The sequence below is a fragment of the Euprymna scolopes genome, chromosome 46, assembly GCF_053919585.1.
Source record: "Euprymna scolopes isolate OS-2025 chromosome 46, ASM5391958v1, whole genome shotgun sequence".
Taxonomy (NCBI): Eukaryota; Metazoa; Mollusca; class Cephalopoda; order Sepiida; family Sepiolidae; genus Euprymna; species Euprymna scolopes.
In genome coordinates, this window is record NC_136527.1 from 89,260,639 (window position 1) to 89,325,098 (window position 64,460).

At 33.4% G+C, this 64,460-nt stretch overlaps 1 long non-coding RNA gene across 1 annotated transcript; it reads left to right on the top strand.

Moving 5' to 3' along the window:
• Positions 1-23,338: 23,338 nt before the first annotated feature.
• Positions 23,339-55,037, top strand: LOC145270373 (uncharacterized). The gene is made up of 2 exons (XR_013865326.1): positions 23,339-23,503; positions 53,054-55,037. It is a non-coding gene; the product is annotated as an uncharacterized LOC145270373 (long non-coding RNA).
• Positions 55,038-64,460: the final 9,423 nt, after the last annotated feature.

Genomic DNA, 64,460 nt, shown 5'->3' on the forward strand with positions numbered 1-64,460 from the left:
GTCGTTCCAAAGTTGTTCTAATCTTCTTAAATTTGTATAGAAGTAGATGTGATATGATAGGAAACTACTGTTAATGTAAAATATTGGGAAATTTATCTTTAACGGTCCCAATGATATTTATCCAGTTTTGAATTATTGATATTCCGGCATCTACAGCCATGATCTTTAGTTCTTATTCGAATGTCGTTCCAAAGTTGTTCTAATCTTCTTAAATTTGTATAGAAGTAGATGTGATATGATAGGAAACTACTGTTAATGTAAAATATTGGGAAATTTCTCTTTAACGGTCCCAATGATATTTATCCAGTTTTGAATTATTGATATTCCTTCATCTACAGCCATGATGTTTAGTTCTTATTCGAATGTCGTTCCAAAGTTGTTCTAATCTTCTTAAATTTGTATAGAAGTAGATGTGATATGATAGGAAACTACTGTTAATGTAAAATATTGGGAAATTTATCTTTAACGGTCCCAATGATATTTATCCAGTTTTGAATTATTGATATTCCGGCATCTACAGCCATGATCTTTAGTTCTTATTCGAATGTCGTTCCAAAGTTGTTCTAATCTTCTTAAATTTGTATAGAAGTAGATGTGATATGATAGGAAACTACTGTTAATGTAAAATATTGGGAAATTTATCTTTAACGGTCCCAATGATATTTATCCAGTTTTGAATTATTGATATTCCTTCATCTACAGCCATGATCACGAGTTCTTATTCGAATGTCGTTCCAAAGTTGTTCTAATCTTCTTAAATTTGTATAGAAGTAGATGTGATATGATAGGAAACTACTGTTAATGTAAAATATTGGGAAATTTATCTTTAACGGTCCCAATGATATTTATCCAGTTTTGAATTATTGATATTCCTTCATCTACAGCCATGATGTCGAGTTCTTATTCGAATGTCGTTCCAAAGTTGTTCTAATCTTCTTAAATTTGTATAGAAGTAGATGTGATATGATAGGAAACTACTGTTAATGTAAAATATTGGGAAATTTATCTTTAACGGTCCCAATGATATTTATCCAGTTTTGAATTATTGATATTCCTTCATCTACAGCCATGATCACGAGTTCTTATTCGAATGTCGTTCCAAAGTTGTTCTAATCTTCTTAAATTTGTATAGAAGTAGATGTGATATGATAGGAAACTACTGTTAATGTAAAATATTGGGAAATTTATCTTTAACGGTCCCAATGATATTTATCCAGTTTTGAATTATTGATATTCCTTCATCTACAGCCATGATCTTTAGTTCTTATTCGAATGTCGTTCCAAAGTTGTTCTAATCTTCTTAAATTTGTATAGAAGTAGATGTGATATGATAGGAAACTACTGTTAATGTAAAATATTGGGAAATTTATCTTTAACGGTCCCAATGATATTTATCCAGTTTTGAATTATTGATATTCCTTCATCTACAGCCATGATGTCGAGTTCTTATTCGAATGTCGTTCCAAAGTTGTTCTAATCTTCTTAAATTTGTATAGAAGTAGATGTGATATGATAGGAAACTACTGTTAATGTAAAATATTGGGAAATTTATCTTTAGCGGTCCCAATGATATTTATCCAGTTTTGAATTATTGATATTCCTTCATCTACAGCCATGATCACGAGTTCTTATTCGAATGTCGTTCCAAAGTTGTTCTAATCTTCTTAAATTTGTATAGAAGTAGATGTGATATGATAGGAAACTACTGTTAATGTAAAATATTGGGACATTTATCTTTAACGGTCCCAATGATATTTATCCAGTTTTGAATTATTGATATTCCGGCATCTACAGCCATGATCTTTAGTTCTTATTCGAATGTCGTTCCAAAGTTGTTCTAATCTTCTTAAATTTGTATAGAAGTAGATGTGATATGATAGGAAACTACTGTTAATGTAAAATATTGGGAAATTTCTCTTTAACGGTCCCAATGATATTTATCCAGTTTTGAATTATTGATATTCCTTCATCTACAGCCATGATGTTTAGTTCTTATTCGAATGTCGTTCCAAAGTTGTTCTAATCTTCTTAAATTTGTATAGAAGTAGATGTGATATGATAGGAAACTACTGTTAATGTAAAATATTGGGAAATTTCTCTTTAACGGTCCCAATGATATTTATCCAGTTTTGAATTATTGATATTCCTTCATCTACAGCCATGATCTTTAGTTCTTATTCGAATGTCGTTCCAAAGTTGTTCTAATCTTCTTAAATTTGTATAGAAGTAGATGTGATATGATAGGAAACTACTGTTAATGTAAAATATTGGGAAATTTATCTTTAACGGTCCCAATGATATTTATCCAGTTTTGAATTATTGATATTCCTTCATCTACAGCCATGATCTTTAGTTCTTATTCGAATGTCCCTCCAAAGTTGTTCTAATCTTCTTAAATTTGTATAGAAGTAGATGTGATATGATAGGAAACTACTGTTAATGTAAAATATTGGGAAATTTATCTTTAACGGTCCCAATGATATTTATCCAGTTTTGAATTATTGATATTCCTTCATCTACAGCCATGATCTTTAGTTCTTATTCGAATGTCGTTCCAAAGTTGTTCAAATCTTCTTAAATTTGTATAGAAGTAGATGTGATATGATAGGAAACTACTGTTAATGTAAAATATTGGGAAATTTATCTTTAACGGTCCCAATGATATTTATCCAGTTTTGAATTATTGATATTCCTTCATCTACAGCCATGATCTTTAGTTCTTATTCGAATGTCCCTCCAAAGTTGTTCTAATCTTCTTAAATTTGTATAGAAGTAGATGTGATATGATAGGAAACTACTGTTAATGTAAAATATTGGGAAATTTATCTTTAACGGTCCCAATGATATTTATCCAGTTTTGAATTATTGATATTCCTTCATCTACAGCCATGATCTTTAGTTCTTATTCGAATGTCGTTCCAAAGTTGTTCAAATCTTCTTAAATTTGTATAGAAGTAGATGTGATATGATAGGAAACTACTGTTAATGTAAAATATTGGGAAATTTATCTTTAACGGTCCCAATGATATTTATCCAGTTTTGAATTATTGATATTCCTTCATCTACAGCCATGATCTTTAGTTCTTATTCGAATATCGTTCCAAAGTTGTTCTAATCTTCTTAAATTTGTATAGAAGTAGATGTGATATGATAGGAAACTACTGTTAATGTAAAATATTGGGAAATTTATCTTTAACGGTCCCAATGATATTTATCCAGTTTTGAATTATTGATATTCCTTCATCTACAGCCATGATCTTTAGTTCTTATTCGAATGTCCCTCCAAAGTTGTTCTAATCTTCTTAAATTTGTATAGAAGTAGATGTGATATGATAGGAAACTACTGTTAATGTAAAATATTGGGAAATTTATCTTTAACGGTCCCAATGATATTTATCCAGTTTTGAATTATTGATATTCCTTCATCTACAGCCATGATGTTTAGTTCTTATTCGAATGTCCCTCCAAAGTTGTTCTAATCTTCTTAAATTTGTATAGAAGTAGATGTGATATGATAGGAAACTACTGTTAATGTAAAATATTGGCAAATTTATCTTTAACGGTCCCAATGATATTTATCCAGTTTTGAATTATTGATATTCCTTCATCTACAGCCATGATGTTTAGTTCTTATTCGAATGTCGTTCCAAAGTTGTTCTAATCTTCTTAAATTTGTATAGAAGTAGATGTGATATGATAGGAAACTACTGTTAATGTAAAATATTGGGAAATTTATCTTTAACGGTCCCAATGATATTTATCCAGTTTTGAATTATTGATATTCCTTCATCTACAGCCATGATCACGAGTTCTTATTCGAATGTCGTTCCAAAGTTGTTCTAATCTTCTTAAATTTGTATAGAAGTAGATGTGATATGATAGGAAACTACTGTTAATGTAAAATATTGGGACATTTATCTTTAACGGTCCCAATGATATTTATCCAGTTTTGAATTATTGATATTCCGGCATCTACAGCCATGATCTTTAGTTCTTATTCGAATGTCGTTCCAAAGTTGTTCTAATCTTCTTAAATTTGTATAGAAGTAGATGTGATATGATAGGAAACTACTGTTAATGTAAAATATTGGGAAATTTCTCTTTAACGGTCCCAATGATATTTATCCAGTTTTGAATTATTGATATTCCTTCATCTACAGCCATGATGTTTAGTTCTTATTCGAATGTCGTTCCAAAGTTGTTCTAATCTTCTTAAATTTGTATAGAAGTAGATGTGATATGATAGGAAACTACTGTTAATGTAAAATATTGGGAAATTTCTCTTTAACGGTCCCAATGATATTTATCCAGTTTTGAATTATTGATATTCCTTCATCTACAGCCATGATCTTTAGTTCTTATTCGAATGTCGTTCCAAAGTTGTTCTAATCTTCTTAAATTTGTATAGAAGTAGATGTGATATGATAGGAAACTACTGTTAATGTAAAATATTGGGAAATTTATCTTTAACGGTCCCAATGATATTTATCCAGTTTTGAATTATTGATATTCCTTCATCTACAGCCATGATCTTTAGTTCTTATTCGAATGTCCCTCCAAAGTTGTTCTAATCTTCTTAAATTTGTATAGAAGTAGATGTGATATGATAGGAAACTACTGTTAATGTAAAATATTGGGAAATTTATCTTTAACGGTCCCAATGATATTTATCCAGTTTTGAATTATTGATATTCCTTCATCTACAGCCATGATCTTTAGTTCTTATTCGAATGTCCCTCCAAAGTTGTTCTAATCTTCTTAAATTTGTATAGAAGTAGATGTGATATGATAGGAAACTACTGTTAATGTAAAATATTGGGAAATTTATCTTTAACGGTCCCAATGATATTTATCCAGTTTTGAATTATTGATATTCCTTCATCTACAGCCATGATCTTTAGTTCTTATTCGAATGTCGTTCCAAAGTTGTTCAAATCTTCTTAAATTTGTATAGAAGTAGATGTGATATGATAGGAAACTACTGTTAATGTAAAATATTGGGAAATTTATCTTTAACGGTCCCAATGATATTTATCCAGTTTTGAATTATTGATATTCCTTCATCTACAGCCATGATCTTTAGTTCTTATTCGAATATCGTTCCAAAGTTGTTCTAATCTTCTTAAATTTGTATAGAAGTAGATGTGATATGATAGGAAACTACTGTTAATGTAAAATATTGGGAAATTTATCTTTAACGGTCCCAATGATATTTATCCAGTTTTGAATTATTGATATTCCTTCATCTACAGCCATGATCTTTAGTTCTTATTCGAATATCGTTCCAAAGTTGTTCTAATCTTCTTAAATTTGTATAGAAGTAGATGTGATATGATAGGAAACTACTGTTAATGTAAAATATTGGGAAATTTATCTTTAACGGTCCCAATGATATTTATCCAGTTTTGAATTATTGATATTCCTTCATCTACAGCCATGATCTTTAGTTCTTATTCGAATATCGTTCCAAAGTTGTTCTAATCTTCTTAAATTTGTATAGAAGTAGATGTGATATGATAGGAAACTACTGTTAATGTAAAATATTGGGAAATTTATCTTTAACGGTCCCAATGATATTTATCCAGTTTTGAATTATTGATATTCCTTCATCTACAGCCATGATGTTTAGTTCTTATTCGAATATCGTTCCAAAGTTGTTCTAATCTTCTTAAATTTGTATAGAAGTAGATGTGATATGATAGGAAACTACTGTTAATGTAAAATATTGGGAAATTTATCTTTAACGGTCCCAATGATATTTATCCAGTTTTGAATTATTGATATTCCTTCATCTACAGCCATGATCTTTAGTTCTTATTCGAATATCGTTCCAAAGTTGTTCTAATCTTCTTAAATTTGTATAGAAGTAGATGTGATATGATAGGAAACTACTGTTAATGTAAAATATTGGGAAATTTATCTTTAACGGTCCCAATGATATTTATCCAGTTTTGAATTATTGATATTCCTTCATCTACAGCCATGATGTTTAGTTCTTATTCGAATGTCCCTCCAAAGTTGTTCTAATCTTCTTAAATTTGTATAGAAGTAGATGTGATATGATAGGAAACTACTGTTAATGTAAAATATTGGCAAATTTATCTTTAACGGTCCCAATGATATTTATCCAGTTTTGAATTATTGATATTCCTTCATCTACAGCCATGATGTTTAGTTCTTATTCGAATGTCGTTCCAAAGTTGTTCTAATCTTCTTAAATTTGTATAGAAGTAGATGTGATATGATAGGAAACTACTGTTAATGTAAAATATTGGGAAATTTATCTTTAACGGTCCCAATGATATTTATCCAGTTTTGAATTATTGATATTCCTTCATCTACAGCCATGATGTTTAGTTCTTATTCGAATGTCGTTCCAAAGTTGTTCTAATCTTCTTAAATTTGTATAGAAGTAGATGTGATATGATAGGAAACTACTGTTAATGTAAAATATTGGGAAATTTATCTTTAACGGTCCCAATGATATTTATCCAGTTTTGAATTATTGATATTCCTTCATCTACAGCCATGATGTTTAGTTCTTATTCGAATGTCCCTCCAAAGTTGTTCTAATCTTCTTAAATTTGTATAGAAGTAGATGTGATATGATAGGAAACTACTGTTAATGTAAAATATTGGCAAATTTATCTTTAACGGTCCCAATGATATTTATCCAGTTTTGAATTATTGATATTCCTTCATCTACAGCCATGATGTTTAGTTCTTATTCGAATGTCCCTCCAAAGTTGTTCTAATCTTCTTAAATTTGTATAGAAGTAGATGTGATATGATAGGAAACTACTGTTAATGTAAAATATTGGGAAATTTATCTTTAACGGTCCCAATGATATTTATCCAGTTTTGAATTATTGATATTCCTTCATCTACAGCCATGATCTTTAGTTCTTATTCGAATGTCCCTCCAAAGTTGTTCTAATCTTCTTAAATTTGTATAGAAGTAGATGTGATATGATAGGAAACTACTGTTAATGTAAAATATTGGGAAATTTCTCTTTAACGGTCCCAATGATATTTATCCAGTTTTGAATTATTGATATTCCTTCATCTACAGCCATGATCTTTAGTTCTTATTCGAATGTCGTTCCAAAGTTGTTCTAATCTTCTTAAATTTGTATAGAAGTAGATGTGATATGATAGGAAACTACTGTTAATGTAAAATATTGGGAAATTTCTCTTTAACGGTCCCAATGATATTTATCCAGTTTTGAATTATTGATATTCCTTCATCTACAGCCATGATCTTTAGTTCTTATTCGAATGTCGTTCCAAAGTTGTTCTAATCTTCTTAAATTTGTATAGAAGTAGATGTGATATGATAGGAAACTACTGTTAATGTAAAATATTGGCAAATTTATCTTTAACGGTCCCAATGATATTTATCCAGTTTTGAATTATTGATATTCCTTCATCTACAGCCATGATCTTTAGTTCTTATTCGAATGTCGTTCCAAAGTTGTTCTAATCTTCTTAAATTTGTATAGAAGTAGATGTGATATGATAGGAAACTACTGTTAATGTAAAATATTGGGAAATTTAGCTTTAACGGTCCCAATGATATTTATCCAGTTTTGAATTATTGATATTCCTTCATCTACAGCCATGATCTTTAGTTCTTATTCGAATGTCGTTCCAAAGTTGTTCTAATCTTCTTAAATTTGTATAGAAGTAGATGTGATATGATAGGAAACTACTGTTAATGTAAAATATTGGGAAATTTATCTTTAACGGTCCCAATGATATTTATCCAGTTTTGAATTATTGATATTCCTTCATCTACAGCCATGATCTTTAGTTCTTATTCGAATGTCGTTCCAAAGTTGTTCTAATCTTCTTAAATTTGTATAGAAGTAGATGTGATATGATAGAAAACTCCTGTTAATGTAAAATATTGGGAAATTTAGCTTTAACGGTCCCAATGATATTTATCCAGTTTTGAATTATTGATATTCCTTCATCTACAGCCATGATCTTTAGTTCTTATTCGAATGTCGTTCCAAAGTTGTTCTAATCTTCTTAAATTTGTATAGAAGTAGATGTGATATGATAGGAAACTACTGTTAATGTAAAATATTGGGAAATTTATCTTTAACGGTCCCAATGATATTTATCCAGTTTTGAATTATTGATATTCCTTCATCTACAGCCATGATCTTTAGTTCTTATTCGAATGTCGTTCCAAAGTTGTTCTAATCTTCTTAAATTTGTATAGAAGTAGATGTGATATGATAGGAAACTACTGTTAATGTAAAATATTGGGAAATTTCTCTTTAACGGTCCCAATGATATTTATCCAGTTTTGAATTATTGATATTCCTTCATCTACAGCCATGATCTTTAGTTCTTATTCGAATGTCGTTCCAAAGTTGTTCTAATCTTCTTAAATTTGTATAGAAGTAGATGTGATATGATAGGAAACTACTGTTAATGTAAAATATTGGGAAATTTATCTTTAACGGTCCCAATGATATTTATCCAGTTTTGAATTATTGATATTCCTTCATCTACAGCCATGATCTTTAGTTCTTATTCGAATGTCGTTCCAAAGTTGTTCTAATCTTCTTAAATTTGTATAGAAGTAGATGTGATATGATAGAAAACTCCTGTTAATGTAAAATATTGGGAAATTTAGCTTTAACGGTCCCAATGATATTTATCCAGTTTTGAATTATTGATATTCCTTCATCTACAGCCATGATCTTTAGTTCTTATTCGAATGTCGTTCCAAAGTTGTTCTAATCTTCTTAAATTTGTATAGAAGTAGATGTGATATGATAGGAAACTACTGTTAATGTAAAATATTGGGAAATTTCTCTTTAACGGTCCCAATGATATTTATCCAGTTTTGAATTATTGATATTCCTTCATCTACAGCCATGATCTTTAGTTCTTATTCGAATGTCGTTCCAAAGTTGTTCTAATCTTCTTAAATTTGTATAGAAGTAGATGTGATATGATAGGAAACTACTGTTAATGTAAAATATTGGGAAATTTCTCTTTAACGGTCCCAATGATATTTATCCAGTTTTGAATTATTGATATTCCTTCATCTACAGCCATGATCTTTAGTTCTTATTCGAATGTCGTTCCAAAGTTGTTCTAATCTTCTTAAATTTGTATAGAAGTAGATGTGATATGATAGGAAACTACTGTTAATGTAAAATATTGGGAAATTTCTCTTTAACGGTCCCAATGATATTTATCCAGTTTTGAATTATTGATATTCCGGCATCTACAGCCATGATCTTTAGTTCTTATTCGAATGTCGTTCCAAAGTTGTTCTAATCTTCTTAAATTTGTATAGAAGTAGATGTGATATGATAGGAAACTACTGTTAATGTAAAATATTGGGAAATTTCTCTTTAACGGTCCCAATGATATTTATCCAGTTTTGAATTATTGATATTCCTTCATCTACAGCCATGATCTTTAGTTCTTATTCGAATGTCGTTCCAAAGTTGTTCTAATCTTCTTAAATTTGTATAGAAGTAGATGTGATATGATAGGAAACTACTGTTAATGTAAAATATTGGGAAATTTCTCTTTAACGGTCCCAATGATATTTATCCAGTTTTGAATTATTGATATTCCGGCATCTACAGCCATGATCTTTAGTTCTTATTCGAATGTCGTTCCAAAGTTGTTCTAATCTTCTTAAATTTGTATAGAAGTAGATGTGATATGATAGGAAACTACTGTTAATGTAAAATATTGGGAAATTTCTCTTTAACGGTCCCAATGATATTTATCCAGTTTTGAATTATTGATATTCCTTCATCTACAGCCATGATCTTTAGTTCTTATTCGAATGTCGTTCCAAAGTTGTTCTAATCTTCTTAAATTTGTATAGAAGTAGATGTGATATGATAGGAAACTACTGTTAATGTAAAATATTGGGAAATTTATCTTTAACGGTCCCAATGATATTTATCCAGTTTTGAATTATTGATATTCCTTCATCTACAGCCATGATGTCGAGTTCTTATTCGAATGTCGTTCCAAAGTTGTTCTAATCTTCTTAAATTTGTATAGAAGTAGATGTGATATGATAGGAAAGTACTGTTAATGTAAAATATTGGGAAATTTATCTTTAACGGTCCCAATGATATTTATCCAGTTTTGAATTATTGATATTCCTTCATCTACAGCCATGATCTTTAGTTCTTATTCGAATGTCGTTCCAAAGTTGTTCTAATCTTCTTAAATTTGTATAGAAGTAGATGTGATATGATAGGAAAGTACTGTTAATGTAAAATATTGGGAAATTTCTCTTTAACGGTCCCAATGATATTTATCCAGTTTTGAATTATTGATATTCCTTCATCTACAGCCATGATCTTTAGTTCTTATTCGAATGTCGTTCCAAAGTTGTTCTAATCTTCTTAAATTTGTATAGAAGTAGATGTGATATGATAGGAAACTACTGTTAATGTAAAATATTGGGAAATTTATCTTTAACGGTCCCAATGATATTTATCCAGTTTTGAATTATTGATATTCCGGCATCTACAGCCATGATCTTTAGTTCTTATTCGAATGTCGTTCCAAAGTTGTTCTAATCTTTTTAAATTTGTATAGAAGTAGATGTGATATGATAGGAAACTACTGTTAATGTAAAATATTGGGAAATTTATCTTTAACGGTCCCAATGATATTTATCCAGTTTTGAATTATTGATATTCCTTCATCTACAGCCATGATGTCGAGTTCTTATTCGAATGTCGTTCCAAAGTTGTTCTAATCTTCTTAAATTTGTATAGAAGTAGATGTGATATGATAGGAAACTACTGTTAATGTAAAATATTGGGAAATTTATCTTTAACGGTCCCAATGATATTTATCCAGTTTTGAATTATTGATATTCCTTCATCTACAGCCATGATCTTTAGTTCTTATTCGAATGTCGTTCCAAAGTTGTTCTAATCTTCTTAAATTTGTATAGAAGTAGATGTGATATGATAGGAAAGTACTGTTAATGTAAAATATTGGGAAATTTATCTTTAACGGTCCCAATGATATTTATCCAGTTTTGAATTATTGATATTCCTTCATCTACAGCCATGATGTCGAGTTCTTATTCGAATGTCGTTCCAAAGTTGTTCTAATCTTCTTAAATTTGTATAGAAGTAGATGTGATATGATAGGAAAGTACTGTTAATGTAAAATATTGGGAAATTTATCTTTAACGGTCCCAATGATATTTATCCAGTTTTGAATTATTGATATTCCTTCATCTACAGCCATGATCTTTAGTTCTTATTCGAATGTCGTTCCAAAGTTGTTCTAATCTTCTTAAATTTGTATAGAAGTAGATGTGATATGATAGGAAACTACTGTTAATGTAAAATATTGGGAAATTTATCTTTAACGGTCCCAATGATATTTATCCAGTTTTGAATTATTGATATTCCTTCATCTACAGCCATGATCTTTAGTTCTTATTCGAATGTCGTTCCAAAGTTGTTCTAATCTTCTTAAATTTGTATAGAAGTAGATGTGATATGATAGGAAAGTACTGTTAATGTAAAATATTGGGAAATTTATCTTTAACGGTCCCAATGATATTTATCCAGTTTTGAATTATTGATATTCCTTCATCTACAGCCATGATGTCGAGTTCTTATTCGAATGTCGTTCCAAAGTTGTTCTAATCTTCTTAAATTTGTATAGAAGTAGATGTGATATGATAGGAAAGTACTGTTAATGTAAAATATTGGGAAATTTATCTTTAACGGTCCCAATGATATTTATCCAGTTTTGAATTATTGATATTCCTTCATCTACAGCCATGATGTTTAGTTCTTATTCGAATGTCGTTCCAAAGTTGTTCTAATCTTCTTAAATTTGTATAGAAGTAGATGTGATATGATAGGAAAGTACTGTTAATGTAAAATATTGGGAAATTTATCTTTAACGGTCCCAATGATATTTATCCAGTTTTGAATTATTGATATTCCTTCATCTACAGCCATGATCTTTAGTTCTTATTCGAATGTCGTTCCAAAGTTGTTCTAATCTTCTTAAATTTGTATAGAAGTAGATGTGATATGATAGGAAACTACTGTTAATGTAAAATATTGGGAAATTTATCTTTAACGGTCCCAATGATATTTATCCAGTTTTGAATTATTGATATTCCTTCATCTACAGCCATGATGTCGAGTTCTTATTCGAATGTCGTTCCAAAGTTGTTCTAATCTTCTTAAATTTGTATAGAAGTAGATGTGATATGATAGGAAAGTACTGTTAATGTAAAATATTGGGAAATTTATCTTTAACGGTCCCAATGATATTTATCCAGTTTTGAATTATTGATATTCCTTCATCTACAGCCATGATCTTTAGTTCTTATTCGAATGTCGTTCCAAAGTTGTTCTAATCTTCTTAAATTTGTATAGAAGTAGATGTGATATGATAGGAAACTACTGTTAATGTAAAATATTGGGAAATTTATCTTTAACGGTCCCAATGATATTTATCCAGTTTTGAATTATTGATATTCCTTCATCTACAGCCATGATCTTTAGTTCTTATTCGAATGTCGTTCCAAAGTTGTTCTAATCTTCTTAAATTTGTATAGAAGTAGATGTGATATGATAGGAAACTACTGTTAATGTAAAATATTGGGAAATTTCTCTTTAACGGTCCCAATGATATTTATCCAGTTTTGAATTATTGATATTCCGGCATCTACAGCCATGATCTTTAGTTCTTATTCGAATGTCGTTCCAAAGTTGTTCTAATCTTTTTAAATTTGTATAGAAGTAGATGTGATATGATAGGAAACTACTGTTAATGTAAAATATTGGGAAATTTCTCTTTAACGGTCCCAATGATATTTATCCAGTTTTGAATTATTGATATTCCTTCATCTACAGCCATGATCTTTAGTTCTTATTCGAATGTCGTTCCAAAGTTGTTCTAATCTTTTTAAATTTGTATAGAAGTAGATGTGATATGATAGGAAACTACTGTTAATGTAAAATATTGGGAAATTTATCTTTAACGGTCCCAATGATATTTATCCAGTTTTGAATTATTGATATTCCTTCATCTACAGCCATGATCTTTAGTTCTTATTCGAATGTCGTTCCAAAGTTGTTCTAATCTTTTTAAATTTGTATAGAAGTAGATGTGATATGATAGGAAACTACTGTTAATGTAAAATATTGGGAAATTTCTCTTTAACGGTCCCAATGATATTTATCCAGTTTTGAATTATTGATATTCCTTCATCTACAGCCATGATCTCGAGTTCTTATTCGAATGTCGTTCCAAAGTTGTTCTAATCTTCTTAAATTTGTATAGAAGTAGATGTGATATGATAGGAAACTACTGTTAATGTAAAATATTGGGAAATTTCTCTTTAACGGTCCCAATGATATTTATCCAGTTTTGAATTATTGATATTCCTTCATCTACAGCCATGATCTCGAGTTCTTATTCGAATGTCGTTCCAAAGTTGTTCTAATCTTCTTAAATTTGTATAGAAGTAGATGTGATATGATAGGAAACTACTGTTAATGTAAAATATTGGGAAATTTATCTTTAACGGTCCCAATGATATTTATCCAGTTTTGAATTATTGATATTCCTTCATCTACAGCCATGATCTCGAGTTCTTATTCGAATGTCGTTCCAAAGTTGTTCTAATCTTCTTAAATTTGTATAGAAGTAGATGTGATATGATAGGAAACTACTGTTAATGTAAAATATTGGGAAATTTCTCTTTAACGGTCCCAATGATATTTATCCAGTTTTGAATTATTGATATTCCTTCATCTACAGCCATGATGTCGAGTTCTTATTCGAATGTCGTTCCAAAGTTGTTCTAATCTTCTTAAATTTGTATAGAAGTAGATGTGATATGATAGGAAACTACTGTTAATGTAAAATATTGGGAAATTTATCTTTAACGGTCCCAATGATATTTATCCAGTTTTGAATTATTGATATTCCTTCATCTACAGCCATGATCTCGAGTTCTTATTCGAATGTCGTTCCAAAGTTGTTCTAATCTTCTTAAATTTGTATAGAAGTAGATGTGATATGATAGGAAACTACTGTTAATGTAAAATATTGGGAAATTTCTCTTTAACGGTCCCAATGATATTTATCCAGTTTTGAATTATTGATATTCCTTCATCTACAGCCATGATGTCGAGTTCTTATTCGAATGTCGTTCCAAAGTTGTTCTAATCTTCTTAAATTTGTATAGAAGTAGATGTGATATGATAGGAAACTACTGTTAATGTAAAATATTGGGAAATTTATCTTTAACGGTCCCAATGATATTTATCCAGTTTTGAATTATTGATATTCCTTCATCTACAGCCATGATGTCGAGTTCTTATTCGAATGTCGTTCCAAAGTTGTTCTAATCTTCTTAAATTTGTATAGAAGTAGATGTGATATGATAGGAAACTACTGTTAATGTAAAATATTGGGAAATTTATCTTTAACGGTCCCAATGATATTTATCCAGTTTTGAATTATTGATATTCCTTCATCTACAGCCATGATCTCGAGTTCTTATTCGAATGTCGTTCCAAAGTTGTTCTAATCTTCTTAAATTTGTATAGAAGTAGATGTGATATGATAGGAAACTACTGTTAATGTAAAATATTGGGAAATTTCTCTTTAACGGTCCCAATGATATTTATCCAGTTTTGAATTATTGATATTCCTTCATCTACAGCCATGATGTCGAGTTCTTATTCGAATGTCGTTCCAAAGTTGTTCTAATCTTCTTAAATTTGTATAGAAGTAGATGTGATATGATAGGAAACTACTGTTAATGTAAAATATTGGGAAATTTCTCTTTAACGGTCCCAATGATATTTATCCAGTTTTGAATTATTGATATTCCTTCATCTACAGCCATGATGTCGAGTTCTTATTCGAATGTCGTTCCAAAGTTGTTCTAATCTTCTTAAATTTGTATAGAAGTAGATGTGATATGATAGGAAACTACTGTTAATGTAAAATATTGAGAAAATTTCTCTTTAACGGTCCCAATGATATTTATCCAGTTTTGAATTATTGATATTCCTTCATCTACAGCCATGATGTCGAGTTCTTATTCGAATGTCGTTCCAAAGTTGTTCTAATCTTCTTAAATTTGTATAGAAGTAGATGTGATATGATAGGAAACTACTGTTAATGTAAAATATTGGGAAATTTATCTTTAACGGTCCCAATGATATTTATCCAGTTTTGAATTATTGATATTCCTTCATCTACAGCCATGATCTCGAGTTCTTATTCGAATGTCGTTCCAAAGTTGTTCTAATCTTCTTAAATTTGTATAGAAGTAGATGTGATATGATAGGAAACTACTGTTAATGTAAAATATTGGGAAATTTCTCTTTAACGGTCCCAATGATATTTATCCAGTTTTGAATTATTGATATTCCTTCATCTACAGCCATGATGTCGAGTTCTTATTCGAATGTCGTTCCAAAGTTGTTCTAATCTTCTTAAATTTGTATAGAAGTAGATGTGATATGATAGGAAACTACTGTTAATGTAAAATATTGGGAAATTTCTCTTTAACGGTCCCAATGATATTTATCCAGTTTTGAATTATTGATATTCCTTCATCTACAGCCATGATGTCGAGTTCTTATTCGAATGTCGTTCCAAAGTTGTTCTAATCTTCTTAAATTTGTATAGAAGTAGATGTGATATGATAGGAAACTACTGTTAATGTAAAATATTGGGAAATTTATCTTTAACGGTCCCAATGATATTTATCCAGTTTTGAATTATTGATATTCCTTCATCTACAGCCATGATCTCGAGTTCTTATTCGAATGTCGTTCCAAAGTTGTTCTAATCTTCTTAAATTTGTATAGAAGTAGATGTGATATGATAGGAAACTACTGTTAATGTAAAATATTGGGAAATTTCTCTTTAACGGTCCCAATGATATTTATCCAGTTTTGAATTATTGATATTCCTTCATCTACAGCCATGATCTCGAGTTCTTATTCGAATGTCGTTCCAAAGTTGTTCTAATCTTCTTAAATTTGTATAGAAGTAGATGTGATATGATAGGAAACTACTGTTAATGTAAAATATTGGGAAATTTATCTTTAACGGTCCCAATGATATTTATCCAGTTTTGAATTATTGATATTCCTTCATCTACAGCCATGATCTCGAGTTCTTATTCGAATGTCGTTCCAAAGTTGTTCTAATCTTCTTAAATTTGTATAGAAGTAGATGTGATATGATAGGAAACTACTGTTAATGTAAAATATTGGGAAATTTCTCTTTAACGGTCCCAATGATATTTATCCAGTTTTGAATTATTGATATTCCTTCATCTACAGCCATGATCTCGAGTTCTTATTCGAATGTCGTTCCAAAGTTGTTCTAATCTTCTTAAATTTGTATAGAAGTAGATGTGATATGATAGGAAACTACTGTTAATGTAAAATATTGGGAAATTTATCTTTAACGGTCCCAATGATATTTATCCAGTTTTGAATTATTGATATTCCTTCATCTACAGCCATGATCTCGAGTTCTTATTCGAATGTCGTTCCAAAGTTGTTCTAATCTTCTTAAATTTGTATAGAAGTAGATGTGATATGATAGGAAACTACTGTTAATGTAAAATATTGGGAAATTTCTCTTTAACGGTCCCAATGATATTTATCCAGTTTTGAATTATTGATATTCCTTCATCTACAGCCATGATGTCGAGTTCTTATTCGAATGTCGTTCCAAAGTTGTTCTAATCTTCTTAAATTTGTATAGAAGTAGATGTGATATGATAGGAAACTACTGTTAATGTAAAATATTGGGAAATTTATCTTTAACGGTCCCAATGATATTTATCCAGTTTTGAATTATTGATATTCCTTCATCTACAGCCATGATCTCGAGTTCTTATTCGAATGTCGTTCCAAAGTTGTTCTAAGCTTCTTAAATTTGTATAGAAGTAGATGTGATATGATAGGAAACTACTGTTAATGTAAAATATTGGGAAATTTATCTTTAACGGTCCCAATGATATTTATCCAGTTTTGAATTATTGATATTCCTTCATCTACAGCCATGATCTTTAGTTCTTATTCGAATGTCGTTCCAAAGTTGTTCTAATCTTCTTAAATTTGTATAGAAGTAGATGTGATGTGATAGGAAACTACTGTTTATTCGAGATCTGTGGAAATTTATCTTTAACGGTCCCAATGATATTCATCCAGTTTTTACTCATTGATATTCCGGCATCTACAGCCATGATCTCGAGTTCTTATTCGAATGTCGTTCAAAAGTTGTTCTCATCTTCTTGAATTTGTATAGAAGTAGATGTGATGTGATAGGAGCCTTCTGTTAATCGGAGATCTTGGGAAATTTATCTTTAACGGTCCCAATGATATTAATCCAGTTTTTACTCATTGATATTCCGATATCTACAGCCATGATCCCGAGTTCTTATTCAAATGTCATTCCAAAGTTGTTCTCGTCTTCTATAATTTGTATAGAAGTCGATGTGATGTGATAGGAGCCTTCTGTTAATCGGAGATCTTATTAAATTTATCTTTAACGGTCCCAATGATATTTATCCAGTTTTGACTTATTGATATTCCGGCATCTACAGCCATGATCTCGAGTTCTTATTCGAATGTCGTTCCAAAGTTTTTCTTGTCTTCTTAACTTTGTATAGAAGTAGGTGTGATGTGATAGGACTCTTCTGTTAATCGGTGATCTTGGGAAATGTATCTTTTACGGTCCCAATGATATTCTAACAGTTTTGACTGATTGATGTTCCTGTATCTACATCCATGATCTCGAGTTCTTACGCGAATGTCGTTCCAAAGTTGTTCTCGTCTTCTTAACTTTGTATAGAAGTAGGTGTGATGTGATAGGACTCTTCTGTTAATCGGTGATCTTGGGGAATTTATCTTTAACCGTCCGAATGTATTCTACCAGTTTTGACTTTTTGATATTCCGGCATCTACAGCCATGATCACGACTTCTTGTTTGAATGTCGTTCCAAACTTGTTCTCGTCTTCTTAAATTTTTATAGAAGTAGATGTGATGTGATAGAACTCTTCTGTTAATCGGTGATCTTGGGAAATGTATCTTTAACGGTCCCAATTATATTTTACCAGTTTTTACTTATTGATATTCCTGCATCTACAGCCATGATCTCGAGTTCTTATTCGAATGTTGTTTCAAAGTTTTTCTCGTCTTCTTTAATTTGTATAGAAGTAGATGTGATAGGACCCTTCTGTTAATAGGAGATCTTTGGAAATTTATCTTTAACGGTCCCAATGATATTCATCCTGTTTTGACTCATTGATATTCCTGCATTTACAGCCATTATCTCGAGTTCTTATTCGCATGTCGTTCCAAAGTTGTTCTGGTCTTCTTAAATTTGTATAGAAGTAGATGTAATGTGATAGGGCCCTTCTGTTATTCGGAGATCATGGGAAATGTATTTTTAACGGTTCCAATCATATTCTCCCAGTTTTTACTTATTGATATTCCTGCATCTACAGTAATGATCTCGAGTTCTTATTCGAATGTCGTTCCAATCATAATCGGTTTTCAATTGTAACATTGTACTAAATTCAACACGGACTTTGTGACTGCGATGAAAAAATGGCAACTCTGATGTGACTGGAAGCTAGGGATTAGAATCGAGGGGGTTTAAAAGAAGGAAGATTGTTTTATTCCCCCCCTTCCGGCCTGCCCTCTTCCTTCCTCCCACTCTCATCTATGTATGTATGTATGTATGTATGTATCTATCTATCTATTCATCGTGGTCACAAAGTTCGTGCTGAATTTAATACAACGTTTTAACTGAAAACTGAACCCCCACGTGAAAAGTTATAAATATTTTTTTTTTCAATTTTTTTTTTTTATAATCTTAACCCCAAGTCTGAAATCGATATTGACAGTAAAAAAGTAAAAAAAAAAAAAAAAGAAAAAGTGCAAAATGCCGAAACGTTGTCACTATAACAACCAAGATAAGGAAGTCAGTCCGACAATCTCAATCAATAAATTAGTCAGAGACCTCATGAAATTTATTTTTAACGGTCCCAGTAATAGATACTCTACTATTTTCGACTTATGTATATCCCTGCATCTGCCACCATTATCTCTAATATTGACGGATTCTGACTACGAATTGGTGAAATACGAATTTGATATCACAGAAAAGTAGGTGCTTCCTTTCTTCACTGCTTCTACAGAATTGGGACAAGATTTTGTAGTCTATAAATGGAATTTTCAGATAAAAAAAAACAATGGTTTAAACTGATTTTGTTTTTTGTCAATTCTAATAAGTTACAATGGTAGCTTCCAAATTATGCAGTCGAAATTACCTGAATATTACTGAACTATTTTAAAAAACCCAAAAAACTTTAATCGTGTAAGCAGGTGAAAAATTGCCGCCATCTTGTTTAAATCGAAACGGAAAATCAACTCCCTTTTCAAACTCTCCTGTGTCTTACAATCGTTTTCATCAAATATCCATTTTTATTTTCTTTAACAAAAAATTTTCTACCTTATCGATTTTCGTAATTTTTTGATATAATCATCTTACAAATACGAGGAATACGTCGATACCGTTGTTTTCATGTGAAATTCAGTTTTATGATTTTTTTTTTTTTTTAATCTGAAACTTAAGTCTGAAATCGATGATATTAACAGTAAAAAAAAGTCAAAAATAGCAGTTGTCTCAAATCGAGACCGTCAATGCTATAGCGATATGTCCGGTGGACAAGGAATTAAAGAGGATAGATGTTGCTTCGCTGGTGGTCCGGATCTGACTGCTGCCATTCCCTCCGTACTTTTAGGGAGCAGATGAATCAATGCGCCCTGTTAGTTGATAGGTCAGCCTGTGGCCGGAGAACTCAGAGGGGGGTCATTGATTCACCAGAGAAAATAGTTCTCTGTGACTTCTACATTACCCCCTGCTTAGGCAGAAAGCCGATAGAGAAGAAAAGAAATTTTTTTTTTTTTTTTTTACATAGGTGTCACCACTTATCAAGGCCGATAGGCCACTCAAGGATAAGGGTTAAAGAGGGTAGAGTAGTCAAAAGGACAATATAGTAATCGATAGTAATGGAAGTTCGGTAAATTTGTTAAAATAAGTGGAACGGCTCATCAGAAACTTGTTCACATTGGACTTGAAGAGACAACCATATTATAGACAGCTGGAAAGCAGGAAAACGGAAGACAATTCCACAGGCGTGCAGTTCCAAGAAAGAAGCTTTGATCATGGAATCTATGTTTAGGTTTAGGTACAGATAAAGAGCGGGGAAAATTGGTACAGTTATAATCTTCTGGTTTTCCTGAAGAAGTTTCCTCGTAAAAAGTTGTGTGTTTTTTTTTTTTTTTTTTTTTTTTTTTTAAATCCAAGCAGAAATTAGACAAAGGCATATTAAATGTACAAAGTCTTACATAATTTCTTCTACGACCACTACGCATAGTGGTTATATAATTGTCTTTCGGTGGAGTACTCACTTCTGGCGTACGTGTATTTTGATGATGTGTGTGAGTAGGGGAATGTGTGTTTTTGTGCCAAGAAAGGCTTTTTTACCCTGTCGATAGAGACAGTTTCTCTTTTACCACTGATATCTAGGGTGACAAGCTTTTCAGTACATGAAAGCACGCGATAAGGGCCAGTATAAGGTGAAGTTAGGAGGGCTTTAACTGCGTCCTTTTTGAGAAAAATGTGAGTCCAAGATGAATTGTCCTTTGGGACCGAGAATCTTATGGTCTGTTCCTTAGTGTGCATCGGTGGGAACTTACTAAAATAAGCTCGTAGTCTGTCGACATACAGAGCTGAATTGGTAGTTGTTAACTCTATCGGGGTCAGCATTTGACCTAGCAACGTAAATACCCCCGACAAACCCGACAAGAGCTAAATCCCACCCCTTCACAGTAGAGATCCCTAGATATAAGAGAGCTTTCTACTCCAGTAGTTTCTTCCCCAGAACCGCTAGACTTTGGAATTCCCTTCCAGATTCCTGCTTCCCCAACTGTACTGACATGCAGAAGTTCAAATGTAACGTGAACCGACATCTTGCTGCCCAACTCCCTACACATTACCCCTGATACTTATGTCCCTGATAGTAGCTGCCTACAACAAAGTGGCAATGTGCCTTGTTTGGGGTGAAAATGTAATAAAAAAAATTTTTTTAAAAAGAGGTACTCCATAGACGTTCGACTGAGGAGTATCTCAGGTCCTCCGTGATCGATGCACGACAGCCAAGAAGGACAACTGGTACATATTCGCTCCATCACTGTTGGTTAGGGTAAGCATGTAATGTTGCTTTCAATTGGCGATGAAAGCGTTCTATCATCCCATTAGACGCTGGATGATAGCTTGTTGTCCGAATCCATGTGATCCTTAAGATCCTGGACAGTTCCCGGAATAGGTGAGATTCAAATTGTACACCACAGTCCATGGTGCATCACTGTGGGAACTCCATAAAGCAATATCCAGCCTGATATAAGGGCTCGTGCTACGGATTCAGCCGAAATATCTGTAAGGAGAATGGTTTCAGGCCACTGTGTGAAACGGTCTATGCATATAGGAGATAAGTAAATCTATGAAAAGGTGAAGGCTCTACAAGACCTTCAACCACCCACTTCATTTCGCCAACTAAGGCACTTCCTTGGTTTGTTAAACTATTACAGACGCTTTATCCCACACTGTGCGGATCTTCTAGCTCCTCTTTCCAACCTGTTATGTAACAGGAAGAAGAAAAATGAGCAGATCTCACTGAATTAGATTCAGCTTAAAGCTTTTAATGAAGTGAAAACAAAATTGGCGACATCTCTACTTTCACATCCTGTACCCGATGCTCAGTTTCCACTAACCTTTGACACATCAGGCACAGCTGTAGGTGCAGTGTTGCAACAGCAGTACCAACAACAGTTACAACCTCTCGCATACTTTTCGCGACAACTGAAACCGGCGGAACAACATTACAGCACGTTTGGCCATGAACTCCTGGCAAGGTACCTCGCAGTGAAACATTTCCAACATTCACTCGAGGGTCATCAGTTTGTGATCTACACTGACCACTGTCCGCTTACATACGCACTGCATTCTAAGCTGGACAAATATTCTTCCCGCGAAATGTACCACTTGGATTTTGTTTTGCAATTTACCAGCAATATGCGACATATCTCAGGTGAGCAGAATGCTGCAGCAGACGCTTTGTCCCACCTTCCCGTTAATTCTCTGTCCTCATCATCGGAAATCGACTTACAGCAGATGCCCTTAAACCAGCCAAGTTTGGACACTTTGGATCCGTCGTCACCTAAATTTACAAGTTGCAAATTTGCATACCTGCCCGTGCCTACCTCGGAGGTTACATCAACCGAAACATTGTGAAAAATCACACTCAAGATGAGAACAATAGTCCGATGAATCCAAATAATACGAATAACCAATCCTCATCTCCAAAATTCAGAAACATCAATATAATTTTTTTCAATATTTTCATTTTTTTAATGTTTTGGTTAAACTGTAGAAGTACCGTAAAAAATGTAATAAATAAAAGGTACTCGTGCACTTATTGAACTGCACTGAAATAATAACGTTATTATTTAAAAAGCCATTCTTAACATGGAGAGGGGAGGGTGTTTTGTACCTATTCTGTACAATTGGCAGAAACAAATGGAACTTTTTCTTTCCTCGAATCAATGCCTCTCCCCTGCGCTATTTGGCCACATACTAACCAATCAGGGGTACGGCACATTGATCCTTCCTATACCCAAAGCAAAGCATCTGGTTTGGGGAATAAGAATTCGTCCTTACTGAGAGAAACACCAAACAGAACGGACCTCCTTTTTTTCGCTCTCTTTACCTTGGTGTTATTTCTAACAGTATCGACGATTCCACTGGGAATAACTACCGCGATAACACCAGGTAGCCGGAGTCCAGCTTTTGACAAGGAACATATCACATTCTCCTTAATAAACTTTTTTTGTGTTACATTTTATGAAGTTGTTGTGTTCGTCATTTCAGAAGCTTGTATAGAATTATTTGTTTTATTAGCATTTAAACCCTAAAAGCCATTCTGTACTTTAACCTTACAATTGGATTAAAGTATTTTAACCTTACAATTGGATTAAAGTATTTTAACCTTACAATTGGATTAAAGTATTTTAACCTTACAATTGGATTAAGTACCTATTCTGTACTTTAACCTTACAATTGGATTAAAAAAAAATATCATAAAACTTTAATTAAACTTTGAAATACGATTCAAAAAGTAGCGCGGATCAGTAAGTGCATTAGCATCAAATAAAACATTTCAAAGTAAAAAAAAAAAAAAAAAAAAAAAAAAAATCGTTTTATGGTGAAATAACACCTCGGGTTTTTTTTGGTTTTTTTGCTTTAACTGTTGGACAAAAATTAGGAGGGACTTTTTACGGTCTTCACCGTCCGTCGGAAGCACCGGTGGAAGTCTTTATCAACGCAAGTATAATGAAGTTTAATTTAACCGTAGTGTATTATTTTTCTATTTCAATGTTTTCACATTTAAATGTAAAAATAAAAAGAAAAAGGGTGCTAATTTAGAATTACGGTACTTATGCACTTATGTTACCGTGCTGAAATAATAATGTTAATATTCATAATAGGTACCCCCACACGACGTAACTGTAATTTAATAGGTGCTACTTACTGATCCGCGTAATTTTTTTAATCGTATTTCCAAGTTTAAAACTTTAAGTTTTATGATATGTTTTTGGGGGTTTGTATTACTGTACACATAGATTCGAAAAAGTTGTCAAAAAACAAATATATAACAAATAAATGTTATCAAAGGCAAGATAAGTTACTTTTCTACCAAACTGGATATATTTTTTGTGTTTTTATTCAATGTAACATGTTTATTCAGCTCGAAAAACATACAGTGTTTACCGATGTATTCGAAAATTGAAGATGGCGTCTCACACCCTAAGTTTGGAAAAAGGTGTTATAAATAAAAAACTATACAAAATACTATTAAAAACCCGCCGAATATATGTCAACCTATGTCACGGTAACATATATTGAGCGAGTTTTTAACAGTATTTTATCCGGTTTTTTATTTATAACACCTTCTCTCAAACTTACCGTGTTAAAGAGAGAATCAGACGCCATCTTGAATGTTCCAATACATCGGTAAACACTGTATGGTTTTCGAGCTGAATAAACATGTTACATTGAATAAAAGTACGAAAAATATATCCAGTTTGGTAGAAAAGTAACTTATCTTGCCTTTGATAACATTTATTTGTTATATATTTGTTTTTTGACAACTTTTTCGAATCTATGTGTACAGTAATACAAACCCGAAAAAAACTTGTTTGCATACCTTATTTTGATGTCTGAATATCAGAAATTCGATTGTGTTTAATTATCCCGCTTTTGAGTTTTGAATTGTGAAATTCAGTGAATATGTTAAGTAAAATAATTAATTTAAGTTAAGCAAAACAAAACAAAAAATTTTTTTTAAATATTTATACGAAAAAAGCCATTTAAAAATTTTTGATAAATAAATTAACAATTTCTTTTTAGCGAGCCGAATAATGCATGACCATTATTAAACAGGGCATGTTTTGAAGAATCGATACAAATAAAAAAAAAATTCGATAAATATTGTGCCCTTTGTGTTAAAAATAGCATCATTTTTTCGATCCCGTTTGAAAACGTTTTCCACCTTTCGACTAAAGTGGACCAAACGCGCTGAAATATTTTTTTTTTTATTCTGCTTTAAATCCACTCCCCCCATTTTGGGGAGCCTGAGCCCCCACACACATACACATTAAAAACCAAACTCATACAAATGGTCACTCATCTGGTACTGGCCAGCCTCAGCATTAATAAAACATTGAAATTTTCGTCACTGAAAAATAAGTTTTTTTTTGGCATAGTTTGCTTTTTATCAAGTACAAATGTAAACCTTGTCTAAATTGACGCGAAGTAACTGGTTGCCTATATGAATAAGTGGAATTATTTGAAATCCAGGTACTTATATTATAATATTTTTGCATATTCTCATCACCCTAAATCTTAGACAACAAATAAATTAATTATTTCAAAAACCTTCTTTTTTTTTAACTATTTATATACGTTTTTTGTGCAAGACAAAAAATGTCAATTGTTAACTTTTTGGGAAAATTTAACATTTAAAATTTAATTAAAAATAGTAGAAAAATTTTTACATTATTCTGTTTTCTATATGATAAAATTCAGGGTTTTATCTTTCTGGTAAAAAAAAAGTTACTCAGAAATAATGGATTTGAATAAATGTAATTTCATTTTAAAAAACAACTTGATTTTTCGGCCATTTTTTGGCGGTGTCTATTCAATTGTAAGGTTAAAGTACAGAATAGTTACAAAACACCCTCCCCTCCCCATTTTAAGAATGGCTTTTTAAATAATAACATTATTTCAACACGGATCACTCTCTGCATGAGTACCGAAAAAATTAATGTAACTAAGAAAGTGAAAAAAAGATTGTCCGTTTCGATATCGGAAAACTGAAAAATATCCGGAGAGATGGGGGTGGGGGTTGTCATTTCGGCATTGAAGCCAAAAAAGGTTTTGTTTTGTTTTTTTTTGGGGGGGGGGTCATGTTTTGGGCTCTTTTGGCTCAGTTTGGCGTTTTTCTTAAATGAGAAACAAAATGGCCGCCAGCAAAAACAATAGTGAAATGTTTGATACTGAATGTCTTCAAATATTGATAGCTGCCTGTTTGCGCAAAAAATAAATGCGATATTTGTTCTCAATGTACCCGAAAACCGTTAAAAGTCGACAAATTAAAGGTGAATTATAGAACTTGTGTCGTTTAACAGGTAGCCGCAACAACACACCTGCCCCCACCCCTCCATGGAAAAAAAGTTAATTAAACTGAAGAAGCACCTGTTAAACAACACAAGTTCTATAATTGAATACCCCCCCAAAGAACGAAAAACATAATATATGCTTTTGTAAACTGCTCGTGAAAACTTCATTATTTTAGATCAATTAAATGGGTTTAATACCATGCAAACCGGAAATTTGCGACAGATTTGTGGCCAGCAACATCGAATATCCCTAAAAAAAAGAAATTAGTGGTCGGTGTTCTGTTGTAAGGTCAAATATTTACCTTTTAATTTATTTTAATAAATATTTCTTTAAATACTGTTTTTAATTTGTGGTTTTGTCTTTGTTCTTTCCTTTCGCTCAAGATTTCTTGGAATTTACCCCTTCCCCCTCCAATAAACCTTCTTTTTTTTTTTTTTTTTTTTTTTGCGCCAATGCCGGTGGTGGAGGGAGGGGGATTCCAGTTGCATGTGGCATATTTAGCTTATTTTGGCGTTTTTTCGTTATTAGAAAACAAGATGGCCGCCATTAAAAATTATAGATTGCGTTGGATACTGAATGTCTTTAAATATGGATAACTGCGTGTTTGCGCAAAAAATAAATGCGATATTCGTTCTCAGCATACACAAAAACTTTTAAAAGTCGACAAATTAAAGGTAAATGCCGAGGGGTCGGTAAACTAAAAATTTACCATTAGTTTTTTTTACAGCATACAAAAATATTGCAAATGTGGGTGCTTCTACAGTTTGATCAAGACATTAAAAAAAATGAAAGATGCTAGTGCACTTACTGATCCGCGCTATTTTTTAAATCGTATTTCCAAGTTTAATTAAAGCTTTATGATATTTTTTTTTTTTATTCAATTGTAAAGTTAAAGTATAGAATAGTTACAAAACACCCTCCCCTCCCCATGTTAAGAATGGCTTTTTAAATAATAACGTTATTATTTCAGCACGGATCAATAAGTGCACTAGTACCAAATGAAAATATGGAAAAAGGGTTATATTGTATGTATTTGTTATGGAACGAAGCTCTCCAAACAAAAATTTCACTTAATTTCATAAAGTAGTTTTTTTATTTTACAGCGAAAAAACAATTTGTTATGATACCGAGCAAAAGGTTTAATTTTAGGAAGAAAAACTAGTATTAAAGATGGGGAGGGAGTGTCGGCGCTTTACATGGAGTTATCTCCCCGTGGCATGTTCAACCAATTTTACAATGACTGGCTTCAACGTGCTGTCATAAGAACATGTTTTTCCACTGTAAAAAAAAAAAAAAAAATACTTTATCAAAGTAAGCATCAAATCTGTTGCCAAGGCCGCTGGAAAAATGGTGGGATCTTTCTATCAATCCGGTAGATATCTCACTGCTGATGCTATTCTCTATCTATATAAGAGCCAGGTACGTCCAAGGATGGAATACTGTTGCCACATCTGGGCAGGAGCTGCTAGAAAGGACTTGTCCTGCCTTGATAGAGTTCAAAATAGACTTCGTAGCCTTGTAGGAGATGTCCTTTTCTCTTCCCTGACACCTCTGTCTCACAGAAGAGATGTTGTGAGTTTGTCTCTGATGTATCGTTATTTTCATGGAAAGTGTTCGACTGAGCTTCAATCTATGGTCCCCCCTCACCAAACTTTCACAAGAAACACTCGTCTAGCTGTAAACACTATCAATAATTCTCCCCACTCTTTATCTGTGCCTAAACCTAAACGTAGATTCCATGAACAAAGCTTCTTTCTTAGAACTGCACACCTGTGGAATTGTCTTCCGTTTTCCTGCTTTCCGGCTGACTACAATATGGTTGTCTTCAAGTCTAACGTAAATAAGTTCTTGATGAGCCGTTCCATATAACTTATAAGTTATCAAATTTACCAAATTTTCATTACTAATGATTACTATATTGTCCAATTTCTACTGTACACTCTTTAACCCTTATCCTTGAGTGGCCTCTTGGCCTTGATAATGTGGTGATACCTTTGTAAAAAAAAAAAAAAAAAAAGTGAAATTTTTTTTTGCGGATCCTCAGTCCAAAACAGATACGTACAATATAGCCTTTTCTTTTTTTTTTTTCGATATTTTCATTTTTTAATGTCTTGATTAAACTGTGCAAGTAGCAAAATGGGAGACAAAAATCGTGTTTACATTATCAACGCTTTAAAACACCGTTCCTATGTAGTGATGTTTTTGAAGCCATAAACATACCCATGTTTTAAAAATCTAGCAAAAATAATCAAATAATAGTCATATCTTCCTGACATTTTCGATATTTATTCATTAATAAACTTACAGGTACTAGTGCACTTATTGATCCGTGCTGAAATAATAACGTTATTATTTAAAAAGCCATTCTTAACATGGAGAGAGGAGGGTGTTTTGTAACTATTCTATACTTTAACCTTACAATTGAATAAAAAAGTAAAAAAAAAAAAACACCATAAAACTTTAATTAAATACGATTTAAAAATAAATAGCACGGATCAGTAAGTGCACTTGGTACCAACTTACATAATAAAAGTAGGTTTCCTTAAATATATTGGAGGATATTTTTTTTTTTTTTTTGGTCGACCTAGACGAGAGGATCCAAAATGGCCGACCAGGACTGAGATATTACACGTGCCGTTGTTTCCTTAATAAATTATTTCAGTTAGAGCCGATGAATTGTCAGATATTTTTTTTTTTTTTTTACTTCGTTTTGTTTTGGTAAGGTTTCATTATTATTTAACATTTATTTGTGTGTAAGTTGCTATTTATTAGTATAAGCTCGAGCCGTTGTTTCCTTAATAAATTATTTCAGCTAGAGCCGATGAATTGTCAGATATTTTTTTTTTTTTTTTACTTCGTTTTGTTTTGGTAAGGTTTCATTATTATTTAACATTTATTAATACATGAGATATTTCTTCCTAACTGAAATAATTTATTAAGGAAACAACGGCACGTGTCATATCTCAGTCCTGGTCGGCCATTTTGGATCCTCTCGTCTAGGTCGACCTTTTTTTTTTTTTTTTTTTTTAGATTTTTAGGTGTCTCCTCCCCCCCCCCCGTTTCATGTTATAAAAACTAAAAGTTTTAAAGTCAATCCAATCTAACCCTCTTTTTTCGTTTGTGCTCATATCATTCTACGTAGTTTTATTTTATTTTTATTTCTCACACATCTTAACCATTCTTGATTCACTTATTTTAAAACAATTCCCTGACTAATTCTTTTCTTTCTTTTTATCATCGAGGTAGTTGTGGGGAGGGGACACCACTATTAGCTTATTTAGATGACAGAAGAACTTTTTAAACCTCAATTTTCTATCCGTGCATTGAATTTATGCATATCTACTCTCGTTGAAATAGATTATTTTAAATATGAAGTCGACTGCTTGAAATATAAAAAACCGAATTGTTAACCATGTATCGCTTAAAATGCTTCGTAGTCGATAAAAGAACAACTGGTAAATATTTCAGCCATGAAATTTTCTTGATTTCAGATTACGTATTGCTCCTATTTCTTTTCAGCCTAATTTGCCATTACTCAGTTTTTAATTTAATTCATGCCTGGCTAAGTAAATGTTGTAAAATCTAAATGTGACGAAAAAAATATAAGCAGAATATTGGTGTCTTTCCTCCTCCTTAAAAAAGATGAGGAAAGTTCCTACTGGACGACCTCAAATGTAAAGTGACTGATGTTTTTTTTTTGTTTGTTTTAGTAAAAAAAAAAAAAAAAAAATGCTCAAAAAGATCTAAAAGTTTTAGATCTTTTTTTTAAGAATTCCTTTTTGGGGTTAGGGTTTAAGTTTTATGATATGTTTTTTTGGGTTTGTATTAAAACATTACCTAATTACATATCATTCCGAAATTAGTAAAAATTCCAAAAAATGACAAAAAAAAAGAAGGGTTTGTATTACTGTACACATAGATTCGAAAAAGTTGTCAAAAAACAAATATATAACAAATAAATGTTATCAAAGGCAAGATAAGTTACTTTTCTACCAAACTGGATACATTTTTTGTGTTTTTATTCAATGTAACATGTTTATTCAGCTCGAAAAACATACAGTGTTTACCGATGTATTGGAAAATTCAAGATGGCGTCTCTCACACCCTCTTTAACACCGTAAGTTTGGAAAAAGGTGTTATAAATAAAAAACTATACAAAATACTATTAAAAACCCGCCGAATATATGTCAACCTATGTCACGGTAACATATATTGAGCGAGTTTTTAACAGTATTTTATCCGGTTTTTTATTTATAACACCTTCTCCCAAACTTACCGTGTTAAAGAGAGAATCAGACGCCATCTTGAATGTTCCAATACATCGGTAAACACTGTATGGTTTTCGAGCTGATAAAACATGTTACATTGAATAAAAACACAAAAAATATATCCAGTTAGGTAGAAAAGTAACTTATCTTGCCTTTGATAACATTTATTTGTTATATATTTGTTTTTTGACAACTTTTTCGAATCTATGTGTACAGTAATACAAACCCTTCTTTTTTTTGTCATTTTTTGGGATTTTTACTAATTTCGGAATGATATGTAATTAGGTAATGTTTTTACTTATAATGTATTTTTGAATTTTATTCAAGTATAATGCACACGCATCGTTGATTTTTGTTGTTGTTTTTATTATGCAAATATTTATTTGAATTGTATTTTGCAATAATTTCTTCGGTGATATTGTGATCTTAAATTTGTAATTTAATTTTTTATAAAAATTGTGATTTCATAATTTGTTTCTTACACAAGCAAAACCTCCCACTGACCTTAACTCCATATAGAAACACATTAATATTTGTGAAAAAGTAATATTTATTTGCAAAAGTCAGATACATTAATATGCGCAAAATGATAAATAAAACAAATTCATATCTACACATATTTCCATAATTAATATTTTATCCTGTTACTGCTGCGAAAAAGTAGTTAATAAAATCTGACAATCATTTTGGGAGCTAATTAAAAAGTTGAATTTTTTTTTATCCAAACTCTGTAAATTAGAATTTACAATTTATTATTCGACACAAGACTGCACCATGATAAACAAAGTCTCTGACAGCATAGACACAGCACTCTCCCTCGACACTAGCGCACAACTTGCTTAGATTCTTTCACTCCCTATCACAAATTGTTACTTTTCCAACCCGTTTCCCTGACCAGGAAGAACAACACGCATCACTTTTAGATCTGTTTTTGACTACAGTTCCCGATGATTGTATAACAAATGCTGACAGCCCACTTGGGAACGCTGACCATGCAGTGATAATGGTAGAAATCGCCCTAAACTCTAGAGCCAAAACTGAAGAGCCAGTGCTCAAAACAACCAGATATTTTAAAAAGGTTGACTGGGAAGCCATCAGATCTTATCAGAGATGCCCCATGGGGAAATATTTTTTCTCTTCCTGCTGAACAGTGCGCAAATGAGACCACTGACTGGTTCAAAACTGCAATCGAAGCGCATGTTCCCATGCGGAAATTTTATAGCAAGCCCCACTCTCCCCAATGGTTTACTTTGACTTGCGCAACTGCTATTGCTCAAAGGCAGCATGCATACCGCAGATTTAACCGACATAAGTCCAGTTCAAACAGACAGAAATATATAGAAGCTAGAAGTAACATTAAGAAAGAAATAGCGGCAGCTAAGAGAGAATTTACTGAAACCACTAAAAAACGCATTGAAGCACAAAAACTAGGAACTCGTGACTTCTGAAAAATCTACAACAGTGTAGTAAATAATGAGCAATCAACAATTCCCCCACTAACCAACAATCACGAGGTTGTTTGCTCAGCAACCGAAAGGGCTAACATGCTTGCCAGTCGGTTTGCCTCAAACTCCACACTGGACCCTTCCAACCAACCCCTACCTGAATTTCCTTTGCGGACAGACGCCACGCTAGACGATCTGAAAACCACCCCTGCTCAGGTGCATGCTATCATAAAAAACCTTGACACTTCGAAAGCATGTGGACCCGATCTCATCCCAGCTGTGCTACTAAAAAAGTGCTCAGCCGAAGTAGCTCCAGTTCTCTCCAAACTCTACAACAAATGCCTTAATGAATCTTGCTTTCCGGGCTGTTGGAAAACTGCTTCTGTGGTACCACTATTCAAGAATTCTGGCAAAAGAACTGACCCATTAAATTATCACCCCATTAGCCTCCTCCCACGTTTTGCCAAAATATTTGAGACCTTAATTAACCATGCTCTATTCCATCACCTTACAGATGCTAAGCTTCTGACTGACAAACAATATGGATTTAGACAAGCCCGTTCCACAGCTGACATCCTTACTGTAATCTCTGAACGTATATACCATTCACTGGACAAAGCGAGGGAGGGCAGAGTGGTAACTCTAGATATATCTAAGGCTTTTGACAGAGTATGGCATGAGGATCTCCTCAGGAAGATTAGATCATACAGTATCACTGGTAGAATACTTAACATAATTAAATCCTTCTTAGATAAGAGAAAAATCCAGGTTGTCCTCGACGGTCGTACAACTAAACAATATGCAGGAGTACCCCAGGGGTCTATCCTTGGACCTCTACTCTTCCTGATATTCATAAATGACCTCCCCGACAAAATTTCCTCTGAGATGGGTATATATGCTGATGACACCACACTCTAACAGGCACGACAGGAAAACAAATGAACACATATCTAAAGAAATGGCAGAAACACTAGAGGATGACCTCCAATCTGTAGTGGAATGGGGACGAAAATGGATGGTAATGTTCAATGCCGCCAAGACTAAACTGGTTTCCTTCTCGCTCCTTGACAAGATTCAAAAGAGTCGCCAATCTGATAGGCCCTGAACTGGCATCCAAGCTTCAGCCTCTGTCCCATCGACAAAACGTTGCATCTCTCTGCCTGTTCTACAAGTATTTTAATGATGAATGCTCTGACAAGCTGCAAGCACTTGTGCCCCCACGACGTGAACACCCTCAACAGACCCGATAGGCTGCAAAATCCCACCTCCACACTGTAGAGATCCCTAGATGTAAAAGATCTTTCTACTCCAGTAGTTTCTTCCCCAGAACCGCTAGACTTTGGAATTCCATTCCAGGACCCTGCTTCCCCAACTGTACTGACGTGCAGAAGTTCAAGTGTAACGTGGACCGACATATTGCTGCCCAAATCCCTACATAGTACCCCAGTAGTTGTGGCCCCTGATAGTAGCCCCCTACACCAAAGTGGCAATGTGCCTTGTTTGGGGTGAAAATGTAATTAAAAAAAAAATTTTTTTTAATTTAATAAATAAATGCAGGGCGATAAAAATTTCGACATTTTTTTTAAAGCTGAAAAAATCAAATAATTAAAAAGTTGCTAATGCACTTACTGATCCGCGCTATTTTTTAATAGTATTTTTAAGTTTAATTAAAGTTTTATGACCTGTTTTTATTAAATTGTAAAGATAAAGATAAAGGTAAGATTCTGAGATTAGTTACAAAACACCCTCTCCTCAACATGTTAAGAATGACTTTCTAAATAATAGCGTTATTATTTCAGCACAGATCAATAAGTGCACTAGCACCATTAAAAAAAAATATATATTATATATATGAAATAATTAACGGGATTTTATATATATATATATATATATATATATATATATAATCCCGTTAATTATTTCACTTACCTTAAAGTTGTAATTAAAATTGGACATAAAATCAATATTATTATGTAAAAAAAAAAAAAATAAACAATTTTTCTTGATATTTTTTTTAGCGGTAATATAATTATTTGAATTATAACAAAAAAAAAATTATTTTTTAAACATTTTAAATGATATTAAATTCCAATATTCTGCGATATGAAGTTTCGACAAAATTTTTTCTATAACAGGTTTCCAATATCAAAAACATATATTCATATAATAGAACAGATGTCTATTGATATCATAAAAATCGAAAACCGGCCAAAAAAAATCCGTTTAGATTTGATTCTTTAAATTGATTGTGAAATATTATTTTTAAAAATAGTAATGAAATTAATTGAAAGTTACGAGTTCAGTATTTTTCAATTTTTAAACTTTAAAAATCTATCAAAATTTTTCTATTGATTCTATTTTTACGATATTTTCAGGGTCAATGTGAAATTTTATGCTCTTTCCAATAAACCAAATATAATATTTTAGACAAACGTTTTTTTTAAAATTCACGCTCCCCCCCCATTTTGAAATGTCTATTAAAAAGTAAATAATTTATGTGCCAAAGTTTTATATATCACAAATTGAAGAGAAAAGATCAATAAATAATATATTCTAATTTAAAACTAAAAAGAAGAACAGTTTTTTGGAAATTTACCTGTAAAGTCCGAAGTTTAAAACCTTTTTTTTTTTTTTTTTTTAAAAAACACGTTGTTTGTTTTTTTTTTGTTTTTTTTTTTTAATGAAACTTGGTCCTTTCTCCTTTAATTGAAAAAAAAATTAGGGCTTGAATTACATTTTTCGAGGAGTTATAAGCTTGGAAAGACAGGGGATCGAATAATTCACGCCTCCCATTTTGAAATGTCTATTAAAAAGTAAATAATTTATTTACCAAAGTCTTATATATCACAAATTGAAGAGAAAAGGTCAATAAGTAATATATTCAAATTTAAAACAAAAAAAAGAACTATTGTTTAGAAATTTACCTGTAAAGTCCGAAGTTTAAAACCTTTTTAAAAAAAAAAAACACGTTGTTTTTTTTTTTAATGAAACCTTGGTCCTTGCTCCTTTAATTGAAAAAAAAATAGGGCTTGAATTACATTTTTCGAGGCGTTATAAGCTTGGAAAGATGGGGTGGAATTATTCACTATTTTCACGAAATTTCTGACACACCTACTCATGCACTTATTGATCCGTTCTGAAATAATAACGTTATTATTTAAAAAGCCATTCTTAGCATAGGGAGGGGAGGGTGTTTTGTACCTATTCTGTACTTTACCTTACAATTGAATAAAAAAAAACATAAAACTTTAATAAAACTTGGAAATACGATTTAAAGAATAGCGCGGATCAGTAAGTGCATTAGCACCAAGCAACATTATCTTTATATACATAAGTGTCAACATAAAATGTTAAAATTAATTTTATTTTATCAACTCTCGTCTTGGCTTTTTGACCGAGTTCAAAAGTGTAGTATCTGTTCCGGCAGATACTGCAAGCAAAGACCATATGTGGGGGCAACCCCACATATAAGACCATTGCTCTTGTAGTAATCAGTTATTGGTCAATGTAGGAGAAACCCTTCATACCAATTGTCACTACCCAGCTCCCCTACTCCCCGGGAAGCTGATCCCCATTTCCCCAATCTCTCCACATTAAAAAACGGCCTTGTGCCTAATTTGCTCAGTGGGGAAACAAATAAACACAAACTCTCGTTTGTGTTTATTTGTTAAAAAAGTCTATTTGCTTTACAAGTTAAATATGAAAATCTGATAGCAGAAAAAAAAATCATTACTTCCATTGACCATTATAGCGCCAATACCCATCCATAGAAATTAACACAGAAAATAGTAAACACACGAAATGATGACATTGCTGCTATTGTGTAAAACGCTGAAGTTCTACACAAAGCTGTGGAGGTGCCTATTATTTAGAAAGCCATTCTTAACACTGGGAGAGGAAGGTGTTTTGTGATTAATCTATACTTTGACCTAACAATTTAAGATATCGTAAAATTTTAATTTTAAAATACTATTAAAAAAAGCGGGTGTTAATGCACTTACTGATCCGCGCTTAAAGTTTTATGTTTTTTTTTTTATTCAAGTGTAAGGTTGAAGTATAGAATAGTTACAAAACACCCTCCCCTCCCCATGTTAAGAATGGCTTTTTAAATAATAACGTTATTATTTCAGCACGGATCAATGAGTATACCAGACAATAATACACTGTTTATAGTCATAAATGTATAAAAATGTATATTTTGTTCGTTTGCTTTATTTAATCAAGTGCTTACTTCCAATTCAATTCAATTCCAATTCGTTCAATATAATTTTCTTAACAAAAAAACACGATTTGTTTTTTTTATTCATTTGCACCAATTTTGTTTGACAAAAAGAAAGAAAAAATGGCTGATAAAGGGAAAATACAACTTGTTTGTTTATTTTGTTCGTTTTTCACTTGAAAAATTTGTTACAAGAATACAGCGTTTCTTTTTTATTTCCGTTATCGATTTATTTTTTAGTTAATTTATTTTTTAATTAATGAGAAACAAAGAAAGGAAGTCTCATTTTAACATTTCATAAACAACTTTATTTGTTATTCTTTAGTAGGAGAGTCAAATATAGTAGTATGAGAGTTCAGTGTTTGTACGCGCACATGTTTTTATCATAGTCATGAAGAGTTCATTGTGTGGGGACAAAGATTAGATATCCGACAATTAGATATCGGTCAGGCCTGTTGAAGGAGAAAGAAAAAAAACAGATATTCAGCCCCTCACAAGGAAATACAAAAGTAAAGAAAACCAGTATTATTGCAGATTACGATCCTTAATTAAATACTCCCCCAATAAAAATCGGATTCTACTATTTTAGGCGATTACCATGAAAACCTTTACAGATATATATATAACACGATACATGAAAAAAGATGAATATTAATATTAATGTGTATCCGAGAGAGACACATAGTTTGTCTTAGTGGCATTCAACTCTTTACTAGACCATGTGTATATATGTGTGTATATATATATATATATATATATATATATGTGTGTGTGTGTTGTGTGTGTGACTGCATGTGTGTATATGCATGTGCGTGTATGTGTATATGCATGCGTGAGTGTGTGTGTACCATTGTCTTTGTCTTCATGTTCATGGCATTCAACTCTTTACTAGACCATTTTAAAATTCCCACCCTGTACCACAAAACACTGACAGCCCATGCATTCACCGCCTTGATCAGATTTCCTTTGTACAACTTTGACTTTGCAATTAGCTTCATCCTTCTAAGATACTTTTAGTTAATATTGAAGACAACGAAGAAAGTCTCATTTTAACTATTTAACAAAGAACTTTATTTGTTATCTTCGTTAGTAGAAGAAAGAAATGGCTAAGTAGAAGAGTTCAGTGTTCATGCGCACACCTGTTTTTATAGTAGTCGTGAAAAGAGTTCTTGATGTGGAGACAAAGATTAGACATTAGTCAGGCCTGTTGAAGGAAAAAGAAAGGGAAAGGTATTTAGTGCATACTTTATTTGTTATCTTAGTTAGTAGCTTTGGCTGAGTAATTTAGTAGAGACTGCAGAAGTCAACTTTTTAAAAACTTTGACCCTAAATTTGAACCTTTTAACATGTATTGTTTTAGACTCAAATTAAATTAAAAATTTATGTTCAAATAACCTACATCTAAAATTACAAGTGTTTAGACCCAAAATTGGCAGAGGAGTTCGGTAGAGTTTTCAAAAGTCAAATCATTGGTTTTGACCCATTGACAGCCAAATTTCTGACCGAAAACGGATTAAAAGATTTTCCCAAATCTCAATATTCCTTTATGTCAAATCTCGAGTCTGTAGACTGAAAATTGACAGAGTAGTTTGGTAGGGAAATGTACACAAGCAAACACACATGCGCACAGACGCACAGACAATTTCACTTTTTTATATATATACTAGCTGTACCCGGCCACCCGTTGCTTTGGCTCAGTTTGTTAAAATGGAACACATTCCTCATAAAAAATTGCATCTTTTATTTATTTTATTATTTTTGCAATTTTTTTTATCAATAAAAGTTGTTTTTTCCCCCTCAAGAAAAGGTGAATTTTTTACCATAAATTGTTAGCTGAAAGTTTTTTTTTTTTTTTTTTTTTCAGGAAAACTTGCACTTTTTTTTAAAAGAAAGTTGGCAGAATTTTTATTATAAAAACAAAAGATGACTGTTTTATATGAACATTGCAAATAGTTAGGTGAAAGTAGAGAAAAGTTAAATTTTTTTTTCAAGAGAATGTACAAATTGTTTTTGTCAATAGATGTTAAGAAAATAAATGGAAAAAATACTCCCATCATTAATTAATTCTACAAAAAAATAAATATAATGTTGGTTTAGTTTTTCAACATTCGAACAACGCTCGGCTGAATCCGCTGATTGCCGGTCGAACCCTAAACTAATTGGAATCCTGTGCGGGGGAGGGAGGGGGGTAAATTCTGCACGAGTACCATTCTTTTTAATTTTGTCTTTTGTTCAATTTTTTGTGTGGTCTTTTAGCACTAGCAAACTAACAATTTTAACCAAAATGCAAAAATTCAACAATTAAATAATTTTAATAAGTGCCCAGCTTCTAATACAAATCCTAGTAAACCAATCCCCCTTATTGGAAACACTGAAAGGAAGAACGAAACCAAATTATAGCCAGTATGTTTGGGAGAGGTTCTATAGGTGTATCAGAAAGTGGCCATTAAAAATGATGATCAGAACCTTAATAATTCAACTTACTATTTTTTTAAGCTTATAACTACTTGAAAATATAATTCAAACCCTATTTTTTTTTCAATTAAAGGAGCAAAGACCAAATTTTTAAAAAAATAACAGTTTTAATAGCAAATTATGCAATATTTGTTTCTTTAAAGCGGTTTTCTTTTAAAAAAAATATAAAGAAAATCAATATATTTTGACTTTCTTATAAATATATGTATATATAGAAATGCCAAAAAATCACTTACCTAAAAAATATTATTAAATGAGTAGTTCCATTCTTCATTGTTAAGAATTTATCCATATTTATTTTGTGTGGGCTTTTAGCGATTGCAAACTAATAAATTTAACTAAAATTAAAAAAATTCAACAATTAAATAATTTTGCTCAGCTTCTAATACAGATCCTAGTAAATCAATCCCTCTTATTAGAACACTCAAGGGAAGGACGGAACCAAATTATTGCCAGTATGTTAGGGAGAGGTTCTATTTTTTTTTTAACAATATTTTAAGCAGATTTGACTCTCAGTTACCAGATTTTTATGAGTTGATCGTTAACTTATGATAAAACTTGCGAAGTACGCGCTGGATTGTTGTAAAATTGAATGGAAATTCAAATTTCGCTCCGTTTTAATCTTTTTTTATTGTGCTTCTCCCAAACAAATATAATCAAGATCAAGAGAATAACATTCAACAATTGTACTTTATATAAATAAAACATGAAATATTACAAAAATATATATATATATTAACGAATGAGAAATAATTCCAGTTTTAAATGAAAAAAGTCAATTTGGTATATAAAAGTTCCGTTTAGTGATGTCAAGTGGTGTGAAATAATTGTCCCCAAATAAAAAAAAAATGGCCCATCCGTACAAAGAAAACTACCTATTTATTATAGAAAAATTAAGTATTATGTTATAATTAAAAAGAGATATATAAAAACATGCATGGGTACAGTAAACATATTATACCAAAATGTGGAAGGTCATCCGTCCAGTGGTTATTTAGACTATTAATTACGAACGAACCAAGAGTTACATTTTTATATATATAGACTGGCGTGGGTACCCGGCGTTTGCCCGGGTATTTACAGGTGTGTGTGTTCGGGCGAGGGGGGGGGGTAAATAAAAACAAAAGAATAAGCGAAGTAATGTTATAAAAAAAAACCGTTAAAACTTCTTTAAAAAATCGAAAAAAAATCCGAACATGATGCAAACGAACGATGTTAAAATTTCTTTTTTTGTTTTTCCGATTTTTTTAAGAAATTTTAACATCGTTCATTTGCATTCCGTTTTTTGGAGGATTTTTCCATCACATTCGGAAAAACAAAAAAAGAACACGTGAATGTCATGGAAAAAAACAAAACAAAAACCGAACGTTTTGAAGGTTTAAAGGTTTCGCACAAACATAAAAAGTCCTTGAATTTTGAGTTTTGCCATAAAAGGGCCTTATTTCTATTAACTTGTAAAAATCCTTGAAAATATGGAAAATTTCTTGAAAATGTCTAGAAAAGTCTTAAAAAATTGTATTTTTTTGTGTCCTGTAAAAATTTGTGTTGAAATATTAAAAATAAAATCGAAATAAAGACGATGAAATTATATTTTAAGTATTGATAAAAAATACCGTTAAAATATTTTTTTAAATATTGGAAATAAAATCGAAATACATTGTTCTGAAATTGCATAGTAGTATTATTGTAAGATACAAGAGTTGTGTTCTTTCTCACAAAACTACCTCAGATCATATTTTTGTTTTACATAGGCATCACCACTTATCAAGGCCAAGACGCCATTTGAGGATAACGCTCTGATCCCCATCTGGCATCAATTGTGATGGATGGCTCTCGTCTGGGTGAGGCCCCGTGTTTTGACAAGCTTCTGGGTTTGACCTTTACTCCTGATCTGAAATGGAACACGTACATCAAGTCTGTTGCCAAGGTCGCTGGAAAGATGGTGGGATCCTTCTACTGCTCCCGAAGATATCTCACTACTGATGCAATTCTCTATCTATATAAAAGCCAAGTACGTCCAAGGATAGAATACTGTTGCCATATCTGGGCAGGAGCTGCTAAAAACAGCCTATCCTGCCTTGACGGAGTACAAAATAGACTTCGTGGCTTAGTGGGGGATGCCCTTTTCTCTACCCTGCAACCCCTCTCCCACAGAAGAGACGTTGCGAGCCTGTCCTTGTTTTATCGTTATTTCCATGGCAGATGCTCGTCTGAACTCCAATCTCTGGTCCCCCCTCGCCAATCTTTCACGAAAAACACCCGTCTAGCTGAATCCACTGTGAAAAATTTCCCCCAGTCTATATCTGTGCCTAAATCAAAACGCGGATTCCATGAACAAAGCTTCTTTTTTAGAACTGCACGCCTGTGGAGCTCTGTTCCGTCTGCCTGCTTCCCACCGGACTACAACTTGGATGTCTTCAAGTCCAATGTTAACAAATTCCTAATGAACCGCCCCCTTAATTAAACACTTCATCAAATCTCCACACTATGTAATGTACTTGCAATAACCCTTATCCCTAAGTGGCTTCCGGGCCTTGATAAGTGGTGATCACTGTGTAAAAAAAAAAATAAATAAATAAAAATAAGGAAACTGTGCAAGCCTTTTCTAGTCTCACACAAAACGCGTGGCTAGACATGCAACAAATCATATCATAAAACTTTAATTAAACTTGGAAATACGATTTTAAAAGATAGCACGAATCAGTAAGTGTACTAACACTGATATTTTTTTTTTATTTTTTTTACATGGAGGTCACCACTTATCAAGGCAGGAGGCCACTCAGGGATAAGGGTTATTGCGTGTACAGTAATCAATGAGATAGTATTGTAGTATTGGAGATTCGATAGAGTGTCTTACTTTAGGGGGCGGTTTGTCAGGAATTTGTTTATGTTGGACTTGAAAACATCCAAGTTGTAGTCAGGTGGGAAACAGGTAAACGGAACAGAGTTCCACAGGCGTGCACGTCTGAGAAAGAAGCTTTGCTCATGGAATCTACGTTTGGATTTAGATAGAGATAGAGAGTGGGGGAAATTATTGACAGTGGTTTACACCAGACGTGTGTTTCTCGTGAAAGATTGGCGAGGGGGGACCAGAGATTGAAGCTCAGACGAGCACTTGCCATGGAAATAACAATAAAACAAAAACAGGCTCACAACGTCTCTTCTGTGGGAGAGAAGCTGCAAGGAAGAGAAAAGGGCACCCCCCACTAAGCTACAAAATCTATTTTGTACTCTGTCAAGGCAGGATAGGCTGCTTTTAGCAGCTCCTGCCCAAATGTGGCAACAGTACTCCATCCTTGGACGTACTTGGCTTTTATACAGACAGAGAATTGCATCAGTAGTAAGATATGTTCTGGAGCGGTAGAAGGATGCCACCATTTTCCCAGCGTCCTTGGCAACAGATGGGGATCAGAGCGTTGATGATGTAAAGATAGAAACTTGGTTTTGGATGCATCAAAAGTGACCAGCCACCTCTTGCTTAAGATCAGAGGAGAGAGAATTAGAGAGAACTTTGTCATTTATGGCCTTTGATGTGTTGCCATAAATGTTCGTGTCATCAGCATAGATGTCAACGAATGATTTAAGTATGTGTTTTGGTGTTGTTTTGCTTCTAGCAGCTCCTGCTCAGATGTGGTAATTGTCCTCCACCGTAGGATTTACTTGGCTCTTATACATGTAGAGAATTGTATCCGCAGTGAGATATCTACTGGAGCAGTAGAATGATCCAACCATTTTAAATTTGAAATAGGAAATAATTTGAAATAAGAAACATTATTTTTGTTAAAATTTTATTAGTCTAGTTGAAAACACTATCAACAACTCCTCCCCCCACTCCCCACCTGTGCCCTAACCCAAACATGACATTACACATGACGATCCCAGTTGGGGATCTAATTGCAGAGCGACTCTCGCATGCTCGGTGAATTACCTACACTGTTCGTTTGTAACATTTTCGTTTTTCATGTAATATGTATTTAAACTATTCTCCGTTGTTTTGTTCTTCTTTCTGGCTAATTGCGAGCCATAACATTACCATAAGACAACAAGAGCCATTAGTGAACGGAAATACATGTAATGAGGGGTGGGGGAAGAAGAGTAATACTGAATAATAGGGAGTGGCAGTCCGACAGCTACAAAGTCACTAATAGAGTGATTAGTATTGGACACATGTGCACACACACACACACACACAACCACAGACACTTGCCTTTATCCAATGTATTCTCTAATGGTTTTCAATGGTTGCCATGTTCGTGTTTCATTCGATCAAAGGCAATTGTAAGAATAAATGTATTTATCCTGACAGATTTCCTGGGAAAGAAACACAAATCTTTCTGTGTAGCTTACTTGCCACTCACAATCATATATTTAAGCTACTTACTGCCGCTGCATCTACATTGGCATTGTCACCATTTTAACCTAACTGTCTCTTCAAAGCGAAAAGCCTTCATCTTGAATTTTCATCTCTGATTAATCGATTAGTGTTGAGGTATAAGCCATATACAATGTGATTATAACTGCTCTATCACACTTAGTATTGACCACTTTTAGATTCTTTACATGCTATTTGACACCAACTGCTAAGGTGAGTAATATCTATCGCCTCTCACCCCTCTATATGACCCCCCCCCCCCGTATGTTTGTGAAGAAAAGATGCAAGAAAATATTTTTGTATTACACTAATTGGGGGGGGGGGGGCGCAATGTGTTAAGTTTGAGTGCAATTTAAAAGAATGGATTTTTACTGAACGGGAGGAGGGGTAAAAAAAAATCAAAATTCTAATATCTGAAAAGGTTAATTATAATTAATAGATGAGTTAGCTAGCTATCATCTCTCTTCCTCCTTCTCTTTTCCCTTTTCTTTCTACTTCCCCTCCTCCTCCGCTCTCATTATATTTACTCTTCTTATTCAACTTACCTCTTTGTCTGTAGCTTCCTCTTCTTCCCTCCTTCCTTTATACAATGCAGAGATACGCTGCATCAATATACTTAGTATATGTAAGGGGATCAACCACATATACAACCATACACACATACACACACAGAATTTGGCCTTGATGAGAATGTAGGTTTCAAAACAGCAGACTCAGCATGTATCAGAACACATGTTTAGAAGTCACGTGTCAGGTCATGGAAGTAAGTGTCCCATCCCCATTTGTGTGTTAAATGTTATATGTTGGACTGTATTGTATGTCTCACACACACGCACGCCTACGGAACATATTTGTCATTGAGACAATTCTGACTTTACACTGGTTTTCCGAAAAGTTCTGACGTCAACAGTATAAAATGCGCCACACAAAAGTTAACTTCCTCTTTGTTGCTTCAGCCATCATGCTGCAAACACACGCAATCCGTCTGGGGAGAAAAAATGCCTTTGCCGCCAGATTTTAATATTTCAAACGTAGTCGGATATAAATACCTGATAATCCCTCGTCAACTCGGACACACATGTATAGAGTGAAATTATCCTCCTACTGAAAAAAGTTTAATTCCTTTTTTATTTTTGGTTTAATTCGTAAAAAACATGGTTTCATCAGTTAAGAAGGATTTCTCAATTCCACTTTCGGAGCAGTAATTGCCCAAACTCTACTTGACTTTATTTAATCCTCCTGAATAAACTGCTGCAGAAGCAGGAAGGTTAGCCTTCTAAGGAAAACTAAGAAGCAAGTATAGAGTGCAATTGAGACAGTTGACATGCTGAATTGTGAGAACTGGAGAATGAGATTGTGAAACAAAAACATCTGTCATCTGGACAAACGAAAAGTGATGTTAAATAAAGAGAAAGAGAGGGGGGCTGTACTCAGTGTGACCATAGTTGGATAATATGGATGAAGTTTATAAGAATGATTAAGTCACGCATTGTTTAAAGTCAAAGGTCATAGTAAAGACTTGTGATATCTTTATTTTTATCTGAACTAAAGTCTTTGTGACTTATCAAACCTATTACACATAATTCTGGATATTACAAGAAACTTTCTCTACAACTACTCTGATGCAATTCTCTATCTATATAAAAGCCAAGTACGTCCAAGGATGGAATACTGCTGCCATATCTGGGCAGGAGCTGCTAAAAACAGCCTATCATGCCTTGACAGAGTACAAAATAGACTTCGTGGCTTAGTGGGGGATGCCCTTTTCTCTACCCTGCAACCCCTCTCCCACAGAAGAGACGTTGCGAGCCTATCCTTGTTTTATCGTTATTTTCATGGCAGGTGCTCGTCTGAACTCCAATCCCTGGTCCCCCCTCGCCAATCTTTCACAAAAAACACCCGTCTAGCTGAATCCACTGTGAAAAATTTCCCCCACTCTATATCTGTGCCTAAATCAAAACGCGGATTCCATGAACAAAGCTTTTCTTAGAACTGCACGCCTGTGGAGCTCTGTTCCGTCTGCCTGCTTCCCTCCGGACTACAACTTGGATGTCTTCAAGTCCAATGTTAACAAATTCCTAATGAACCACCCCCTTAAGTAAACACTTCATCAAATCTCCACACTAACGTAATGTACTTGCAATAACCCTTATCCCTGAGTGGCTTCCGGGCCTTGATAAGTGGTGATCACTGTGTAAAAAAAAAAGAAAAACTAATAGCAATGACCAAAAACACATTACCTGAAAGTACTTCCTTTAAACTCCTTGGCCTAACGTTCACAGCGAACATGAGTTGAAACAGATACATTGAGAGCATTGCCAAGGCTGCTGCAAAAAAGGTGGGCTCTCTCTATCGTGCTAGAAAGCTACCTATGCCTGAAAGTATCCATACCTCTATAAGGCCACCATTCATCCATGTATGGAGTACTGTTGTCATATTTGGGCTGGTGCATCTGCTACAAGTCTCTCACTCCTGGGCAAGGTTCGAAAGAGAGTCGCCAACCTGATAGGTCATGAACTGTCATCTAAGTTTCAGCCTCTGTCCCATCCACAAAATGTTGCATCCCTCTGCCTGTTTTACAAGTATTTTAATGGTGAATGCTCTAACGAATTACAAACACTTGTACTCCCTCAATGTAAATACTCCCGACAAACCCGACAAACAGCCAAATCCCACCCCTTCACAGTAGAGATCCCTAGGTATAAGAAAGTCTTCTACTCCAGTAGTTTCTTCCCTAGAACTGCTAGATTTTGGAACTCCCTTCTGGGATTCTGCTTTCCCAACTGTACTGACATGCAGAAGTTCAAGTGTAATGTGAACAGATATCTTGCTACTCATTTCCCTTCATAATACCCGTGCAATTTATGTCCCCGATAGTAGCCCCTACTTCAAAGTGGCACTGTTAGTTGTTACTTGTTTGGGGTGAAAATTGAATTAAAAAAAAATTAATATTTTTTAAACCCTATTATTTCCAGAAATAAAAATAAACTCTAAACTCATCTAATTACTCATTCTCCTCTCGTGCGTTAACATAACACACACACACACGGAACTTAAATTCCTACTAGACACTGTCCTCGAGTGTCTAAGGTCTCTCTGTAAAGGGGTTTGTCAGATCAACCTGGTATGAGGATACTTTTCCCTGGAAGTAAACCCTGACCAAATATTCAAAATCACACAGTATTTGCTGCCCAAGTAAGATCTCCTTTCTATGGCTAACCCACATTAGCTTTTATGAGGAGTAGTGCACCTTCTCCGAATGATGTTACCTCAAGTAATAACTAGAGCTAGGACAACAGCATATTCTTTTTATTGTTTTGAAGTGTGTATCCGTTGATATCTTATATGCTTTTATATGGAGTGATATGGTTATTGATTGATTAACTGTGTTGGATATATACTCAAGAGTCAAAAAAATTAGAATATTCTGTTGTCATAGCCCTGAAACATGAAGCTAGCTACTCCACCAGACTAGATAAATTCTTGTCCTGGAATCCAGTAAGACCAAGAGATCAAAACGAAAGATATACTACAACATATGAAAATGGTTAATTGGGGAGATGAAAATTATGTTCTCAATTTCTTTATTAACTCGAATCCATGTTAGCTTCATGTCCTTATGAATATCCTTTTATGTAAAATTTCAAATGTTTAGACCCAAAATTGGCTGAATAATTTGCTAGAGACCGTAAAGGTCAAATCTATTGGACTTTGATCCCTTGACACCCAAATTTTCAGCCAGGCTGAGTAATTTAGTAGAGACCAAAGAGGTCAATTCTTTAAAACTTTGGCCCCAATTTAGAACCTTAACATTTTTTTGTTTGGCTCCAATCAAATAAAAAAGTTTGGTCCATGTCCAAGTAACCTACATGTAAAATTTGAAGTGTTTAAACCGAAAATTGGCAAAGGAGTTTGGTAGAGTTTTCAAATGTCAAATCATTGAACTTTGACCCCTTGACAGCCAAATTTCTGTCTGAAAACTGACTAAAAAGATTTTCCCAAATCTCAATACCTCTTATATCAAATCTCGAGTCTGTGGACTGAAAATTGATAGAGTAGTTTGGTAGGGAAATATACACACATACACAGAGAAAATTTCACTTATATCTTGATTTCTGAGAACTTTGGCTGGAGTAAAAGAAAAGAAAAAAATTATTTTCTCTTAAATAAAACTTTTATATTAAAAAGTTAAAATTCGTTCTTGCATTGTACTGATTACTGACACCTTTTAATGTTTTTATTAAGATTTGTGCTCACGTCGCCACAGCAATACAAGCATCGAAAATTGACTAGTGCTTACAATATTCACACGTAGTGACATCCCAGGAGCCACAGACAGCTTACAGGCTGACCTAGATAACTTGCAGAACTGGTCACGGGACTGGTTGCTCCGTTTTCACCCACAGAAATGCGGCATCCTGAAACTAGGGAGCAGGAGATCAGAGGCTAAATACACATTGAAAGACAACTCGCTTGGGGTGATAACACTGGAAGAGCATGATCATGAGAAAGGCCTAGGCGTCTACATCGACAACAAACTGAGTTCCAAGTAACATGTAGCTAAATCCATCGCAAAAGCAAATAAAGTTGTCGGGATCATTCACCGCACTTTTGTGCAACTCTACAAGAGCCTTGTGCATCCTATCTTGGAGTATTGCCACTCTGTCTGGCAGCCGCACCAGCAACCATATTCTGAAAGATTGAGAACTCTGAGACTGCCCACTCTTTGACATCGGAGAAATCGTGGTGACATGATCGATTTCTACAAGTACATCCATGAGATCTATGATACAAAAAAGCCGTCTTTTCAGATCGCCAAAACAGCGCAACCAGGGGGAACAGCCTCAAAATCGTAAAAAAACACTCTAGGCTAGATGTCCACAAAGGGACCTTCTCACAGAGGGTTGTCAACACATGGAATGATCTCCCAGATGCAGTTGTACAAGCACAGACTGTAAACGCATTCAAAAGCAGACTTGACGCCCATTGGAGATTGCTGCCGAGTTTATATTGTCCATCCTCCTAAATGGAAATGCAAATTCCTGGGTTTCTGTGCCACACATGCCACAAAGTTGTTTAGGAAATTTTTCCCTTGGAACGATGAACAGGTCCAAAACCTGGACCTCAAACATCTATATGTCAAAGTCAAAGTCAATATAGGGACAAAGTCAATTTAAGAATTTTCAGAGTAGTTTTGGAATTTAGGCTAACGATAATATAAACAAAGATATGTTACAAACAACCAGCAAGGATGTAGTGATGATGTAATGAATTTTAGATGTATGCAGAGATCAAGTTGAGGAATTGGTAATCATGAGGTTGTTTGCTCAGCAACCGAGAAGGCTAACATGCTTGCCAGTCGGTTCGCCTCCAACTCCACACTGAACCCTGCAAACCACCCCCTCCCTGACTTTACTTTGCGGACAGACGCCACACTAGACGATCTGGAAATCATTCCATCTCAGGTGCATGCTATCATAAAAAATCTTGACACGTCAAAAGCATGTGCATCTGATCTCATCCCGGTTGTGCTATTAAAAAAAGTGCTTCGCTGAAGTAGCGCCGATTCTCTCCAAACTTTACAACAAATGCCTTAATGAATCTTGCTTTCCTGCCTGCTGGAAAACTGCTTCTGTGGTACCACTATTCAAGAATTCTGGTGAAAGAACTGACCCATCAAATTATAGCCCCATTAGCCTCCTCCCACTTTTCGCCAAAATATTTGAGTCCATTATTAACCAAGCTCTAGACATATCCTCACCTTACAGATGCTAAACTTCTGACTGACCAACAATATGGATTTAGGCAAGCCCGTTCCATGACAGACATCCTAACTGTAATTTCTGAGCATATATACCATTCACTTGACAAAGCAGGAGAGGGTAGAGCGGTAGCTCTAGATATATCTAAGGCTTTTGACAGGGTATGGCATGAGGGTCTCCTCAGGAAAATTAGATCATACGGTATCACTGGAAGAATACTTAACATAATTAGATCCTTCTTAGATAAGAGAAAAATCCAGGCTCTCCTTGACGGTCGTACATCTAAACAATATGATATAAATGTGAGAGTGCCTCAAGGGTTTATCCTTGGACCTCTATTATTCCTAATATTCATAAATGACCTCCCCGACAAAATTGCCTCTGTGATGGGTATATATGCTGATGACACCACACTCTATAATAGGCACGACCGGAAAACAAATGAACACATATCTAAAGAAATGGCAGTCTGTAGTGGAATGCGGTCAAAAATGGATGGTCACATTCAATGCTGCCAAGACTAAATTTGTTTCCTTCAATAATTACAAGAAACCTTCTCTACCACCAATAGCAATGGCCAATGACTCTTTATCTGAAAGTACATCTTTCAAACTCCTTGGCCTAACGTTCACAGGAAACATTGAAAGCATTGCCAGGACCGCTGCAAAGAAGGTAGGCTCTCTCTACCATGCTAGAAAACTACTAACACCCAAAAGTATCCTGTACCTCTATACGGCCACAATTCACCCATGTATGGAATATTGTTGTCACATTTGGGCTGGTGCATCTGCTACTAGCCTCTCGTTCCTTGACAAGGTTCAAAAGAGAATCGACAATCTGACAGATCCTGAACTGTCATCTAAACCAACCCCTGTCCCATCGACGAAATGTTGCATCCCTCTGCCTGTTCTACAAGTATTTTAATGGTGAATGCTCTGCAAGCACTTGTGCCCCTATGACGTAAACACCCTCGACAAACCCGACAGGCAGCTAAATCCCACCCCTACACAGTAAAGATCCCTAGATGTAAAAGATCTTTCTACTCTAGAACTGCTAGACCATTGAATTCCATTCCGGGTTCCTGCTTCCCCAACTGTACTGACATGCAGAAGTTCAAGTGTAACATAAACCGACATCTTGCTACCCAACTCCCTACATAGTACCCCAGTAGCTGTTGACCCTGATAGTAGTCCCCTACACCAAAGTGGCAATTTGCCTTGTTTGGGGTGAAAATATCATAATAAATAATAAAAAAATATAGAGACAAAGTCAATCTAAGAATTGTCAGAGTAGTTGTGGAATTTAGGTTAACGATAATATAAACAAAGACATGTTACAAAAAACCAGCAAGGATCTTTAATCTACATGTAGTGATGATGTAAGAATTTTAGATGTACGCAGAGATCAAGTTGAGGAATTGGCAAGAAACGTGCTAATGAAAAGACATGTAGGCAGCCCAGTTGGAAAATGAAGGGGGGGACCAGTGAAAATGTAGAAAGAGACTCAGCGTGCCAAACTCTGACAAGGGAATCCACAAGACAAATAAAACTCATGTAAATACAACACTTTTGGGGTTTGGACAAATAAGGAGATATGTAGTTCCTTTAGTCCAGGACAAGCAGACAGGTTGTTATCTGTTGATTTTAAGCAAAGCTGTCTATATAAGTTTATGTATCACGTTTGTGTATTTGTGATGGAGAGCCCCCACATACAATGGACATTATATACATGCAAGACACAATGAGTATTTCTATACTTTGCATACACGCATTCAATCGATATCAGACACTGTTATATACACCACCAGGCAATATGATATGAGATCATGCAATATATATATATTGACACATGTAAGAAATACAGACATGTGTGTGTGTATATATATATATATATATATATATATATGCATCAGTCTACAGTGATTTTTTTTTCTCAGTCCAATCTACTTTCCCCGAGCTTCAACTCCAATCTCTGATTTCTCTCAGAAACCTTATATGCATCATCAACCATTACACTCAGTGGGGTGTTGGGCAGCAACAAATCTTCTCCACCTATCCTTAGCCAGCCTAGCCAGTGAACCCCAAGAATGCTGCATAGCTTTCCTCTCTTTTCCACCTTCTCCGAGTTTCTCTCAACTTCCCCCCTCTTCCTTTTGCCATCTGGGGTCCAGTGCAATGCTGTTCTTGTGATTGATTGTGGGTCTTTCCGGAGAACATGTCCAATCCATCTCTATCACCATCTTCTGATGATTAGGCCCATATCTTCTTGATGGCATCTCTTTAGTAAGTTTTTATTGGAGATCTTCTCAGGCAACATATCCTCTGTATTCATCGAAGGCAGGTGGTATGGAAGGATTGAAGCTTGATGAAATCTGCTTCCGTCGTTCTTCAGCATTCTGATCCATAGAGGTGTTGTATTGCTCAGATCTCCAGATGTTGCTCATTCCCCAAAACACGCCCCATAATTAACCGATAATAAACTTTAGAAATATCTGTTAGGCATGTGTAATGGAGGATATATTTAGTTTAGGAGAAATCTTTTATGATTATTCAGATACCTCTGATAAGTATTATACATCAACTAATAAACATTCTGCTTGTATGTCCTCCCTTGTGTCGCCTTCAAGTAGATGAAACTGACTGTCCTTTCCATTCACCTGAACTGGAGTTGGTGTATTCACGTTCAGTGTCATTGTCTCTGACTTCTTGGTACTAATATTGAATCCAACCTGCTGCTGCCCAAATGTCTGTAACCTGCTGGTTTTCTCTTGCATATGTTGGTGTATATGGGACAGTAGTGCCAGGTCATCATCAAAATCCAGATCTTTAAGAGTACAGAAAAAACTCCATCAACTCCCCCTTCAGGAGTCCTCTGTTGTTCTCATAACCCAATCGATGACCAGGTTAAAGAGAACTGCTGACATCACACATCCCTGTCTGACACCTGTTTTAATGTCAAAGAATGTGCTACGTGACCAAGCATCTGAAGTTCTTGTAGAAGCTCTTGATCAGGTGAACTAGTTTGGACAGGATGTCATACTTCAATTCCGATACAGTAGAATCCCGAGATACAGTTTCTTCATGTAACGATGTGTAATACAATGTTTTATCCAGCCCTTGGTTATGATATTTGCCTTGCTTTATGGTGTTATTTATGATGTTATTTGATTATATTATCATCGTTGTATCTGAGTATTTGGGTCCTGTTGCTTGTCACCAGTCTCCTATCTTTGGGATGGATGCCTGTGTGTGACATGACTGTTGAGTCCGGAGTCTATGGTGGAAAAGTCATGAACAGTGTTCGCAAAGCAGGGTAGAGTAGAGGGGACGGAGTCGTTCTCGTTGTTCTTTTCTTCTCTTTTTTTTTTTTTTTTTGCATAAAACCACAATTACGTTCGATTGAGTCAACAAGATTACATTCGCACTCTGGGTTGAGAGCTCATTGTCACTTTCATCGTGTGGTTGACGGAACCTTACATGGGCAGGCATTCAATCGATAAGAACGTTTTGTAGGCTTTTCACTCTTGAATGTCAAACTGATTACCTACTGTGACATCGACTGCTGCAAAACTTAAATCCAAACACAGATTCCATGAACAAAATTTCTTTCCTAGAATTGCTCGCCTGTGGAACATTGTTCTGCCAGCCTGCTTCCCAGCCAACTACAATATCGTAGCCTTCAAGTGCAATGTAAATAAGTTTTTGTTGAACCGTCCCCTTCAATAATCAAATTTTATCAAACTTGACTCTCCCACTTTCTAGCACTTGGAGACAGGCGAGGGGGTCAACATCGATAGTATTAAAATTATACAAAACATTTAGCAAAACAATCCCAATTGTCAAACTACCCACAAACCAAATCTAAATAGATCACCATCCATTATTTGATCTTTTTGTTAGTCATTGCAACTATTTAATTAGAATCACACCTTATCTCTGTTTTGCCTGTGCCTCGAGATCTAATCTGCTAATTTTTGGTGCAGGCATTCGCTTATATTCCAAGGGGAAGGGTTGGTTGGGGCAACCTGCTAGACCAATCAGAATTCAACATGTTATTCAGGGAAGTCCCGAATCCTTGTGTGTGTATACACCCTGCCAGGCTTACGAACCTGGGATCAGAACTCAAATTCATTCACATGCCCGCCCTGACATCTGACCCTTGCGTGACCTTGCACTGAAAAGCCAAAATCCCCACATGCCTCGTCAATGATGATCAACCTTGCACCCTCGATGTCACTTTCATCCACTGTGGTATCCAGGCCTATATCCATTGTTTGATCTTTTTGTTAGTCATTGCTACTATTTAATTAAAACCACATCTGAGCTCTCTTTTGTCTGTGTTAGGGAACAAATTTTGGTCCATTGCCTACTGATATACCCTTTTTCCTTATATTTCCTTTATTTTTTCTACCCTCTATAAACTGCTCCCCAGCATCATAAAACGTATTGTCAATCCTAAACTGCCCACAAGCCAAATTCAAATCAACAACCATTGTTCGATCATTTTGTTACAATCATGGCTACAATTTAATTAGAAACCAATTTATCTCTTTTGTCTGCGTTAAGGAACAAATTCTGATCTATTGTCTTTTGTTATATTTCCTTTTTATTTTCTCTACTAGTCTATAGTATAACACAGAAAATCATAATGCTAATTTTTCTTTTTTTTTTTTTTACAGATAATCCAATTTAAAATGAGTCGACTGAGAAATAAAATTTTGAAGAGAAATCCTGTTTTCATCTGCGATTTAAATATAAACTGAAAGAAAATTTAACTTTTTCTGGAGATTTTTGACGGAGTTGATATAACTAATAAAATACAAACAATTTCTTTATATATAACTAATAAAATACTAATAATTTATTAGCCTGGATGCTCGGCGTTGCCTGGGTGTTTGAAGGTGTGTGTTTGCAAAAAAAAAAAAAAAAAATGGGAGTAAGCAGGCAGGCTCAAACCGCGAAGGAGAAAAATAATGTGACGTCTTTGCTGTTGCACCCATTGCCAAAACAAAAGTGACGTATGTTTAAATTAAAGCTAGATAATCGAAAAGAGGGGATGACTTTCAAAAATATTGGTGAAAAAAAAAACGACGACTCTTTGTAGAAAAATGTCCAGTTGAAGGTAAAGGAATGAATGTTTTTGGCCAAGGGTCACACTTCAAAGCGACACTGATCTTGTGAAAAACGTTTTTGTAAGACATACAAACATACACACATACATTTAAACAGAGAGGTGAGATTTATATTATAGAATATAGATAATAATTGTAATCACATTTTAAAAATATTGTGTTAGTAAGACGATGTGTGTACAACTTATTCTCGAAAGTCTAATATATAAAAATCACTCGGATTTCTGGTAAAACGTTAAACAACTTACACTATGTCGCATTGTGAGAGTCTAAAAGTACACAAAAGAAGCGATTGTGTTGCATGTGGAGCCTCATTTTCTTGCAAAAGTCAATTAGAACGGCATCGCCTGACACACACTGGAGAGAAAGCATTTCGTTGCCAAATTTGCGGCAATTCTTTTTCACAGAAAAGTATGTTAAAATCACACATAAGAACACACACTGGAGAAAAACCATATTCATGTGAAATTTGTGGAATTTCTTTCACTGAAAAATCAAAAGTAGTGCGACATGTCAGAACACACACTGGTGACAAACCGTATTCGTGTGAAATCTGCGGCTCTTGTTTTGCTCGCCATTCAGCTTTGAAGACTCATTACAAGATACACACCGGAGAGAAAGCATATTCCTGTGAAGTGTGTGGTTCTGCATTTTCATTGAAATTTCTGTTAAATCGACATTTTCGAAAACACAGTGGAGAGAAACCATTTGCCTGTGATATTTGTCATTCATCGTTTTCAAGGAAAACTAGTTTGGTGAATCATTATCGAATTCACACTGGAGAGAAACCATATTCTTGTGTGATTTGTGGCAATTCTTTTGCACAAAAATCTAATTTAAATAATCATATCAAATCTATTCACACTGGGTAGAAATTAGATTTTATTTCTTTAAATAATTTTCAAATTTTCAACCCATCTATAATTTGTTTGATGAAAAATATTTGTTCATCCCGAATACACCAGTTTGTAAAACTTAATATTTTGTTTGTAACTAGCAGGGGGTACCTAGTGTTGCGCGGGTGTGGAGAGTTTGTATAGTAAGGATATTAATGAACCCCCCCCCCCACTGAAAAAAAATGTTTCAATTGAGCATAAGTGCAAAAAAAAAAAAATTAACCAACCCTCCTAAAAAATGTTTCAATAGAGCGCGCAAGCACAACAAACCAAAAAAAAAACTTAACCAACCCTCCTAAAATATGCTACAATTGAGCATGCACGAAAAACAAAAATTTAATCACACCCGCCCACTGAAAAAAATGTTTCAATTGAGCATAAGTGCAAAAAAAAAAAAAATTAACCAACCCTCCTAAAATATGCTACAATTGAGAATGCACGAAAAACAAAAATTTAATCACCCCCCCCCCACTGAAAAAAATGTTTCAATTGAGCATAAGTGCAAAAAAAAAAAAATTAACCAACCCTCCTAAAAAATACTTCAATAGAGCGTGCAAGCGCAACAAACCCCCCCAAAAAAAACTTAACCAACCCTCCTAAATATGCTACAATTGAGCATGCACGAAAAACAAAAATTTAATCACCCCCCCCCACCTCTGAAAAAATGTTTCAATTGAGCGTGCAAGCAAAAAAAAGAAAAAATTAACCCCCATATATATGACTAGTCTTTTTTAACTTATGAGTGTTTTGTTTTATGATATTTGTTCTATTGTTTATTAATAACATTGCAGTTAACATTTATGATCGTCTTAACCGTGTTGTGATCTACGATTGTCTAGTGTTCTCTATTGTGTGTAATGCTGCTCATGCTGGGAGACGAAGCATTGAATTCAAGGGGAATAATTAGTTGTAACTAATAAAAATTTATTAAAATCAACGTTGCTTCCTCTATTAAATAAATAACATTTATGATCGTCTTAACCGTGTTGTGATCTACGATTGTCTAGTGTTCTCTATTGTGTGTAATGCTGCTCATGCTGGGAGACGAAGCATTGAATTCAAGGGGAATAATTAGTTGTAACTAATAAAAATTTATTAAAATCAACGTTGCTTCCTCTATTAAATAAATAACATTTATGACCGTCTTAACCGTGTTGTGATCTATGATTGTCTAGCAAAAGGCAAATTACCTCCAAACTTTCTTTCATGGATCCTGAAATCAAAAGTGCTTTTCTCCGAAAAATGAAAATGCGAAAACCAGAATTATCTACGGATATTTCATTCAATTCCTTTTCAGAGTTGGCACACTTTGTATACGATTACATTTTGCTAAGTCGCCCCCTTTCTGACTTGCATGGGAGTCAAAGTTTTTCACTCCTGAAGATGAGAGAACACCCCAGGTGTTCAATAAATATGCTATGTATACGATTACATTTTGCTACATCCTTACATTGAGCATGCAAGCGTGAAAAGCAAAAAAATTTAATCCCCCACCCGAAAAAAATGTTTCAATGGAGCGTGCAAGTGCAAAAAAACAAAAATGTACCCCCCACCCAAAAAATGAAAATAGCGAGTACCCATGTAAGTGTAAAAAAAAATTAGCCTCAGTAGCCAGGCTCGAACCTGAAACACTAAGATGAAGCCAGGCCAGGTTGAAAAAAGATGGAAAAGACTGCAGCCATCTTGGTTGGAAATTTAAAAGCCGTAAAGAAAGTTAATATTTGAAATGAAATAAAAAGCATTTAAAACTACTTAAAAACCAGAATTATATATGGATATTTCATTCAATTCCTTTTCAGAGTTGGCACACTTTGTATACGACTATATCTTGCTAAGTCCCTTCCTTTTTGACTGCACGGGACTCAAAGGCTTTTTACTCCTGAAGATGAGAGAACACCCCATGAAATAATAATTCAGGTGTTCAATAAATATGCCACAGAAAAATAAAGGAAACGTATGGATATTATGTCTTCCATACAAGGAAACATAGAATCAGAAACGGTGGAAGCATTTATTACGTCGCTTCATGCGTTGATAAAAACATGTAATTTTTTGTGACAATTGTGTTTCCTTGATATTACGAGATCAAATAATTCTTGGAATACACAATCCGCACACACAAGCCGAATTACTAAAGTGTTAAGGTGAAAAGATGTTGTGACATAAAAAGAAAACCCGGCAAAAAGTGTTCCAAGCTTTCGTAACTGTGGAATGGTCACAGGACGATGTTGTGCGTTTTGAGTGCGAGTGTTATGTTGCCACAGAGTCTATGAAGCGTGCGCAAATGTTAGTACAGTGGGTTGAAGTTAGTTCGTGTTGGCCGCAGCGTGTCGACTACACATGTTTACTGTTGCTGCGCGAGGAAGTAGTTCCGTCCGTAGAAAACTGTCAACATTGTTCGGGTGATTAACGTAACCAGTGTGTCAGTCCGACCATGAACGCCTGTTACATATAGGTGTTTCATTAAAAGAGAGTCTTAGAGATAAAGAGATGTTGTTGTAAGAGATTTAGAGAGATTGTTCATGTTATGAGAGATTGTTCATGTTATTATAAGTGATGCTGTTGAAGAAGAAGAGAGATGTTTTTGTAAGAGACTTAGAGAGATTGTTCATGTTATGAGAGATTGTTCATGTTATTATAAGTGATGCTGTTGAAGAAGAAGAGAGATGTTTTTGTAAGAGACTTAGAGAGATTGTTCATGTTATGAGAGATTGTTCATGTTATTATAAGTGATGCTGTTGAAGAAGAAGAGAGATGTTTTTGTAAGAGACTTAGAGAGATTGTTCATGTTATGAGAGATTGTTCATGTTATTATAAGTGATGCTGTTGAAGAAGAAGAGAGATGTTTTTGTAAGAGACTTAGAGAGATTGTTCATGTTATGAGAGATTGTTCATGTTATTATAAGTGATGCTGTTGAAGAAGAAGAGAGATGTTTTTGTAAGAGACTTAGAGAGATTGTTCATGTTATGAGAGATTGTTCATGTTATTATAAGTGATGCTGTTGAAGAAGAAGAGAGATGTTTTTGTAAGAGACTTAGAGAGATTGTTCATGTTATGAGAGATTGTTCATGTTATTATAAGTGATGCTGTTGAAGAAGAAGAGAGATGTTTTTGTAAGAGACTTAGAGAGATTGTTCATGTTATGAGAGATTGTTCATGTTATTATAAGTGATGCTGTTGAAGAAGAAGAGAGATGTTTTTGTAAGAGACTTAGAGAGATTGTTCATGTTATGAGAGATTGTTCATGTTATTATAAGTGATGCTGTTGAAGAAGAAGAGAGATGTTTTTGTAAGAGACTCAGAGAGATTGTTCATGTTATGAGAGATTGTTCATGTTATTATAAGTGATGCTGTTGAAGAAGAAGAGAGATGTTTTTGTAAGAGACTTAGAGAGATTGTTCATGTTATGAGAGATTGTTCATGTTATTATAAGTGATGCTGTTGAAGAAGAAGAGAGATGTTTTTGTAAGAGACTCAGAGAGATTGTTCATGTTATTACGATTCCTATATTTTAAATGTTCATTCCTTAGACATGTAGAAGAAGAAAGCTCTTAGAATGATGAAATAGTGTTCACTGTTCAGACATTGTGTAGACATGAGATGTCGAGACGTGTATGTAATGACATTTTATAACACAGATATATAATACAATTTTCACTTTACCTTTTTGTAAGAATCACAAACACAAAGACGAGCTATATCACAAAACACATGATGAATTTATTTCTTCACGACCGGCCGTGGTTTTCATCATCAAGAATTCAAAGCTTCACATTTTAGTTTCAAAGTGATCGTCTCGCTTCCTAGACGTTTGAATTCGCAGACTCTCTCTGAGTTTCTCACTGACTGTCTCTCTCCAACTAACTAACTCTCACTTCCTATATTGAGAAATCCATGCATGTCTGGCCACGTGAGCAAAATTCACGTGTCATCAACATGCGCGACTTTGCACGTTTCCCGAACATTATAATTTCCCAATAACCTATTTTTTCTTTGTTATTTTCACAAAAGAATTCAACTGACATATCTAATTTATTTAACCAATATTTTATTATCCACATTCTTTCTAACAATTGAATAGTTTATTTATTATTTATTTCATCCGAATTAACAATTTACTGGACATTCCATTTAAACCTATTGTTCTTTAAAACTTATGTCCAGGGTTCGATTTCTGCTTTCTCTCATTTTATTTTCATTTTAACTAAATCTCTCTATTTTTATACTTACATGAAAAGGGGACAGCCCTTATCATGTAACAATTGTTCCAACTCATGTTTCCTGTGAACGTTAGGCCAAGGAGCTTGAAAGACGTACTCTCAGATAAAGAGTTGTTGGCCATTGCTATAGGTGGTAGAGAAGGTTTCTTGTAATTATTGAATGAAACTAGTTTAGTCTTGGCGGCATTGAACGTGACTATCCATATTCCACTACTGGGTTGAGGAGCTTTAGAACGACTCTCACGCATCTTGGTTAGATGGTATTCAACTTTTTCTCCCTTTGACAAGCTACTGTAGCCACCCTCTGCACTTCGTCTACTTTTTTAGCTAGGTTTTCCTTTTTGAATGGCATTCTGCTGATCTAAAAAGAAAAGGAATTCAAATAGTAAGCAGTTATATTCATGATTAATTTGAATATGTTAGCTCTCTCTCTCTCTCTCTCTCTCTCTCTCTCTCTTGTACCTATAAACACTAAATATAACAGATATAATGAAGAATATGACTTAGTAGCACTAAGGGAATTTCTCAGGGCGTCCATTCCTCTATTTTGTACTTTGGGGATTTCCCTTCAACCCTATAAGGGAAAATATTAAAGGAATTTATCGAAATCTCCCAAAATTATATGATGTCATGAATGGAAGAGTTAATGATTGCTCAGCATCAGAAACATCATTTTACACATAATTTTTTTTTTTCATTTTCCTGGCATATAACCCTTGAAAAATGCACGAGTAGTTGGACCATCGTTTATGAAATATTTTCCAGGAGTCTGCTTTATTCCCACTAAATATGAGTCGTTCTTATGTCCAGGGTTCGATTTCTGCTTTCTCTCACTTTATTTTAATTTTAACTAATCTCTCTATTTTTATACTTACATGAAAAGGGGACAGCCCTTATCATGTAACAATTGTTCCAGTGATGAGTGTATTAGTGTGAGTGTTGAGGTTATTCATGTTAGCTAGGGAAACTTCACCACAATTTCTTTTCAGGTTTATATCACCTAAATGTTTGGTGAAAAAGGACTTGAAATCTCTACAAGTAGAGACACGTTTATATTGTGCCGAAGATATGCACATTAGAGGATGGCACCATTTGAACATTTTCATCAAGGTTTATTATAATTAATAAAAAAGGTTTATTATAATTAACAAAAAAGGTGTATTATAATTAGCAAAAACGTGCATTATAATTAACAAAGAGGTTTTTATAATAAACAGAAAGGTGTATTATAATTAAGAAAAAAGTTTATCATAAGTAACAAAAAGGTTTATTATAATTAACCAATAGGTTTATTATAATTAACGAAAAGGCTTATTATAATTAACAAAAAAGTTTATTATAATTACCAAATAGGTTTATTATAATTAATAAAAAAGTTTTTTATAATTAACAAAAAGGTTTATTATAATTAACAAAAAGGTTTATTATAATTAACAAAAAGGTTTATTATAATTAACAAAAGTGTATTATAATGAAGAAAAAAGGTTTGTTATAATTAACAAAAAGGTGAATTATAATTAGCAAAAAAGTGTATTATAGTTGACAAGAAAGTTTATTATAATTAACAAAAAGGTGTATTATAATTAACAAATAGGTTTATTATAATTAACAAAAAGGTTTATTATAATTACCAAAAAAGTGTATTATAATTACCAAAAAGTTTTATTATAATTAACAAATAGGTTTATTATAATTGATAAAAAAGTTTATTATAATTAACAAAAAAGTTTATTATAAATTAACAAAAAAGTTTATTATAAATTAACAAAAAAGTTTATAATAAATTAACAAAAAAGTTTATTATAAATTAACAAAAAAGTTTATTATTATTAACAAAAAAAGTTTATGATAAATTAACAAAAAGGTTTATTAGAAAAATTTTATTACAGCAACATAGGTCATTATTCTGCAGCTGAATGTGTTGAATTTTTCATTTTATTACAGTTTTCAAGAATGAATATTTTATTTTATAAAGTTTTCTATGTATTTTGTACAAATTTAAGGTGAGGGAAAATAGGTTATAGCTGTAAAATGTTTTTTTTTGTTTTCAGTTCAATCAATTTTTTTGTTATAAAAAAAAATGTATCTGATTCATCCGGTTGATGTTCGTTTTGTTCACTTGAAACAGTTACTACTTTTACATAATTAGGTATTATTTGGAACCAAGCCTACAGGAGAGAATGAGCGAGATGCCTGCTTACAACACACTTAAAATTCTGTATGTTTTTGTGTTAGTACAGTGAGCGAAGAAGGAAGCGGGTCTGTACCGAATGGTATATAATTTCTATGATTGTCATCCTTTTGAGATGAGTAATTTCTTTATTGTTCGCAACGTGTTGGCCAACTATTCCTCTGGCTTTCGTTTGATGATGAGGATAATAGTCCATTCAACTTTTTCATGTTGCCTATACTCCATGGCTCAAAAAGAACTTGTTTATATTAAACTTGAAGGCTACCATGATGCTGGGGAGTAGTTTAAGGAAACCAATGTTTTGTGACGTTTTTATGGCAATGATTGACAACGATTGGGAGTATCTTTTTTTCAAGGGAGTCATCACTTATCAAGGCCAAAAGGCCAGTCAAGGATAAGGGTTAATGAATGTAACGTGGTAATGTAGTAATCGTTAATGGTATATATATTTTTTTCATAGAAGTAAACACTTATTAAGGCCCATAGGCCATTCGAGGATAAGGGTTAAAGAGTGAACAGTAGAGTAGAATTTGATTATTTAAAAGGGGATGGCTAAAAAAGAACTTGTTTACATTGGACTTGAAGGCTACCATAATATAATCGGCCAAGAAGCAAACCAATGGAACAGTTCCACAGGTGAACAGTTTAAATTGTTAATGGTGTAAGTTGAGTAGAATTTGATTATTTAAGGCGACTTTTCAACTTTTTCGTTTAATCTATTCTATAAAATGTCTATTCTGTAAAATGTCAATATTCTGTAAAATGTCAATATTCTGTAAAATGTCAATATTCTGTAAAATGTCTATATTCTGTAAAATGTCAATATTCTGTAAAATGTCAATATTCTGTAAAATGTCAATATTCTGTAAAATGTCAATATTCTGTAAAATGTCAATATTCTGTAAAATGTCAATATTCTGTAAAATGTCAATTCTGTAAAATGTCAAAATTCTGTAAAATGTCAAAATTCTGTAAAATGTCAATATTCTGTAAAATGTCAATATTCTGTAAAAAATGTCAATATTCTGTAAAAAATGTCAATAAATCAAGTTAAATATGTATTACTCAACGTTCGATTAAAAAAAAATCTGTAAAATTGAAAAAGATTTGTACGTAAAAACATAGAAATGCAAATATCAGTGTTCATAAATGCTGTGTATTTTATAGTGATACTCATTTTGAGATGAGTTCTTTAGTTAGTTATTAACCACCTGATGTCGGTTTACCACCTGACGAAGGCCAGAGGAATAGTTAGCTGAAACTTTGTGAAACAACAACTAGAAGACCAGGATAATTGTTTGCAAATAAATAAATTAATAAATCAATAAATAAATCAATTAATAAATGAATAAATAAACTAATAAATTAATAAATATATTAAATAAATTTATAAATATATTAATAAATGAATTAATAAATAAATAAAAATAAATAAATAAATAAATGAATAAATAAAAAATAAATAAATAAAAAATAAATAAATTCATAAATAAATAAATTAATAAATTATAAAATAAAATAAACAAATTAATAAAAAAAATAAAGAAATAAAAAATAAATAAAGAAATAAAAAATAAAGAAATAAAAAATAAATATATAAATAAAAAATAAATAAATTCATAAATAAATAAATTAATAAATTATCAAATAAAATAAACAAATTAATAAATTAATAAATAAAGAAATAAAGAAATAAAAAAAATAAATAAAAGAATAAATAAATAAAATATAAATAAATAAATAAATTCATAAATTAATAAATAAATTAATAAATTAACTAATTAATTATTAAATAAAATAAACAAATTAATAAATTAATAACTAAATAAAAAATAAATAAAAAACAAATAAATAAATTAATTAATAAATAGATAAGTTAATAAATAAATAAATAAATGAATTAATAATAAATAAAAAAATAAATGAATTAATAATAAATAAAAAAAAAATAAATTAATTAATAAATAAATCATTTCAAAATGATTCCAATAATAAAAATAGTATACCACCACATTTTTGGCCAACTAATCCTCTGGCCTTCTTTGGGTAGGATTGAAACTACTATTTTCAGACAATGCTCACCTAGAACCGGAGAGATTCAATGTCTATCCACTGTGTCATGAGCCCTGATGGGCGATCAAGGTTAAATTTTTTGTTCTTATATAACCAAGTTTTTTGCTCTTATCATCATTGGGTCCAGACCGAATGGAATATATATATATATATTTTTTTTGCTCAACACACCTTCAGACACCTGGGCAATACCCGGCAGCCATGCTAGTCTTTAATAATTATGATAATCGTTTCTGCTGAGCTGTGTGAATTCTCATGATTTTTCAAATTGCAATTCTCTTCTGGGGATGGAGCATTCTATCGTATGCCACACATTTACCCATTATTTCAATCACTCCAACCGAGAGATCTTTTTAACATTCTAATTGTTCATTTATATCTGCACATGAACTTTTAAATTCGAAATTTTCAAATGTGACGAATCAAAACCGGCTTCGACACCCTTTTTTCTTCCTTGTAACCTCTTTCCCAGAGATGAGACGTTACAAGCCTGTTTCTGTTCTATCTTTATGGCAACTGCTCATGCGAGGTTCAGTTTATGTTCCTCCATTTGCCAAACTTTCACAAAAAAAAGCACTCGACTAGCTACATCCACTATCAACAGTTTCACTTACTCTTTACTTCTGCCTAATTCTGTTTCCATTGATTACTGGAATGACTGCAATCTTCCTTTAGATTCCAGTTTCTACCAATGACATCAAACCTTGGTATTTAATTCAATTCTCTGTTTAGGATGCACTGACTTGAACTACTTGGTACTTTCTCTCTCTCATCCCATATCACTGTGTGTCAATTTTACCAGCTCCATTTTGTAAGCAATTTAGTTGTATAGTTATAGCGTGTGACTGTTTTTACTGGTTTTTACTGGTTTGTATGTTTTCAAGAGTTACTGCTACACTGGACGTTCACTTTTGTGCAGAAAGTCCAGATGAGATATTCACATACTCCCTTGTGTCATACGCGTCCCCCAACTTGTTATCCGGTAGCTCATATTTTCCACTTCCGTGTCGCAGAAGTTAAATTTGTTGTTTCTGTTGAGCTGCATGAAATTGCCGTTGCGTGAAAATTCTGGATAAAATCTGGCCATCTTATGTGTTTTCAAATATTGAACTTCTTTTTCATCTTCCATGATTATAATTGTTTCTTTTGAGTCTTTTAATGTCTCAATACTTAACATTATCTTTTCACGAGTTATTGCTACACTGGATGTTCACTTTTGTGCAGAAAGCCCAGATGAGATATTCACATACTCCCTTGTGTTATACTCGTCCCCCAACTTGTTATCCGGTAGCTCATATTTTTTTATTTTTTTATTTTTTTTATTTTTTTTTTACACAGTGATCACCACTTATCAAGGCCCGGAAGCCACTCAGGGATAAGGGTTATTGCAAGTACATTACGTTAGTGAGGAGATTTGCTGAAATGTTTACTTAAGAGGGCGGTTCCATTAGGAATTTGTTAACATTGGACTTGAAGACAACCAAGTTGTAGTCCGGAGGGAAGCAGGCAGACGGAACATTTGTTGTTTCTGTTGAGCTGCATGAAATTGCCGTTGCATGAAAATTCTGGATAA